Below are 68,242 nucleotides of genomic sequence, written 5' to 3'. Positions count from 1 at the left end.
GGCAGGGCCAATATCCATTTCTGCATCACGGTCCAGACATTCGGGGTTGGCTTTCCGGGCGCAGCATTCTCAATCATCTCGTCCCGGTCTAGGTGGCTGTGGTCTCCATTTTCCTTGGCGGTGCCGTTCTTCGATGTCGGGTGCGTCAGGCAAGGGACAGTGGCGTGCCACTGAGCCAATCTTCTGGCAACGGCGGTGTAGATGGATGGCTTCCTGAGGTCCTCGGGGGCGGTAACGCTGCCTTTGACGAAGCGATAGAGCATGCCATTCTTGAAGCGAGCAAGCAGCTCGGGTGCCAAGCCATACTTCATGAGAAGCTCATGGTTCTGGGCCTCGCGCTCGCGGTCAATGAGAACTGCGGTTCCATTGCCATAGGCTCGCAGCAGTATGGCCTCCCTGTCCACCTCCTCCGTGGACCACCCTTTCCGCTTATTGATGGCCTTGAGCAAGGTGTTGGTGATGCCGTCGGTGAAGCGAACAAACTCGATCTTGTCATCGGCGGTGTCCCAGTCTGGTCGAACGGTCAGGATCAAACGAGTGGCGGATTGCCGAGAGTCTTCGCTGTCGAAGGAGAGGGGGAGGAATGGAACGTGGGCAGACGTCAACCCGTTCGGGTGGCCGTTGCTCGCACCTTGGGTCATGGCTGGACCGTCAAGGTTGTTGGTAAAAGGAAGAAACGTCGAGAGCCCAGACAATAGCGGGAGGGTAGCGGGAGGGCAATGGCTACAGGGTGACCGGCCTTCGAGGGTGATGATCTACGACAGCTATGTAAATCGTCAAGGTCGAGCCAGGTTGCGCTCAGTTCAACGACAGATTGCGAATAGGGGTGTTGAGGCGGTCTGAGATAGGCAGGGGGTCGCAAGGGAGGTCGATGATTCGAGGGAGGAGCCGACAGTAGGCGGATGTGGTAGGGGCCAGATTGGCAGAAAACGAGCCAACAATTCGAATTGATGGGGGCGTGAAGAATCGAAGAAGAGAAGAGAGAGGGGGGGAGGATATTGAGACTGGGAAGAAAATCCAGACAGATTGACAGGGAAGGGGCAGGACTTTCAGTATTAAAGTCGAGAACCAGTTGTCGTCTTTGGCGCGAATCGAGTCAAGCGGAGCACACGACCTATTGCCTTCCTCGTTGCGGAGCCGAAGATCGAAAAAAAAAAACTCGTCGCTGAGCCAGGTATTTTATTGAAGATGAGTTCTCGTTGGGGGTGTGGTTTTTGGCGGTGGGCAGTGGCTATCCTCCTTTCGTCGTCGGTCAAGGAAAGGAAGTAGACAATGAAGTAGCCAGCCAGCCAGTCAGCCAGGGAATAGCTAGTACTGAGATAGCGGATTCCGTAGAGTTACAGAGATGCTGAGAGATGAAAAGGCAATAGGCAGGACATGTGAAAGCCACTGGGGCCGCCACATTTTCAATTCAGGGGACTCTACTGCCCGTAGGCGGGGGGGGTGGATTTCTTGACCCGTGGCAGTGATTGTAGGTACCGACTGCTTACCTAGGTAGTGCCCGTCTTTCATGTGTGTTGCAGCGACCCCAACGCCAGCGCCAGAGCCAGATTTGCTTAGGGGCGCAATTGATTCAACGATCCCGTATTTGTTGGCCTTTGCGCTGGACGCGTGGCACGAGCGTCAGAGAGACAAGCGGGTGGGCGTCGGGGGCGAGGAGGGGTCCAAGAGGTTCTCTCTCTCCTCTCCCCCCTGGCTTTCTCTTGTTTGCTCGTGTGCGAGAGTGTGCTCTTTTCTTTACCTTATTGGAACGGTTTCCCCGCCGCCACCAAAGCTGCCCGGAAGTGTTAGGTCTGGCTATTTTTCAGGGCCTTGCAGCAGCTGCTACCTGTTCTTGCATGCAGTGCGACAACCACAAGAGCCTGGATCGCCCGGGACTGGACGAATTAGACAGCCACTTGGCCATGTCCTCCCTCGGCATTGGCCGCTTTCTCCCCCGACCTGGAGGATGGATCGTAAACGACCCCCAAAAGTTGGGGCTCCCATGCCGTTGTTTCGTCATTGTTGTAGCCGAGCAAGTCTCGTCATGTCACCTGTCACCACTGCCCGCCTCAGCACGCTCACCGACTACACGTGTCTCTCCTCGATGCAGTCCATATGTCGCTGCGCTCGTCTATGTGCCCAGGCCAGCACATGACAGGAAGGAGATAAGGAAATTGGGCGATACAGGCTAGTTAGATGGTATGCATCGAAACTTGGAGATGGGGGCTTTTTTGGAGGGGGAACTCCAAGACATGTGACGGCTCTGGGTTCAGACCCGCATTAGAGGACCCTTTGACAGTGTTTCCGCCTGGGCACACGAATAAACTTCCTCGAAAGTACCTGCTGGAGCATGCTACCAGTGCTGCCCACCGCCGAAACCTTGGGAGCCTCAACCCCACTCTAACATCGAAACGGCGTTGAGCCACATGCGTTAGCCCATCCTGCGCTTCCGCCCTCGCCGCCAAGCAGCAGCCTCTCGTCTATTGGCCGCGCGCGTTTCCGCTCTTGCTTACCCGTCCATTCACGGCGGCGCATCCTAACAAGACACTATCGCATGTATAGTTGTCCATCAACATCCTCCCGTCGTTACGTACAAACATCGGATCGCGCCCAGCCAACGACCCTGTGCACCATTTCCCGTTGCAACCCTGCCGAAGAACTGCATTTTGGGAGGATGAGATGTAGATCGCCTGCTTGCCGCCTTAACTAGCGTCGAGTTCCTTGGTGTCCGTCCGTTCCAACCACGCGGCTGGAGTATGACGATACCTGCTGGAGCACTTCCCCCTCATCATTGACATCTTAGAGCCGTTTGAATATCCCTCCAAACGAGCCATCGTCCCTGTGACACCGACTTTTGCCGACATGGCGCAGCCCGTGCTTCCGAACCCGTCCAACTTTCTAGCCGTGGCGCTCGTCATCAACAGATCTCGTGATGGCCCCAATTTCGTCTTTCACTACCCGCCTCAGGTTCTGCCCCCAAACCAATCAAAGATCCACGAGCCGGCAGATACCGCCGCAGATAGCGATGACATTCTGCTTGAGCGTCTAAATCAACCCGCCTCGCTTGACGCGGATGCAAACGCGGACGATCTGCAGCAATGGACCGCGGGGGATGATCACCTAATCACCGATGAAGGCACTCAGATCGTGCCCTGGGAGCATGTGGCCGGCTTCCCTACGAAAGATCTCGCCAGCATCTTAACGCCCGGAAGAGCCTATCACAAGAAACTCTTTCAGCTGTCTCTCGACCCACTGTACTGCGTCTCTTATCCCATCCACGTGCCCGAAAGTGGTAGCTGGAAGAAAAAGAGAAAGAAGAAAGGGAAGCCGGAGAGGGCCAAATCTGTGCGGACGGAGGAGTCGGCCGTCTTGGTCGACTATGAACCAAACGAGGACAACGACGAAACGACCACTGGCGCCGACGCGTCTCAGACAGAACCAAGAGACGATGAAAAGCTCCAGCCGGAGGAGGCGGATGACAAACGCGCTTCCATGACCATGTTCAACCTGGTCTTTATTCTCAACCCGAGGAAGCAGGAAGCCAAGGAGCTCATCGACACCCTGTATCTGAACATTATTAAGAAAGTGAACAAGGCCTACAAATACTGCCAACAACACAGTGAGTTCGTGTGGAAAGAGTCAAAACGCATCTCTGCATTGAAAGATAAGGGCCGCGAAGACAGTAAGTTAAATGGCCGTCGTTTATGTGGCATCAATGCTGACACCGTGCTGTAGAACGCAAGATGAGCTCCTTGTGGAGCGAGATATTAGCAACGTCGTCTCTCGCCGCCTCCGTCCAGGACATTTATGAAGCCGTGTCTCAAAACAAGATTGCGGCTCTGCAACTCGACACGGCGGCTGGGCCTATCACACCCTCCGTTCAGATTCCCGTGCCATTTTACGTTACCGACCTCCACCAAATCGGTCAGAAGGAGTCCAGAGGTCTCTGGCTGACAACAGCGAACTCCTTCATAGGGGAAGACACCCTGGACGAGCCCGGCTTTCTGGATCGCAACTTTGCACTGCTTCTCATGGGGGATGAGAAGAAAATTATTGCTGAGCTGCAGGCAGACCCAGACCCCAGCACAGTCGCCATGGTCGAGTTTGCTCGTTTGTCAAAGCCAACACAGTCGTGAGTCGACTCCCGCCCAATGCCTCGTAGCATTCTTTTGGCAAGTCTCTGATCGGAACATAGCTTCTATCAAGTCGGCCAAAGTAACGTCCTGACGCTGAGCCAAGTGCGTAAGTACGCACAGCACTTCATCTTTTGGCGCCGCGCCATTGCAATCCCGCCTCTGCATGCTCGTGATATCTACATCATGTCCCCGAATTGTGACACTCGCAACCTCCCCAGGGCTAGTTCAGAGTGGCAAAAGACATTCCCCCTGGCGCCGCCACTGACCAACTTCCTCGCCGAACTGTCCTACGCGCCGCGGCCTTACAAGCATTTCTGCCCTAGCAAGGCGCATCGCCCAACGTACTTGGCCATGCTGGCATGGCTGATGCGTGGTGCTTGGGTCACCCAGCTCTGCACCTTCGCATACGTCATCGTCTGGCCCGAGATAATTTACGAGGTCGAACACAAGCTCGAGAGTGATGAGCTGCGTAAGGCCGACGAAACCAGCTCTCTCAGCACCAGCAGCGGGGCGCGCAGCAGCAGTTCTGGCATCTTGAACCCCGTCGACGAGCAGTCCGAGACCGACGGGGCGGCAGGGGCGCACGTGCCGACGATGAGCGAGCAGGTGGCCGAAAAGGCCCGGCTGGAGCGCATCGCGGAGAAGACGCAGCGCGAAGCTGCCGAGAAGGCCACGGCGCATGCCCGTAAGGTGCTGCCGGCGGTGACGGATCACCCGTCAACCAATGACGCGCCGCACCTGGCGCGCATGGTGCCGTACATCATTGTCGACGCCAAGAAGGCCACGGGCAAAGACTCGCTCTACCTTTCGGCCATCGGCAAGCGCTTCAAGGATCCAAAAGTCGCCAAGGCGTGGCAAGACTTTTGGAAATACTTTAATGGGCAGACGGCGCTCGAGAGAATCGCATTGCAGGAGGACATGAAACGTAAGGAGGCTTGGACCCTGTTGACAGCGATGAGCGAGCATCTTCTTTGTGTGCGGCATTGGTAGAGACAATCCTGGCTGTGATGTTCGACCCTGAATTCGTCTCGTCTGCGAGGGAAGTCTTGGGCGGCCGTTGGCAAATCTCGATACAGAAGTCACACAACTACGAAGCCCGTGATGGGTGGAGCCAAGTGCAAAAAGTCACGAGCTTTACTATGGAAATAAAAAAAAGGGGGTATCATTGTGTGGATGGATGCAGGAGGAAAATGTGAAGTAACACACACACGCCACTTACGTGGGGAGGTCGGGACGTCACGCCGAGCATGGTAGATACAAAACAGACCGGATTGACAAACGTAGGCATGTAAAGAATACCTTAGCATTAAGAGGAGAGAGAAATGATCCTTGCGAAAAAAAAAAGAGAAACGAGCTGCCTGGAATAAGATGCAAGACCGCCCGCAAGATGAAGAGAATATAAATCTTGCAAATGCCCAACCGAAGCCCCCAGAGGTATCACGACTGCCAGTAGATAAATGCTCGGTAAACCCAGGAAAGAAAAGGCAAGGAAGCAGAGAGTAAAAGAACCAACGCATACCTTTGGCAAATCCGCGTCATGTTGTTGCCCCTTCGCGCGCTTTCCGCCGTTGCCTACGTAACCGCAGATCCTGCCAACGCCGCTGCCTATGATCCAAACCCCTATGACCGACCGAAAGACGCGAAGCCCACACAAGAATAAAAGTATGAGAACGAATCACACAACGGCATCCAGCTTAGCCCAGCTATAGGCTTCGCCAGTAGCAAAAAAGAAAAAAAGCTGATGATCGTTCAAACACCGTCGTTCCAAAATGTCACGACACTATTGTGTCAAATCCATACCGAACTCGTCCTCTTCCTTGAAGTTCAGCGACACAGGTCCACCTTCGTCGTCGTCTGGGTCGTTCCAGAACTCACTCCCGGCTCCCAGGTCGTTGGTTAGGGCAGCAGCGGCATCGTCCCGGGGGCTGACAGGAAGGCCATCGGGATTGGTAGAGCCGTTGAGAGGTTCGCCGCGGTAGTCGGTATGATGGGGAACCCTCAGCCCAGAGCCGCTCGCGCGTGAGTACCCCAAGTCATCGTTCTTCGAGATTGCCTCCATCAATTCCGTTTGCATGCGCTTCTCGTCTTCTGTAAGCTCGAACGGGAAGTGGCCGCCGAGTTCCGCAATTGCGTTCATGAGCTCCTCCTGCTGTTGAAGCTTCAAATGCAACATCCACATCAGATCTCTGGTCCAACTGACAGCGCCGTTGAGGATGTCGCCCTTATTAGGGCCCTTGTCCTTGTCCTCAATGGGCAGGCCGGTCGTAATGTTGCCAGTCGTGCCACCAGCTGCGCGACGTGCACCGGGACCAGCAAGACCCGAGGTAGCTTGAGAGGGATTTGAAATGCCTGTGAGGGTGGGCGAGAGCGGCGTACCGTTCTGAATCATCTTGCGAATCTTCTCATCTTCCAGACGGTGCGCAGGTACCAGTCTGCTGAGGTCTTGAATTCTTTCATTGATATTGTCTCGTCTCCTTCGCTCAACTAGGTTGTGGGACTCACGGCGCCGCTTGCGCTTCATTTCCTGTGAAGACACAGCAGCGGGCTGAACACCAAGCTTTGCGGGCATGGAAGTGCCCCCTTTCATCATTACCTCGTTCAGTTGGGCCAAGCCGGGCTGAATGGGCGACGAAAAGCCCGAGCCGTAAGATGCCGCCATGCTTCCAGTTGGTGTCTGCATCCACTGACCGGCAGATGGTGACTTCTCATGCAAGCCTTGAGTTCTGATTGACTGTGAGCCAAAGCCAGTAGTTTCAGGCACGGAGTGCATGGTCGACTTGGGCGTCATTGGGCTTCGGGTGTTGGAAGAGCTCTTTCGCTGCATTGCTTGGGCCATTCTGGCTCTGTTCTTGGCGTTAAGATAATTGGCATCGGCGCTCTCGGCGTTCATGTCTGATCCGGTCAAAGGCGAGCCCGAGTAAGAGATTGGTGAGTGAAGCGATGTACCGAGAGACTGGGGATGGTGTAGCTGTCGAAACTGCGAGTTGTTGTAACTGTGAACGAATGGGCTCTGAATAGGGTCGCCATCGGGCGTGTTGGAGTAACCGTTGATATGATTCTGATCCATGCCATGGTGAGAGCCGTAAATCGTCTGGTTGAAGCCCATACCCATATCTGACATGCCGCCGAAATCTTGGCCGTGGCCGTGAATGCCAGGCTGGGTGTCGGTCGGGCTGCCAAGACCATCGAGAAGCTCGTCGTCGCCGAAAAGGGCAGAGCCACTCGAGAAGCCGTTGGAGTTGTTTGCAGAGTTTGAGTTGAAGTTATTGGAGTAGGATGATCCAAAGTTGCCGCCCATGGCAAGATCATTGGGATCGATGCTTCCGCCGCCAGCTCCGCCGTGGCCACCATTGAACTGGCCGAAGCCGTGTTGTGCCATTTCGTGTCTTGTTCTCTCGAAGCGCAGTGTTGACTTATCGTGATTCAAGCGTGTCGGTTCCGTGATTGTCGGAGGCCTCGTGGTGCCTGGAGCTGCTCACACCGCCTGTCGTGGAGCAGAAAGGCTGAGCCGGCCGTGGAGGCTACGCAGACCGTCGAAATGGCAAGAATCAAGGGGAACTTCGACAGCTGCAGGGGGTCGGAAGGTTAGCGGTGCAATCCAGAGGCGTAAGTGCAGACACAGATATGCGTGAACCCAGGCTGCGCAGTTGCGCAGTTACGCGGGTCGTCGTCTTCGTTTCCGACAGACACGAACCTAGCGGTTGGACATGCGGATGTTCTCCACACAGACAGTGGACAGCGCCGAACGCCACCGAGGCAAGCGGAGTAAAGTAGGCAAGGAGGGCGGGCGCGCCAAAAGCAGGACTGACTCACCGACTGGGTGGAAGTAAAACGGTTGAAAACGTATGGTGTTTGCAGTCGACAGCCGCTTCTTGTCACACGGTGATTCAACGCAGCGTTGCAAAAGATGCGGGGACGGCGGCCTAAATAGAGCAGACCTGGTAGGGTGCGCGAGCGATTTCCAGCTAGGTGACAGTCGAGAAGGCGGGTGAGAGAAGACAGTGTGAGTGTGGGCGCTAGGGAGAGAGACGGAAAGTCAGAGAGAGACGAGGGAGATGTTGGTCACTGTCTGTCGGTCAGTCGCAACGGGCGTCAAGATGCTTAAAAAAGGTGATCGCCGCTTGTTTCGCTGGTGAGACAGAGCAAATAAGAAGAGACAACGTTTGGTTGTTGCACCTGAGTGAGAGTGAGAGTGAGAGAGAGAGAGAGAGAGAGAAAGAGACAGATGAAGGGAGAAGGAGGGAAAGTTGGCTGGAAATGGTTGCGATGGAAATGCGGTGTTGGGGACCCGAGGGTTTGTACGTAGGTTGGTAGGTCAGGTAGGTAGTGGGTGTAGTAGGTAAGGTGTGTTGGTGTAGCTGCCTCGGGGCTGGGTTGGTCTGGTCTGGCGAATAGTTAGTTGGCACTTTTTGGGTTGGGATCGTGTGTAAGGTAGGTAGTAGTGTCAAGCAATGGATGAGGTGGTTTGCGGGACACCGACACCGAGGCAGACTGAGGGGCGGGCAGGCGGGCGAGTGAGCGAGCGAGCGAGGGGTGCTGAGGTCGGGTACCTTGACCTCGCCCGTACTCTGTACAGTAAGGCAAGGCCACGGCAAGGCACCTCAGGGTAAGGTACCTAGGGTACCTAAGTGGGTAGGGTCGCAGTACTTGGGGGTGGGGTGAGGGGAAATGGGGCACCGCGCTCACTCTCTGTCTCTCTCACTTGCTGGCTTTCCCCGTCACACAAAATCCTCAAGCCAGTGGGTCCAGGCGGTCTACTGCGTCAAGGGAGGACACGACTGCTCTGGAATGTGAGATGGAACTGGCCGTGAATGATCCAGGCTCAGAGACAAGGGTTTGCAGAGGGGAAGGGACCAGCGAGGGTTTGCTGGGATGCGATGCGACAACACACCTGGGATCCAGGACTTGGAGAGGGAATGGTGGGCAAAGAGGTATGACAACGCCGGGGATGGGGGGCAAGGAATAGACAGGAATGAGTCGCAGAAAACAGGCGAGAGCAGAGCGAAAGCAACACGGATGCTGACTTGACTTACCTTGCTGTCTACGGGGTAATAGTGCGGTGGTGGGTAAAGGTGTATGTGCGCCGCGGCTGTTGTCCTTTCGAGGTAGCAAACGCTTTGGCTCGGCTGCTGCGCAGTGTCGCACAAGTACGAGCGAAAAGGCCGCAGGTAGTCTTGGGTTTGCAGGGGCACCTTAACTTGACGGACGCCGATACTTAAACTGAGGCGATGAGAGTGAGAAGAAGGGGTGCCGAATTGTGAGTAGCGGACGGGAGACTGCGCAAGGCAAGTCGAGTATGGCGTGGTAAAGTAGGCATGTAAAGGTGCGTGAGCACCGAGATTGGTTCGTGACCGCCGGTTCGGACGGGTCGGGGTTAAGGCGAGGCAGTCCAAGTGAGCCGTCTCGATGTGAAATCGGTGTCTCTCCTCTGCCCTAGCTCGACGTCAGCTCATGTACTTGGCCTCGGCAGGATGTTGGACGTTGGGCGACGTACTTGGGACGAGATGGTGTTAATGCGCGGGCAACAACGTGGAGCGTGCGACCACGGATCCAGCAGCAGTCTTGCGACCAGTTAGATGTCGCGTCTTCTGAAAGGGTATGGGAGAAACGGGAAGAAGCAGAGAAAGACCCCTCGATCCGAACAGAAGCCAGAGTACATGGCCAAGTATAATAGATGGTTGGCGGAACAAGCGGCTCTGAGGCTGAGTCGCAACGGTAGGGGGAGCGAAGGATGGATGGTGAGCATGGACTGACTGGGGTTGCAGTTCCAGCGTACGACCAGCGATCCGTATGCAGCAGGGCAGGGAGCGGAAGGACTGGGCAGAGCAGAGCTATCTGCTTCGACGGCAGGGAGATACTTGGCTAGCCTTGCGTCAAGTCTCCGAGTACAACGACTGCATGGAAGACTGGAAGAAACGCGGGAAATACGTACTTGGCCGGACGTTGGGGGCTGTTTGTGATAGGTGCTCCCCAAGTCGGTGACGGGACGTAATAAATGGGGTTTGAGATCGGGGTCGGAATCCGGGTCAGAGGTGCAGTGCGCGTGTGGTGATCCCTGCCGGATGTTATTTTTGTTGATATTGTTTGCGCTCCGCCAGCTGTGTCTTCCGGGGCGGCAGCAGTATTGGCGTTGACGTTGATGTTGTTCGGGCTTACTGAGTAGACGGGACTGCCGCTGAAATTGAGTTTGCTCGTCTTTGGTGTTTCTGGAGCAAAATGCCCGACGGACATACAGGTTGGCCTGCAGTGGAGAACCTAAGGCCAGGCAGGTAGATGTGGAGGTGAAGGCGACGCCGATGGTGACGGGACGCCGGAGCGATGTCTCCAAGAAGAGGCGGGAGGAGGTTGGGACCCGGCGGCTGTGTCGGACAGGACAGGTCGCTCAATCAACGCTGGTCCAAAGTCAAGTCCAAGTGTCTTCAGTTTCTTTCCTTTTTTGACGTGGTGATCTTGTTCCAGCCCAGCTTGCCAGCGCTTCAGTTGATTCCGTCACTCTCCGGCTCCCAGCGTCGCGCAGCGTGTAAGTTGCTCGGTCTGTCTCTCGCTGCCTACCTAGGCACGTACCTTACGTAGCTAGGTAAGGTAGGTACGAACAGCACTCGATGCAATGCGGTGGTCTGTGCGTCAAGTCCAGAACCCCGGAGGCATTGGATCAATACCTATCTGGTGAGTGGCTGGAGTTGGTGTGTCTTCCTGATGCTTTGAATCGTGTCAACGACGACTCTGCGTCCCTCGCCCTTCTCTGAATCATTTCTTGAACGTACCTCCTCTTTTCCTGCTGTTCGGTCGGGCCGTCGTTGCTCTCTGTCGAAGAAGTGACTGTTTTTTCGGGAGATTGTCTCTTCTTTCCTCATCCTCTCCCTGGGTCGCTGAAGGGAAACGCGCTAGCATTTATATCAATGCTGGTTTCTACTAATGGCCACTACATCATCTGGTCGAGGCCTGTCACTTCACCAACATCTCCTGACTCGTCCCATAATCCGGGGGTGGCACACCTCACCGTTTCTCGTCGGAGCCTTTTCGCTGCTTCTTGGGCGCAATCGGGACTTGATGGAGGGCACCCGGGGGAGGGAAGGAGGGGGGCGAAGGAGGCCACCGGCCGGACCCCGTGATCCCCCCCAGTCAGCCAGCTAAGACATCAAGACACCAACTGGTCCCGCGCCGGCCGCGGCGACTCGCGACGCCCATCGGGACCTGCTTAATGATCGGCCAAGACTAAGTGGTCATGTTGTCCAAAGTGTCTAGCTTGGCCACAATCAGACACATCACGGATTCGCCAGGACGGGCCTACCCATAGCTCTCAGACGTGTCGGCCAGGAACCCGGGAAGCAAGAAACGCCTCAAAATGCCTTGGGCTCGATTATGGGAATCTGTCTCATTCGCATTGCCCCTCCAGAAACCAGTTTCCTCCGCCAGAATACACCTTACCCATGCCATGCAGCCTCGGACACCGCTGCTGATAGGACATCCTGTACAATCGACCTTGGTTGGCTTGGAGAGCTTGTGTGCTCGTGTACAGCAAAACTCATCCTGCCAGGGAAGGCGCTGTCAGAATGCATGCCGTCCATCTCTTCATGCCCGAAATGTCTTGTCCCGAGCCTTCATCGATGGCATCATGTAAAAAGCGAAAGACTCGTGGGCAGTCCAAAGCGGGCGCGGCACGTTCAAGCTTCGCCGCCTTGAATTATCATCTCTAACAATGCCAACCTTGGGAGAAAAGTCGGTGGTACGGATACGTGATGTATTCATAGGTATGCTTGGAGAGAAGGGGGTTGCACTCGCCCACACTCCAAGGCCTATTGCTATGTATCAATCCATGCCGGGCACTGCACTCAAATCTATGTCTCGTCTGCTTTCTTCCACATTAGTACGGTACGCAAGGTATGCACGGCTACCAGCAAATGTCGGCGCTGCGGCGGGGGATCACTGTGACCAATCCGTCTCCCCAGCCCGCTTGAGTCTGTAAAGGATGCAACCGCCAGTGGACCTTGGAGGGTGGTGAGAGTGAAACAGGCTGCCAATCATGTGCGATGGATTAGAGCATTTGGAGACCAGAGAGAAAATGGACCCGATAACGTCTCTCAGTGGCGTCCAGTCTCATTGGGGAAGGCGAGGTACGTACCACGAGGCCGAGCTGCGGAAGGCTGCTGCCGTTGATTGGCCTCCTGAACTCGCAACATCGGGAACCTCCAACTACAGGTGTCCGCCTGCACAGTATTCTGAGACACTTCCAAGCTTACCCTCATCTTCTCCCTGGTGCCGACGTCTACCTTCCAACCTTTACTTGCCTTTCCTCCCCGTGGGTGCCAGCTGCTGCATCAACTCCTTTCCGACCCCCCTCCCCCTCCATTTCGATTCTAACGTTGCCGCTCTCCCCTTCGACTTACGTTGCGACGACGACGCGGTGCGGTACGCGCGGACACTAGGCTTCCAGAATCCAGCCTACGTCGCATCATAACTCGAACAGGTGGTCATCCTGCAGTCCGTCGTACGCGCCCTCCGACCCTCCCTTCTGCTACTGCCCTGTATATCAATCAAGCTGGCCATTCTGACTGTGGAGAAAGCTTCCCGACCGTCCAGCTGTCGCGTTATTCCACTCATCTACTCCCCCCCTCCAGCAGCAGCAACGGAGACGACCCCGACGCCGCCCTTCGCCCAATCATAACCGACATTCGAACCGACTACCGAACACGTTCTGGTGTTCGAACACCCGTCACTTGACCGTACTGTGCTCGAAGTTGAAGAAATACCCCGCCGTTTTGCGCCCACCTGTCTGTCTATCCGAGACTGATTGAGCGGACGCTACCTGCCCCATTTGCGTCATCACTTGTCTTTTGCGACTCTGAGCAACCTTCCAACCATGGCTTCCTCATCATTTAGGGATTCGATCAACTCCCTTGGCTGGTCACGACGTGACCAGGACGTGCCTGTGAATACGGCGCAACAGAGCGGCCTCATATCGTCCATCAAGTCGCTGAACCCGTTCGGAAACAGCAGCTACATACAACTTCCAACAACTGAGGGAGCCGGCGCACCTCTGCCTGCTGCTAGCAGGCGAGAAGAGGAAGAAGGATTCGCAACGCGTGAGTCACCATCTTCGTCCCTCCTCCTTGCACAGCTTGGGCCAAGCTCGAACTCCCTTGCAGCTAGTGTACACCATAGCTCTGTATTCGTGTCTTGAAATGCCATGTGAACAGGCTGGGTTGCTAGGATATAGTCCCATGCGTCCTACTGTTCCTTCTTAACAGATAAACTGACGTAGCTGTGTTTCCTAGTGAGTCGATGGGACCGTTTGCTCATATTTGGAGCCTGCAACTTGGGCGCACTTGCCTGCTTCGTCATCTGCTTCGCCCTGTTCCCGGTGCTGTCGTTGCGGCCGCGCAAGTTTGTAATTTTGTAAGTTTCCAGCCTTGATCTTCCCCATATCTGCCATCCGGGCCCCTCAAACCCCACGTGTGTCTGCATTGCCTGGCTAGCTGCCGGCGCGGCAAATCGACGTGATGTGGTTGGATCGGGACACAATATCGCCTGGTGGGGGTTTTTCACCTCTCTGCATCTTCCCGCCTGTTATGCCAGATGATCTCGCATAGCGAACTAGGTCTTCGAACACCTCATCCGGTGACAGGACGGCGTGACTAGTGCTTTATCAAGACTTGGATCTGTTTCTGATGGTATTTAAAATATGTCCATGAGTTGCTGACATGATTCAACTTTTTAGATGGACTCTTGGCTCTCTTTTGTTCCTGGCGTCCTTTGCGGCCATGATGGGCCCAACGGCTTACGCGAAGCATCTCATCTCCGGTCCTCGTCTGCCCTTCACCGCGGCCTACTTTGGATCCTTGGGCCTTTCTCTCTACTTCTCACTGGGTGTAAGTTCCTACCGCGCCTTACTACACTGCTGGCTTCACTAACGATCCACAATAGCTGCACAGCACTTTCCTGACCTTGATCTCGGCGCTGATTCAGCTGGCCTGCTTGTTGTGGTATTTAGTCAGTTACTTTCCAATGGGCTCCAGTGGCTTGCGCCTTGCCACCACTTTTGGGGCGAGGAGGGCAGCGGCATGGATGTCGGGCTGAAAAAGGTCCTGACAACGAAATGATTTGCAATACCACGTAGTTTTATGGCACGCTCGGGCTGTCAGCGGCAACCGAAATACTCTGATCAATGAACAAATAATTCAACTTGAGCCATGAATAACAGATTAGTGTATGGCGCATTTCTGCGAATGTCACGGCACGCATTATAGTCAACTCGTTTGTCGTATTTGATGTTTTTGGACACCGCGGGTCGAGCTCCCAGGTTCCACCGTTCGGACTTGCGTCTGAGGACAGCAAGCTTGCCCATCCCATCTCTCAATGTCATAACATAAAAATTACGGACGGATGCAGTAAGCCTATGAGTTATAGAAACCCGTAGCGCGGTAGTCGTTTTATGTGCTTTCTTTCCTGGGAAGGTTCCTCGCAACCCCAGTGCGGCACGACAATGATCGACAGATGGCTGCAGTTTGGTAAATGCCGAGAAGTCGCGAGGGATCCCCCCAACCAGGCAGAAGAAAATTGGTGTTGATGTATGTATCTCAACATCTTCCCGTAAATGCTGCAGATACAATCAAGTAGGCGGTGATCTCAGTAGCCGGGCGAATTCGGCGAATTCGGCACGTCCAGGAACGTTTGGGGGCCGAGTCAGTCCATCCCATTCCCAGATCCACAGGGATCCGGCTGTGGAGAACGGACATGTGAGACGAAGAGAAACGTTGGAGCTGTGCTGATAAGATATACGAATAGCCTTGGGCGATGGGCTAGCTTCGCTGTCGGGACGCGTCTTGAGGCGCATGTGCCATGCTGTGTCTTCTAATGGCACCGGCAGAGAAACACAGAGCCAAAACGACGGCCTCGCGGCTACATTCAGACTTTACTGCATAAATCAAGGTGTGATTGCGGCTTTTGCTCTTCTTCTGCTTCGTCCATCTTCTTGACCTTGCCCTCTTCATGATGCCGCTCAGTTGGCCGAGGTGTGGTGGGACCGGCCGGCTCTCCGGACGTGCGGACTACCGCGCATTCTGTCCCGTGTCCCGCAGGGAAGGATCGTTTGACGTCCAACACCCGCCCCTCCTTCTCTGCGCGCTTTCTCAAGAGGTGGCTGGAAGGCCGAAGCGGGACTCCTTGCACCAGTGAGCGGAAGCAACGGGCTAGCGTCAAGGGTGGCTGAAATACTGAGCTCTGGGTGTCGAGGCAGAGAAAGTTGTCTCTCGGATTAGATGGCTATCGGTAACTTGTACGTTGCCAAGTACGTTGTCCAATTACTACAAGTAGACTGTGCAAGGAACTAAAAGGGGGCGAGCGAGCTAGGTTGTTACTGGGAAACTTGGAGACTGGATTGGCTAGTCAGGAAGACGTTCTACTTTAGCTGGCACAGGATTTTGGCTGCCTGTCTCGACCATGTCCGAGATACTCGATGTTGCAGGTCTCGTTTGCAAATTACCTTAGATAATGCGGGCGCCTCAAGACACCCATGTCTTTTCGCACGTTTAATGAAGCACTCCTCTTCCTGCATGGACGGCCGGCAAGCCGGTCCTTCAAAGCCAAGGGTCCAACAAGTAAAGCACTGGAGAAGCACGGCACGGGGCCCAGACAGGGCTTGTGCTGTGGCTATGGTGGCGGTTTGCAGCCATTCATGAGTTGTGGCCGTCATGAACTTCTGGGTTCGCTTGCTGCGGCTGTGTTGCAAACATGCTGAGTATTATGTGCTTGACTATGTCTGCGGTCTTAATGTGCTTCTGAGAACAGAACCGAAGGAGCAAATTCGTGATTCATGACAAGGGCATCAGTTGATCGCATCAGGGACGACACCGTTTTAGGTAATTCAAGTGCGGTGAACGTAATCGCGCGGATTCTGGAGTCGGGTAAGAATGGAAAATGTAAGAAGGACAAAAAAAATAATGATAATTGATGCAGTGTGCCAGGCCAGGGTCCCATAGCCGCGGTTACCCTTCTTCTCCTCTTCACTTCCCACCAAGTTTTTCGGCCATGTCGAGTGTCGAGTGGAGGATGGACGAATAAATGGCGCGGTAAAGGGATTTATGGATGACGGGATCCGAGGCTGGTCAGGGTATGCCGCTTTAGGGTGGACACAAATCCAGCCCTCAGCCCTGAGATGTTGTTGGCGTGTGGCGGCCGAGGGGACTTAGATTTGTTCAACGGGCTTCTGGATCTGCATTTCCTCCGAAGAAGGTACGTATTTTCGAACCAGGTTCCGACCCGTCACTTGGCTGGGGTATCATCTACACAACCAGTCGGGGGCTGCAGCAATGCATATGAGGTATGAAGCAGAAATGATGGCGAACGCTTCTCGGGCAGGACGATCGCGAAACGAAGAGATGTGCTTTGCGTCCTCCGTTGGCGTCCGGCGGTCGGGACTAGGCCGACAACAAGATCATGATGAGTAGATAGATGCCCCATGACGCCAGTAGGAACCGAGGGGAAGGACAGCCAGCAAGGTATCCGTAAGGTAAGGCAAGACAGGGCCCGTTTTTATTTTTGTCGAAACCCCATCTGCCCGCTCGGTTGGCGCATTGCGTTGCGGTGCGGTGCGGTGCTTTGCATCTGTAAGTCTGGTAGCACTTGCATCGCATCTCCATACGGCACACGAGCGAATAGGCCGCGAGCTGAGGGCCACACAAACGAGACAGATGAGGAGAGGGAAAAGTCTTGGGGGACAAGCCATCGCGACTTATATTCGCGCATCCCCACCACGGCCGCTGCGAAGCCAGAGCGAACTCTGTGGACTCATGCAGAAGAAGGTCACAGCCGTCCGTCAGAGGATGGGGAGGATGAAGAGAGAAGTGCGAGATTGAGCAAATAACGACGGGCATTAGTAAGGCAAGGTAGGTAAGGAATTGCAGACATATTTCACCAATTTCCCTCCATCGCAGCGAGGGGTAGGAGAGAGTATGAGTGAGGAAGGAGGGGTCGATAGCAGGGCAGCCTAAGACGTACCTTAAGTACCTACAGGGCATGACTATTCAACCCGACCAGGTACCTAGGCGCGCCAAATGCGCCCCCAAGAGCGGCGCACCCTACCCAGAGTACCTGTACCTACGTACCTACCTTACCTAAGGTTAGGTAGGTAGTATGCAGGTAAGCCTCAGCGCCTGACACTGCCCTGGACCTCCGTGTGCTCAGAGGCTTCCGCCCGCCGGAGTGACTGCGGGTACCTTAGGTGGTAGGCAGGTTAGGCACCTTACCTGCCTACCTAGGTACCTAAGGTACCTAGGTAGGTAGGCTCCATTTCCTCCGGCCTTCTAGGTTCCCTGATGACCTGACCTGAGTCTGTCTGTTTGTCCAGGAATTCAATACGGTGAATTAATTACCTTGCCTGACCTGACCATGCTCTTCACTCCCGAGTTCCCCGTGGGCGTGTAGAACCAGGGAAAAATCCATTTCTCCGCTCCCAGGTCGAGGTCCCTTCACGTCCCAAGCCAGGCCACTACTACAGGCCAGTCACTCTATCAGTCAGTCATTTCTGTCCGTCTGTCACGGTCAAAAAGTCCAAGTCGCTGTCACTGTCACCGTTCACTACCTACCCTCAGTGCTCCCCTCCCGCCTCCCCGCTAAAATAAAATAAAATAAAAAAAAGTCAGGTCGACAAGCTGCCTCCACCTTTACCTCAAGTGCCAACCTGGTAGGTAGTGGCTTTCCCGAGAAGAAAAAAAAAATTCATTCACAAAAAAAAAAACTCGGGCCTCAGATTTTATTCCTGTAACCTTTTCCTCCCCCTTCCACAGACAGGCGCACAAAATCTCCCCTCCCTCCACAAACTTACCACTCTCGGTATTTTTCGTGGTCTCCTGTTTCCTTGGACCTGCTGCGCTATTCTTCTGTCCGCTGCATATCCTATCTTCCTACCTATCTGCGTACACAACCGCCAGCGAGAGAACCCCTCAGTCCGACAAGCCCTCCTCCAATCGAAGCTTTGTGTTTACCTGTTCTTCGCAGCCAATTTTTCTTAGATCGCGGCAACCCGAGGACGACTTGCTTTTCCCCCCTTGAGCCCACCAAATTCCGTTGACTTCTACCCAACAGTCTCTCTTACTCGGTACGGTTACCACCGCTTGTTCACGACCCCTCCATACCTTTATTCAGCCCCCGCGCCTTCGTACTGAGTACAGTTCCGTCTGCCTGGCTCTGTCGGAGGCTCGTTTCCTGCTCTCCCCGCACCCACTCTCTCCTGTCGGCAGCATCTTTCGCCTTGCCTGGATCAGAAAATCCATCTTGTCCTAACATATTCTCTCGCCAACAGTAAATCGCGACCTGTTCACGACGTCAATCGACACCAATATCTACGCTAACGACACGGTCTGTCGTTCGACGCCCTTTCTTCAGACTACACGGGGAGGTTGGTTCGCCTTCTCTGGTCTGTCTCCGCTCGAGGAGTTGCTGGTAGACCTCGGTTCACCAACGCAGAAGCCATTCCGAGGCTATATTTCTGGGGCCTGGCAGGATCCGATCTACAGATTATCTGTCCTGGTCCGATATACCCCCAACAGTCTTCCAAGGCATGCCCATTTCTGAACCAGCCTTAACACGAGACACAATGGCTGCTCAATTTTCTTACGCTCAAGCCGCCAAGGGTCAGCCTTCGGCCACCCAGAGCACCGAGAACGTCAAGGACTCAGCAAACGGCGAACAACCCAACGCTGAGCCCAACGCCGTCAAGACCGCCAACGCTGAAGAAGAGACGTCGAGAAATACGACCCTCAAGGCCCAGCTGGCCGCTAAGCAGGACTCTACCTCCGCACCAGCCGAGGTTAACAATACCACATCTACCGCGGCCTCTGTCGCCGACTCGCGACGTGACGATGAGGATGCCGCCACCGAGAGCTCGACCCGTCGAAGTGACAAGAGCGTCAGGTCAGCAAGTGCATCCACTCGCGTGACCGACGAAGCCGAGCCGAAGAAGGGCTCTAGGAAGCCAAGAAAGGGCAAGGCTGGTAAAGAGTCGAGCGAAGAGTCCAAGAAGGACAAGGCTGCAGAGCAAGAGAAGGAACTGCCCAAGATCGAGTTGGTTGAGGCGCCGCTTCCTTCGGTCAACATCTGGACACAAAGGAAAGAGACTCAAGCTGCGAAGACCACCATCACCCTGCCCGTCCAACCCGCTCCCTCTCGATCAGACTCTGGTGCTGCGCCTACTGCCGACACTTGGCCCAACAGCCAGGAGTCCAAGAAGAAGAGCAAGATCACTGAGAGCTCTGACGCTACAAACGGGGCCGTCAACGGTGCCAAGTCTCAGCGCAAGGTTGACGACGCGACTACTAGGAGAACCGGCGCTCGTGGCTCCAGGCTGATTGAGAGGGACAACCGAGTCACCGAACTTCCTCCGCCTGTCAACGATGTTACCTCGTGGCCCACACCGGAGACGGCGGTCAAGGAGGCCGTCAAGGAAGAGAAGCGCAAGCCCGCCGAGAAAGCGGAGCGCCCAGAAGCTGAAGATGAGTCCGGTTCCAAGGGACGGTCCAAGGACAAGTGGGAGCGCATCGATTTCGTGCCTAGTGTGCAGTTTTCCACTCCTATTCCCTCGACAAGAGGTGCTCGCGGAGGAAGAGGTGGTGCTCGTGGTGGCCGCGATACCACCTCTAGAGGAGGCCACGGTTCTGCTGGTGCCGCCGCCGACAAGTCCGCGACAGCCCCCTCCAAAACCGGAGGTGAAGCCCGAGAGCGTGCCAGGGATGGTAACGCCCCGGCCAGAACCAACTCACAGCCTCCTGCTGCCGCGAAGCGAGCTTCCATGGACATTACCAAGGAGCAGCGCAAGGCTTCCACGCCTGCTTCCGGCGAGCGTACTAAGGACTCACAGTCGAATGCAACAAACGTAAGTCCAGATTCCATGGTGTTCGACTGATGAAACTTTTGGCATGTACTAATTACGGACCAGGAACAGGCAGGACCTGTCCGAGGCGAGGGTCGCGGCGACAGAGGCCGCGGTAACTTCCGTGGCCGTGGCGGGCATCCTGGCAACGTTCCCATGCACGCTCAACAGTCCTCATACATGAGCAACGGCAACTCTTTCAGCTCTCAGGGGCCTCCCCGCCAGTATGCCAGCCCCCCTCTCCACCAGGGTAACAACTTTGCTCCGTCCTACGGCGGTTCTCAGTCTCGAGGAGGTCGTGGCGGCCGCGGCCAATCTAACGGCTCAGGACCTTTCCGTGGAGTTGGCGGCTCCAACGCCAACCGCGCTCGCCAAGTTCAGGCCAACATGGCTCAGCCTTCCTGGGACTATCAAACGATGCCTGCCCCGCAGTCGGCTTTTGGATGGTATGAACACCTCAGACACATTGCCATCCCTCAACTTGAGTATTATTTCTCCCTGGAGAACCTTCTCAAGGATGATTTCCTGCGCAAGCACATGGACGGCCAGGGTTTTGTCCCGTTTGATCTCGTGCTTGGCTTCGGGAGAGTACGCGAGATGGGGGCGCATCCGGACGCGCTCCGCATGATTGCCTGTGAGTGCGCACAACTGGACTACGGTATCGGAGACGACCACGTTGAGCGCATTCGTTCTCGCACACACTGGCAGAAATTCGTCTACCCAGCCCTGGACCAGCGTGTGGAAGCTGCGCGCAACGCGGGACCTCAATACTTTTACTCCCGCTCGTTTCACTCTGTCCAATATACCCCAGGCATGATGGGTGACTACCCCGTCACCTCCCCCACCGGATACACGAACAGTATTGAAAACGGATACATGCCCTATCCCACTGATGCTGCAGCGGCCGGCCAGCCCAATGGTCAGCTCTCAGCTCATGTTCCTGAATTTCAACCCAGCGGCTCCGCTGAGGGCTCGGCCTCTGCCGATGCAGAGACAAAGGGTCAGCCCAGTGTGAATGGCACCGCCGAGTCTCAAGACAGCGCCACATTGACCAACGGAAACCACGCCCAGCCTGCCGAAGTCCTTCAGTCCTAGTTGGAAGAAGATTTCGATGAGGCTCGTGGTAGTGATGTGAGGGACGGCAGCAGCACAAGCAGCAGCAGCAGTCTTCCGAGCCCATCACAGCGCGCGCATTTGGTGATGCGCTCAATGGAATCTATCAACGACATCCCGTATCCTGAGTTTCGCACACGCACACTGTGCAAGAGGCGGGACGCCTTGCCCGGCGTCGGTCCAGGCGTTCTTGCTGAAGATATCCCTAGCAATACCTCCGACACCGCTTGCGGCGTTCCCGGTGGTAGCGATATGATATCCCTTTACCGGTTCTGGTCTCATTTCTTGGCTCGGCATTTTGATTTGGAGATGTTTGAGGAGTTTCGGGCATGTGCAATGGCGGACGCAACGGGAGACACGGTCAGCACAACTGGCCTCGAAAATTTGATTGCTTACTACGAAACAATTCTCCTTGGAAATGAGAAAAGCAACTGGCCCCTGGACGATGTCGAATCTCGTTATGAAGAAGCAAGAAAGCTCGTTGCCAGGATTGGCATGTCTTGAGAGGCGAGTTGGGTCAGAGACACGAGGCAGAGATTGATGAATTACGCATTGGTTGGGGAATTTTCTCTCTCAATACCTGCTACACACGACGGATTTGAGATCATCCGCCACGAGATAGTGGTATACTCTCCATCCCCGAGTGTCGTTGAGTTCATCACGTTTCTTGGTAGTAGGTTTGAGCCTGCCCGATCTTGGTGTCTCTTGTGACACACGGTTGGAAAAGTTGATTGTGTTCTTGCGAATGGGAAATTTGCGGAAAGGCTCCTCCTGCAGGATGCTTGGCGACAAGCTCGCGGGGGCTTGGTTCAGAAATAATGAGAGGGCGGAATAATTCAGGTGGGCAAGAAGCAATCCCTTACGTTAGGATATGGCCATCCTGGCCATACATTCCTGACGGAAACACACTATGATGAGACTCTCTTCTCCGGCGTACTGGGCATGGGCTCGACACAAAGGACGTCAGCGGCCTGCTTGCATTTCTCGGTTTCTTTTGCCTCAAGGAGGACACTTGTCTCCCCTTGCCTATTGCTGGTAGACGAAGAAAAAAGTTTCTTTTTATTGCACATAGTTTCTGCATGATTTTGGGAAATCAGGAGACATGAATTGCATTCGAGCGGTCAAACAGGGATTGGAGGTAGTGGTTCAGGTTCTAGATTTCTCTCTCTCCCTCTCTCTCCATCGCATCTCTCTCTTCTCGCTCATCAGCATCGCACGGAAACGAAGGTAGCAACTCCATAAACTGTAGAGAGGTGGCCTTGTGTACGAATAGCGAGGAACGGGGAAAGAAAAAGAAAAAACAGAATAAACACGGAGTGTTTGGCGTTAACGTAAGTTGATTAGTTGCTCAAAGCTCCTCGATATAGGTAGTACCATCGGCGTATGTTCAAAATTTCTCATCGACTAATGTCTGGGACCGCCATCTACTCTTGGTCGTGTTCTAGGACAGACCACTGCACATTCATTTCCGTGATTGCCGACTAGGCCACACAGAGCCCCCCAAGTCGAGGCAGATGATGAAAGCGCAGTGGAAAAGATTACTGGGAAGGTTCAGGTGGTTTGCATCAAGAGCGTTTTATTTCCGTCGTCAGATCATATTACTCATTACTGATTGTCATACAAGACTGCCTAGACTGCCATCGGCCCTCATCTTTCGAAGATGCCAAAGAAATCAAGTGAGACGAAGAATTATGTACCGAAACTCTAAGCCGTTTTGTTTCCTACATGCCGTCTCCCATTCACTGTTCATACGTTCTCATGCTCGGCGGTTTAGCGTTATTGGCTTAGAGAGCCATAACAAGACCGACGACGGCAACCACACCGGCGAGACCGTTGGCCATGGCGGTCGGGGCAGCATTGGATGGCGCATCAGTGCCGGAGGCAGTTCCGGAGGCAGTGCCGGACGCCGCAGTCTCGGTGCCGGTGCCGCTGGCCGACTCGGTCTCAGATGCGGAAGCGGAGCCAGTGGCAGTCGTCTCTGTGACGGTCTCGGTCCTTTGAGGTAGTGTTAGTGGGAGGCAATGACTGTGACAGGCGTGGAAAGACAAGGACTTACGCGGTAGTAGCGGCGGACCCAGTGGCGGTGCCGTTGGAGCCGATGATGGTGGAAGTATAGGAGTTGCCCGCAGAGTCGGTGCCGGTGACGACACTGACGCTGGGAGTAGGCACGACGTCGGTGGTGATGGTGGTTTGGCTGGGGGTGACGGTGGTGGTCGCGACGATGGTGCTTCCATTCTCGTCGGTCGTGGTAATTGCGATCACAGTCGGGCGAGGAACTGTGACAGTGACCGTTGGCCTCAGCGAGTCGATGGCGGTCTCGAGAGCCTTTTAAGGAGTCAGTCAGTCAGTGTTCACATGATCTAGGGAGGGTTGGATGCTTGAAAGGGGAAGAGTTGCGCCGTTTGAGGAGCAGCACTACTCGACATACCTGGTACTGGCTGCTGTAAGCCGTTGGGACAACGCTGGCGAACCAGGAGGGTGCCTCGGTGGCTTTGAGAGCCGAGTAGATGACATCCTTGACGTCGGCGGTGACGCCGGCAGCGCTCGCAGCTGAGCCGACGGCCGAAGTCAGAGCCTCCCACTCGGGTTGGGGGATGTACTGGGAGATGAGGGCGTCGGCTGCGGAATTGAAGGCGACAAGGTCGGACCTAGACACGCCGTGTTAGATGCCGTAGGTACATACGTGCGGGCTTCCGTTTGGGGAGGATCCCGAGCGAAGTGGGGACGGGACGGGACGGGAAGGGAAGGGGGCACGGTGACTTACTCGGGGTCCCGAGGACGGAGGCCGGCGGCGGCAACGAGGTTGGCAGCAAGGCCCAGGGACAGAATGGCGGCCTTCATTTTCCTGATAGTAGGGTTGTTCTTTTTCGGGGTATCACGGGGTTTTCTTTGATGGTGGAAAAGACGACACGACACGAGCGGTGGAAAAAGGGTATCACTGGCTGTAGCATATACGACTGAATGAAGGGAGAATCAAAGAGAAAGAGATCACAGGATCAGCCGGCCAGGCCCGTTGTTTAAATACCAAATAGCAGAAAACTTGGTGATGCGGTCAAGCACAGAAATGACGCCGTACGCGGTGAAGCTGGGCCGGGTACGACCAGGCCAGAACGAATTGGGACGCATTGGCATGGCGACAGCGGTTTGTGGAAGCGAGTTCGCGTCGGTTTCTGTGAGGGGACAAGGTGGGAAAATCTTGGTGAGGGCCCCGGTCTGCCTTGGAAAGCGGAGGTTGGGTCGAGATGCTGCCCTTGCAGTTGCAGGCCTTGCAGCTAGCCAGCCAGCTCAGCCCGGGGCCCATTGAGCAGCACCAGCATCATCATGAGCATCAGCTCCAACATGGCCTATCACCAGCAGCGGTATCGCCAGAGCAGCATGCGGGCAGAAGCTGCGGGAGCACAATGAGATCGGAGAATAAAAAGCAAGGCAACAGATCAGCTTGCTGGAGTGACGTTGATGTATCGATTTCGCCTTTTGCTTGCGTGTGCCATTGTGTCCGGTCGAATCATGTCGCCATCGGCTGCATCGCACAGCGGCCATGATTGCATCCAACGGAAACACGGGTGATGGCATTGTAGTGTTGGATCGCTTGAGAGCGGGAGAGGGCAGGGGGGGTGATTGGCGCCAGGTTGCGTGTTTGCCGGCCAAGATCGTGAAATGGGTTGACGGGGTTTGGGAGGCTGGGAGACATGAACAAGGGCGGCGGAGGGATGCGGTTGACGGGCGAAGTCCAATGCCTCTTCTCTTGCCTTGCTGCGTAAGATACCTGCTTGGTGGCCGACCAACCTAAGCCAGGCGGTCCCACCATGGGTCGCATCACAGGTGCACCACACTCATTGGCTGGCGCCGTTTGTAGCGACGGGATCAATCAGACAAAGGAAGGACCTTGTTTTCTTGAGAGGTACCTCGACACCTCAACACCTCGACAACCGACTCCGCGACTTCTCGCCCGCGACCGTTTCCTCCCTCCGGCCTCCATGCACCCGTCCCATCAGCAATGCATCTAGGCTCAGCCACACCACTCATACTAGTAGTGATTGCAATGTGCAATGTGAGCCATACTGAGGTTGTCGGTCAGTCAGATGGCCATACCAACCGCCACGAGGGAGGTGTGCGCCACGGCGCGGTTCCAACGAGCCTCGAAAAGGACCGTGAACGAACGGAGGACATTACGTCACTGAATGGACGGCAGGCTTCCCCGCCACCCCTCCTCGGTGTCCAGTTCTTCGCACATGATACGTACCTTGAGGCAAATGGGAGTACCTTACTGTGCTTCCATTCCTGCTCGGCCATCAAGTGATGCTGCTTGCAATCTGTTTGGGGCTGTACAGAGTATTTACAGGTCATTCATTACCGCGCAATCACCAGCAGACATGTTGTGTCAAAGGGAAACAAATGTCCCAGCCGGCATGTCAATAGACAAGTGAGTGCGAGCAACGGGCATGCCGAATTGCCCATGTCAAGCCCACCGAGGGGGGGGGGGCTGTCAAAGACAGTGTCACCGATGTTGTCCAGCGTCCCGTCAGATTGGATTGGCTGATGGCCTTCTGTTGAGGCCTCATGTACCTAACTTGCTAGCCTCTCTGCCAGCGCTCGGCCCATTTGTCAGGCTCATTCGCGGGACGGCGGCGACACCTGAGTGGCTGGCGAGCCTCCCATTATGATATCATCTTCCACCGCTGCCTCGTCCCACGCTCCCTCCCTTCCGGGGTTTCCTCCTGATGGGGACGGGACTCACTGAGGTGGTCACAAGCCACCGTTCTGCGCACCTCAGGTCGTGAGGGCGCTGCGTGTCCCAGCTGCACCGCCAGGAATACTGGGGAGGGGGCTCTCCCACAACCTAAGGCAAGGCCAGCGGCATACCTTAAGCAACCTTACCCATGTGCGCGCAGAGACGTTTGCTGCAGGTTGGACTCCAGAGTCTGTCTGTTTTCTTGGACCGTCCATCACCTCCACTTGCTCGTGACCAAGACTCGGTAAACCACGCATCGCCCTCGCCTTCCACCGACGTTCTTCGGCCTGTCGCATGGAACACCCGTCTTCGCGGCCACTTAGATAGGCACTAAGCCAGCATCGTTGCACACTACCGCAATAGGCGGCAGCCTACCTAGCGTCCCGCTTGGTACCCAAGCAGTCAATCAATCAGGGCATACGGCCAGTACCAGCATGAAGGAAAATAGCCAGAAAAAATAAAACAAAATGCCATAGAAAAGGACACTATTTTCGGTCTCGGGGCCATCCACTTTGCCTGGCTGGGCCCAACAAGTGTTGAAATCCCAAATGACTCTGCAAATAGACTGCCTAGCTGCTTCGTTTAGATGGGCGGCCGTATTCCCTCCCTCAGCAACGAGCCGGTATCCAATGATGCTCCAGCTAGCTGTGCTGCACTGATCTGGATCCTGCACACTCCGTCCAGTTGCAAGTTGCAATGCTGAGTCGTCAAGCACTTGCATCCATGTTCATAGGCGGTCACCCACAGTGTCCCAACCCTGCCCGTCCTGCCCTGTCATGCCCTGCCCTGCCCGGTCTGCGTGTTTTCTGGCTGGCTGCTCTGCCTGAACTGTTCAGCATTCCACGCCTGATTTGCCTTTCCTTCCCGTCCTGCGGGACCCTTGCCTCCCCACCCACTTCCACCACTTCCAGCCCTGGTTCCCCCCGGTCTGCGGTCATCATTTCTTAGGCTCCCCTCCTCCCTACCTAACCTCTCCCCTGCGTGACTCGCCTGTTCATTTTCCTGTCCTCGACACTTCATAACCACAAAAGGACTGTCAAAGCGGCAGCCTGACACACAAGACCAACATACCGACATATCTTCCATCAGCACTGACGTCCACCTGTTTTGTGATCGATCCTGCAACTCAACTTCGTACAACTCCCACCAGACCCATCCCCATCTTATACCCCGCGCCAACACAACCAACCTTTTTGACGGGCCTTCTTGGCTCCTTCACCCTACCCTATCTGACGGCATGAGTTATGATTACGAACCTCACCGCACTCGCCGCTATGTCCGCGAGGAGCGACGTGAGGAGAGAGTCGACCCCCGCTACGCCGACGACCCCTACCTGAGGGTTTACGAGTCTCGCGAACTGGTTCCCAGAGCCCGGGAAAATAGTGATCTCTCGGTTGAGGAGGTTCGCCGGGACTTCCCTCCTCCCGGATACAGAGACGCAAGGAGAACCCGTTCAGCCGAGCCTGGGTATTACGACGATTACCGGGGTCACGACGATCGGGACCGTGGCTACTACGACCGCGATTATGACCGCCGCAGCAGGAAGGCTGGCAGCCTTTATTACGAGGAGGAAAAGAGATCACGCGAGCGTGTTCTCAATCAGCAAGAAAAGATTCTAGCCGCTGTGGCCGGTGCTGCTTTGGCTTTCGGTGGCAAGGAGCTCTACGATCGAAAGGAGGCCAAAGACCATGGCGGCGACGTTGAGCGCAACTACCTGACATCCGCTGCTCTTGGTGCTGCCGGCGCACTTGCTGGCTACCAGGGTGCTGAGTTCTATAACAAGCACAAGGAAAAGGAGGAGCGAAACGCCACGTACGTCTTGCATCGTGGCCGCGATGGTAAAGTCACCGAGTACTACTCCGACGATGAAGGCGGTGAGAAGGAGAAGAAAGGATCAAAGTCCTTCCTCGAGAACGCCCTAGCAGCTTCTGGTCTGGGAGTCGCTGTCAAGGCTCTCACGGGCGCTGCTGGTGGTGGTGGTCACCACGATGACCGCCGCAGCGACACGAGAAGCCGCCGTGGCAGCCCAGACTCTAGAGGTTCTCGATCCAAGTCGCGCGGTCCCGGTGGAGAGGCTGCGAACAAGATGCAAAAGGCCGCCATGGCATCTCTGATTGCTGGAGCCACCGAGGCTTTCCGTGTCGCCAAGGAGCCCGGTGGCTGGAAGGGCGAGAAGACCAAGCGTATCCTCACTGCCGCTGCTGGTGCGGCTACCATTGATGCCGCGCAGAGCGGAGAGAAGCAGAGCAAGCTGGGCTTGGCCGAGTCTGTCATTGGCGGTCTCGTAGGCAACCGCGTTATCAACGGATCCAAGCGTAATATCGAAGAAGATCGCAGGACCGGCCGAAGCAGGTCTCGATCTCGCGCCCGTTCCGATGGCGGGGGCGGCGGACCAGGGCTGGCAGCTCTGGCCACGGCCGGACTAGGTGCTTTCGGCGCAAAGAAGGCCATTGAGAACGTTCGCTCCCGTAGCCGCGGCCGCAGCGCCGATTCTTACGACAGCCGAGCGTCCAGCCGCGACGGCAGACGTCACAGAAGCAGAAGCCGCAGTGTTGTGGACTCAGCTCGGAAGAAGCTCGCCAAGATCGGCCTTGGCAGCGATCCCGACGACAGAGAGAGAGACAAACATGCTCGGGACGACAGTTACTACGACGATCGAAGCTCCCGCCGCGGCCTGAGCCGCAAGTATTCCGATGAGTATGATGACGGTTACGACAGGGGTTACGCCCGAACCACGCGCGATGGATACGATGACGATAGATCGTCTTACACGAGCGGTCGGCGTCGGGACCGCTCCCGTCGCAGGGGAGCACGATCGGACGCAAGCTCAGACTCCGATCTCGGGGATTCTGATGATGATGAGAAGCGGGCAAGAAAGATGAGAGGTAAGCAAGTGATTACAACAGGCCTTGCGGCCGTTGCCACCATACACGCAGCACATGGGGTCTATCAGAGTATGGAAAAACGCAATGCACGGCAGAAGGCTGTGAGGGAGGGCCGGCTGAGTCCAGAAGAAGCCAAGAAGCTCAAGACGAAGGCAATGCTGCAAGATGCCGCCTCTGTCGGAATCGCAGCTCTTGGTATCAAGGGTGCCTGGTCTGAGCTCAAGGAAGCCAAGGAGATGACGCACGAGTGCAAGCAATTTCAACATGAGAAAGCCGTTCGACACCAAAAACGAATTGAGAGGCAGAGACGGCTCAACGGCAGTGATGGCGGAAGACGTGGCAGGGCCGACGACTGGTATACTTCGTCTTCTCCGCGGACAGATCGTTATGACTACGGATCTGTCTACATGGACGGGAACCCTTATTCTGCGGGTCCTTTGCCAGCGCCTCCTGTTGGTTACGACAGGAGGTGAGGCAAATCCATGAGAAAACCACCCAGTACGGGCACAGGGTTGCAATGTTGATCAACCGATCGGGCATCCGCTTCGCCATCCCATGAGCAGCTTCCACGCCTTCGCACACCACTTGCCAACGACACACAACATTCTAACGGCTCTCAAAATGGTATCAAAATTATATGACGACTTAACGACATGAGCACAAGACATGATGACACACCAGTTGCGCGTCAAGGAAGACAGGAGAATTTCTGGATGGGAGCAACAGATGTAGAACTGGCTTTCCACGAAAATCTTCACATCAGCTGCCTTGCATTGCGTTCACTCAGATAGATGGATTCCCCTTCTCCCCTTTGTTGCAGAATCTACACATGGAATTTCTGTTGTACTACGAACTATAACTGATTATCATTTCACCGTGACAGACCGTCGCCGTCATTAATCGGCCAACAACTGCCAGGCGTTGCGCTGGCCGCGCTTCTCTCGTCAGTCCCCACGGGTGGCTGTCGTACCAGTCGGGAGAATCTTCCGACAGGGTTCAGACAAAACGAAGACATGATAGGCCCCTTCGAAACCACGATCGAGACCGATCGCCAGGGTCCGATTGGGGCCAGCTGTGCTGGTTAAGAGGACGGTGGCGAGGTTTCACACTGACTTGCGGAGCGAACAGAGCCTAGAACGCTGCGGACCCCTGTTCCTGAGACAAACCGGACATTTTCACTAGCGCAGAGCGGCGGTGAAGGATGACGACGTTCGAAAGATTGGGGAAATGCCGGATGATGATATGACGGAAAAGACGGCTTTTAGCTTACAGTTACTCAAGCCAACACGCGCATTCATGGGACGGGGCGGTAGGGGTGGAGTTTGCGGCCATTCCCATGTTCTCTCTATCTGTTTCTTTATTTCTCTCTTTTTGTTTTACTTTCGGCTGTCTCTCTCTCTCTCTCTCTCTCTCTCTCTCTCTCTCTCTCTCTCTGTGTCTTTCCTGATAGGGCTGGCTTCTTTGCTTTATGCTGTATACAGGGATGGTTATGTAGTTTATGAGACATGACTTGCATCCGCCGAATCATTTGTCAGTTTCGTCTACTACTAAGTACCGTGTGAAAGCAAGAGATTTGGTGGCCGTTTGATAAACGGTCGACTTCGAGACATCCCATCCTGCGTCTCCTGGAGGCGAATTTGGCGCGCCAACTGCCCCGCGATGAATTGCCTGATCGGCGTGAGGCATGGCCTGCTCCTGCAGCGTGCCCAGATATCATGGTGTGTGCTTTCCGCTTCCTCTGCCCGGCATGTCGGTCGGGAGCTCTCACCAATGAGGGGCGGGCGGACTCGAGATGAAAATGGCTAAACCGAATTCGTGGCACGCTACGTTGATACGTGCGCCGTTGGTGCTGGTCTTCCTCTGTGACACATCAGCAGAAAGAAGTCCAAGACAGCCCAGGGATGTTCTTTGAAAGTCTTCGTCGCCAATTCGAATACCAGCAGATCTGACATAGATTACGGTACGAAATCTAGGGGTATCTGGCACTCGGAGGGCTCGCTGCAGCCAAGTTTGAAGTGTTTAGTGCGGCGGCATCATGGTGTTGCACAGCGTGCAGCGGAGGAGCTATTACTGGCAATGACATCATGCATGGTGAAGCTCCACGGATTGTGGCCCCATCTGTTTGAGTGCCTGCCGTTGTGATCGTTCATACATGCCCCATTCCATCACTGAGGTTTTGATTGGCCGCACATTGTCATATGACTGGGTAATGCATCTGCAGCATCTCGATGAATCCAACGGGTTTCGTAGCCAATGAGTGATAGCGGCTCTAGATAGATGGTTCACTTGCAGCAGTCCGACCTCGAGCACGCCGCTTCTTCTTCCTAGCTTCTTACACGGGCTTCATAAAATAAGGCTGGCAGATGGGTATTCCCGTGGTCTGAACTTTGAATTGATTAGGCAAATACATCAGACGAGACATACTTTGTCCGAACCCGTCTTTGGTAGAGCCAACGATTTGAAGTTTATCTTGACTTCGAATGATATCGTTGGCATAAGTATGATACATGGTCGAAATCCCCCCCTGGCCAGCTTTTACGTCGTGGCGTCTGCCCCTTGTTGCTTCCAGGCCTGCGCCATGGCCAGCAAGTTTGACAAGTTTTGTGATTGTTTGTCGTCTGCCGGGAAGACATAGTCGATGTACTCCTCGAAACTGTCATCCTCCAGACGTCTTCTGCGCTTCGTCTTGCGCGGCATCAGCTTTTGCACTTTTTCCACATTGTCCTCGGCGCCGTGCATTCGCTCAAACGACAACCAGGCATTGAGAAGTGTCACGCTCTCCTCCTTGAGGTCCTTCTCTCGCATGCTCTTGTGCGCACGCTCAAACACCTTGCGCGCTCTCGTCTTCGCTATATCGCTAATCGGCGCTTCCTCCTCCTCCGCTTCCTCATCTTCCGGAATGTTCAGCTCGAAGTGGGCATAACTGATCCAGACCTTGACATGATCCGTCTTCTCGAGGAGACGCTCATAGAGCTCTCTCGTACGATCGTACTCGCCTTCCTCTTCCTCAAAGTCAATGTACGCCTTCCACAGGAGCTCGGGCATGTCTAGGACCATCTGGTTGACGGCCAGCTCAAAAATAGCCCTCGTTCGGTCTAAGTCATCGAGGCCTCGCTCGAGCTCGGCAAACTTAATCCAGGTCTGGCAATTGGCCGGGTTCCACTCAATGTGCTTTTCATACAGCGTCCGGCACCGCAAAAATTCAAAGAGCTTGAGTTCCAGCTCAATGTACCCCCTGAACAGCTTGTCTTTTGGACACATGCCGATTGCTTGGCCAAGCGTTTTTCGAGCGCTTGTGAGCTCGCCCTGTCGGATTTCGAACTGGGCTTTGAGGAGCCAGATTTTAGCAAAGGTGAACTTCTTATGAGGTATGAGCTCCAAGCACACTTTGTAAATCTGCCGAGCTCGCTCAACATCCTTCGCCTGTAGCTCCTCAAAGATGGCGTAGTTGATCCAGAGGTAGATATAACGCCTCCAAAATCGCTTCTCCTGCGCAGGCGGCACCTGGGCGACGGCTCTCTCATACACATCTCGCACCCTGTCCGCATCGCCCGCTGTCTCCTCAAGCCTGGTGTAGTCAAACCAAGTATCGTAGTTCTTTGGGTTTTCCTTGACTTGGTTCTCATAAAAGACGCGACGTTTCGAGAGCACGACGTCTTCAACGCCATCTCTGTCCCCGAACTGCTTCTCAAACGTGGTGTACGCTTTGTGCAGGGCCATGGACTTTGAGCGGGGGAGTCGGTCCATGGCGTACTTGTAAATCGCCCTGGCCCTTTCATACTCTTTCATCTTCGCTTCGAAGCGAGCATAGCTGACGAATAATTTCTCGTCGACAAACTCATCTCCCAAAGCCTCGACGGCTATCCCGTATACTTCTCGCACCATGTCGCTGGTCCCGAACTCTTCCTCGAACCGTGCCCACTTGATCCAGTTTCTAGGTTCCGGATGAACCTGTGTGAACTTCTCGAATATGTCGCGGGCTCGGTCGTATTCTCCATATCGCTTTTCCAGCTTGATATACGCGCTCCAAGCGGCTTCGTCGGGTTGCCACTGCATCCAACGGTCGAATACGCTACGAGTCTTTGGGATCTCGCCCAGCATCTCCTCCATGTAAACGTATTTGTACCACAGCTTGTCAACGCGTGGGAGCCGAGCGACGGCTCTGTCGAACAGATTCCGAGCATGGGAAATATCGCCATTTTTCACTGCCAAACTGTTAGCGATAGTGTTCCATGTGAGCAAGGTCTGGCGGGCTCGTACGTACTTTCTGATTCGCAGTATCTTATCCACAATGGAACGGAATTAGGATGCACATCGAGTGCTCTTTCGAAAATGGACCGCGCACGACGAAACTCCTTCTGTTCCAGCTCCCACTGCGCATATCGCATCCAGTTATTGAGGTTGACTCGGTTGCGCCTGACATAATCCTCAAACTCCCTCCGCTTTCGTCCCTGGAATTCGTGGAGCTCCTCCAAGTCGGCAAAACGTTGGGTAGGAGCTTGCAACGCGACTTCCTGACGGTCAACCGCCTCGCGCAGGAGTTGCTCCGCGGATATTTGCACCGGCGCGGGAGCCTTGTTCTTGACCTTCGGAGGTCCTCTAGATGCCTCCATGATTGCGGCGGGTGCCCAGGAGGCTTCGCTTGCGAGTATTCTGGTGATTAGAGGCGAAGTTGTCGAATCAATGATTTGGTTGGTACGCGTAGCCGTGAATTCTGATTAATGTGAGAAGTGTGTGCTCCTGAAAATCCCGAGAACTGGCTGTCGTTGAGCTTGTTGATCCACACGTCGTTGTTGTAGATTGGCCAAGATTGCAATGAAAAAGCACACCCACTCTTATCGGATAATCAGCCACCCCGATAACGAAGTGGCTGGTGGGTTCTGAAGACCGCGTCTGCGAGTAGGTACCTAATACCTGACACAACTGATTGAAGTGGAGATCTCAAATTTAGAAGAGGCCGTCGACTATGTTATGTCGTCTCAGCGGAACTACTGCTAACATATTCATCGACCAGATATCTACTGCTGCAATGTTGGAAAAGATAATTGCATCTCCCGAGTCTTTTAAGGCACCACCTGGGCACCTGAGTTAGGGGTGAGGTTGTTGCTGGTTGTGAGCACCTTCCCTGCGTGTCAAACTCCTGCACCTACCTAAACTAAAGTGGATCCGATCGCCCAAGGTAGCACAGGCACGGGTTCGCCTCCAACGTAGCCTTGCAAGGCTCACAGGAGATAACTTTTCGTCACAACAAATTCATCATTTCAACTGCGCCAGACCCTCAGTAGCGTGCTAACTTACGAACGAAGACGTGCGGAGAACGCGACGTCATTTTTTGCAATGGCTACCCTTGCAGAGGAGCTTTTCAACGACTTCGCTGACTCTGGCTCGGAGGCCGACGAGACTCAGCAAGATGGCAATGACGCACTGGGTCTCGACCTTGCGCCCCAGACGGTCAATCACAGCTCGTCAAACGACATGGACTTAGACGCAGATGATAGCGAAGCTGCTGCAGATGACGATGCGATGGCTGGCGTCAGTAAAGGCACCGTCGACACTGTCGAGGACGCTGAGGATGCCAAGTCCAAGGTTGAGAAGATGCAACTAGGCGGCGTGAGCGATGTTCGCAGTATTGCCAGTCTCATGCAGACCCTGGAACCCGTTCTAGAGGTTAGTACACACCCACAGAACACGTCTGGCTCTATTGAAGCAGTGTTTACATCTCGTTTTCGGAGAACTAGCCCTGACTTCGTACCTCGAATGCTGCAGAGAATCGCACACTACCAGTCGCAACCTACTCCGACTCAGCTGATTGGCAATATCGAAGATCACCCCGAATACCATCTCCTGACACAATCGAATAGTTTGTCGACGCTTATCGATAGCGAAATCGTTCTTGTCCACAAATTCATTAGAGATCACTACTCGATTCGGTTCCCCGAACTCGAAACGCTCATCACCAACCCGCTAGAGTACGCCAAGGTCGTGGCCATCTTAGGAAATGGTCCCCTCGATTCGGAGAACATCAAGACTTTGCAGCATTCTACAGACAATCCTCTTGAGGCATCACTTCGTTCGGTACTCGATGGTCCATCCCTGATGATCGTGACGGTGGAGGCCACGACGACCAAAGGTCGTGAGATGTCTCTTGATGATCTCACGCGAGTGCAGAGAGCATGCGAGATGGTGTTGTCCTTGGACAGGGCGAAGAAGACTCTTACAGAATACGTTCAGTCGCGCATGAATCTTTTCGCGCCGAATTTGACTGCGATGATCGGGTCTTTGACTGCTGCGCAGCTATTGAATGCTGCTGGAGGGCTAACGGGTCTGTCCAAGACGCCCGCATGCAATATTGCTGCCTGGGGGTCGAAGAAAGGAGCCGGCGCAGCCGGTCTGGCTACCAACATTGGCATTCGTCAACAGGGATTTCTCTATCACTCTCCTATTATTCAAGGCATTCCCAACGACCTCAAGAAACAGGCCATGCGTATTGTCGCAGCGAAGCTTCTACTCGCTGCTCGTGTAGACCGAGTTCACTCTAGTCCCGACGGCTCGACAGGCGAAGAGCTCAAGGGCCATTGTCTCGAGCGACTAGAGAAGCTCACGGAACCACCTCCCAACAAGGGCCCCCGAGCGCTTCCGGTCCCTGACGATAAACCATCGCGCAAGCGTGGAGGAAGAAGAGCTAGGAAGGCCAAGGAGGCTACGGCCATGACGGAGCTACGCAAGGCGCAGAACAGGATGGCATTTGGTAAAGAGGAGAGAGAAGTCGGTTATGGCACGGGAGAGGGCACTGCAGGACTCGGTATGATCGGCCAGGCCAATGACGGCAGAATTCGCAACCTGCAAATCGACCAGCGGACGAGAGCAAAGCTCAGTGCGAAGAACAAGGGTTGGGGCGGCGCAACTTCGCTGAACGGGGCAGCATCGTCCCTTCGAGGGTTCGGGCAAGCAAACTCCAACATCGACCTTCGTGGGAAGGGTCTCAGGACGTCAGGTGTCGGCACAACGCTGGGTGCGCCTACGGGCACAGCGTCGTCACTGGCCTTCACTCCTGTGCAGGGTCTAGAGCTCGTCGATCCCAAAGTCCAGGCTGAACTCAGTCGAAAGCGGAAGGCCGAGGAGGACCGATGGTTCAAGGGAGGAACCTTCACGCAAGTTGCTGGCTCATCCAATGGAGGCTTCAAGAAGCCCGACCTGCCTCCCAGCAAAAAGGTTGACACTGGTGCAGGTAAAATGGGACCTCCACCTCCGCGGAGCGGCTGAGAAGTCAAGCCATAGCAACGTGGAAGGTAAAACACCAAGCATGTCCATGAAGTCTATCTCTTACCCGAAAGACTGATCCCGGCATCTGGAGGGGTGTGTTGGCAATGGGGTCCGCGGCAGGTATGGCTGGGCCGGCATGGTCGGCGTGCGGCGTTCTTGGAGGTTTGCTATTCGGAAGGGGGCCGTTCGACATAGAGAAATGGAACGGGAGCGTTACTTGCACGGAGGTTCGGAGAACATGAGATCCCTGTCAAAGACGTATTTGTTGTTTCCTCTCGGCACCTATTTTCAAAGTTGAGATGTAAGATTCTTTGTAACGGTAATCGGCAAAGGCTAGTCAAACGTTTTCTAGGCTGCCTGTGCTGCATCAGTAAGCTGTCATGTACGTAGCTACTTGTTGTCTTCTTGTGATGTATATGCTTCCGTGCGGTCATGCCATTCTGGCCCACGAGTGAATCGTTTTTGTCCCATCTTCTTGGAGGTCATCACCTTATCACCCCAAAAAGCGTTGACGCTCGCCCCTCTGTAGCAGGGAAATAAGAGAGACTTGGGAACCGTCGGCAGGTTGAAAGTTTAACTAGACCGAGGGCCATGGTGGCGTTGATTAGCCCTTGGTCTATTCCTCTTATGGTTGGGGCCAATGTGAGGGGAAGTTTGCAATTGCTTGCTTATTTTGTTGGTCCAGTTCTCTACGTATACAGCCAATTTTCTGTGATGGGGATGAGGATACCATCCTGGCTACTGTTCACCGAGGGTTTAGCTATTTCGGTATGCGGAGAAGCTTGTTGCCCTCCATCTGGAAGAGGGGGGACATTGCGTTCCCAGCAAGCGTCCGAAGGCAATTGCGCACGAGACGATGTTTAAATTTTGCAAAGGGGTCTGTGAAGGCAGCATGGCCGAAGTGAAAAGGGCAAACCCATGGAACATGCAAAAGTCAGGCGCGAAGGGGAAAGAAGAAGAAACAGGACAGCTAGCCCCGTCACCAGCGCACTGGTCGCCAGCTCAAGCCCACGCGTTGCGACGGCGCCGAACCGTCGTCCTTGCGAGCATCACAGATCCGGGGTAGCCATGAAACAGGACTCTCAAGCCCTTCACTTATAGCTTTGTCCGGCTGCGACTCTTTTTTTTTTTGTCCTGTCGTATTCGATTGGCCTTGGGTGCACCGGACTGGATTCCGAGCGGCCGCAATCCGTTAGATCGAGGTTGTAACACCCAGAGTTTGTCTAGACAAGTCATGTACGCGAGACACCTGCATAGGATCTACATGTTTATTTGCTTGATACTGGGTACTCCCGCGGTTGCTTCTAGACTGCGCTTTGGCTCACATTCGACCAACGAGTCTCTGCCTCTGTCTCTCTACGGCAGTGGCCTTGTGCCCGGGGAAGCGGCGATCCTTCAGATGAGATTCGTCCTCCCGTCGACGGGCCAGCTTCAGTAGGGGTTTCGGCGATTTCCCTCCGCGGTCGAACGAGCAGCGGGGCCGGACCGCATCCTTATGGCACGATGACGTTTGGGGTGCGAAGTACGGGATTGTATTCCCTGGGCACGAGGGGGCACATGCAGGACGGACAGGGGGGGGCCGACGAGGGTGAAAGGATGAGTGGGAATACCTTGGGTCATCAAGTGGATTATCCCCGCCTCGCCGAGAAGAAATGGAAGCAGGCAGCGGCCGAAAAAAAAAACCCCCCCCAAAAAAAAAGAAAAGGAGAAAAGGGGAGGGGTTTCTGCCGAGACCCTGAAGCATGCAATCGGGGCGCCCAAAGCCCTGAACGAAAGAAGCACCATGATCAACAAGCGCTGCTCCTTCATGCTGTGGCTCAGGGCCTTCCTTAGACAACATGGACGTCTTCTTTTGCAGCGGCAGACACCAAAATGCCATGCTTTCGCAGCTCGCTTTATGGCAGCTCCGAGATTTGACTTTGTGGCTGCAACTTGCACCCATGTCGACAGAAGGTCCAGAACTTCAGGGACCAAAAGATCGTCCTGATACTCGCAGGGAATGTCCCTGTTATTAGTGGAGCCTGGAAAGGAAGACTCGGAGGACTGACCTCAGATACTTCAGGGGACACAAGGGTAACCACAGCGGTGGGCAGGGGACCTCGTCCAAAAAGCAGGGCACGTAGCGGAGGCGAGGACAAGCGGCCTTCCTTGCCTCCGGGGGGTTGGGTAAAGCAATAGGCTCTCGTTGGTTGAATGCTATCGGACTCGATACCGATGCAGGTATCCGTACTTTGCCCGTTGAGCAGGCACGGGAGGGGTCATTTAGGAACAGAGAGACCTAGCGCAAGAATCGCATACACGCGCCGAGCACTTGGTTTTATGCGCCACGGGACGGGACAAGGGTGGAAGGCGTATGATAAAGAATATGTTCAGAGGTGTACTGTCTTTGACACAATAATTGATCAGTTGAGTTGAGGTTGAGCAGTGCGCTTCACGTCGCAAGGTGCCGGCTATCATGATTGATTCCGAGCGGGGAGAGAGCGCGGACTTTGGGGCACAGTCAGCAGACACACCACTTTGGTGGAGTATGTCCGTGCCCTACCTGTCCTCAGATACGGGGGAAGACGTCGGGATGATAAAGCCAATGACGTGAGGATGATGTTGGATATTGTACATGCCTAGTCATACTGCGATATCCGCATTCGTAGGCTGCCCCTGCTGAGGCAACTGGGGTGTAGCCTTCTGCTGTGCTACACAGCAAAAGACGCGCAGTACTTCGATGTACACTGCTTTGTGCCGGCTCAGGCAATCCTGTCGCTGAGCAAGATGAACAGACTATAGGGCGGCCGGGAGCAACTGATTTTGGCCGTTTTGCAACGGCGTTGCAGGTCTGTCGACAATTGGCTTCTGTGCAAAAGAGGGGGAAAGAGCCAACACGTGGCAGGGAGATGAGGAAAAAAGCAAGCCGAGCAAATAGGATAGAAGAACAAGACTACCTGCTGAGATGACGGGCGGAATTGAGCTGGGAGATACGAACGGCAGGTCGAAACCCTCAACAATGGGCCTTAGACGACTGTATTTTAACCTGCCGGTTTCAAATTTTGAGTGACGGCCGGCTCTTGGCTCTTGCTGAGTCTATTGAGTCGCATGATTTCAGCGATGTTCTTTCAACGAGGAGATGAAGCCGCTTCGCAGCTTGCATGTGGGGAAGACTCGGTTGCGGACTCGTCCAGGCCTTGCCAAGCCGCGATATCCGTTCACCTCTTGGAGACTTATGTATTGTGCCGCTCAACTTGTCTGCGTAAATACCTCAGTTGCGGCCCGGAGGTCGTTGCTTCGGTACGTGTGAAGATGCCTGTCAGAATTACTGAGCGAGAGCCCCTCTTTGCCGCCCTCTTTTTTTCTTCCCCCCCCCCNCCCCCCTTTTTTTGCTTTCTTTCTTTCTTCCTTCCTTCACATTGTTCTTTTCGGGGACCAGATGCACTCAGAATTGCGCAACTACGTCAGCGAGCGCGAGCAAGCCGGGCCACACAGCCAGGCCTCGGGCCAAGGGCCCGCTCCAAGCGAGGGACGTGGAGCGGCCAACGGAAAACGGGGATGAGAGCGGAGGAAACGGGACGACAGTAATCGCATAGTAGATTTAAGGTGTTTACCTCGGCGGCGGCAACGAGAAACACCTGAGCACAGCGTGAAGCATATCCATCGCAAACAGTTGATTGTGTTGTGGTCGGCGAGCGAGAAGCTTCGACGTGTAATCAAAGTGCGAAATCAAAGATAAGATGGTCGAATTTCCTTGATTTATGCTGTCAACCGATCGGCAAAGTCGACTGGTTGCAACAACAAGAGAAAGACAAGAAGAACGAAGGCTACCGCAGTGACCAGTGTCTAGCTGAACTGCGGAGTGAGGGCAGCAGCCGGACTAATCACTCCGGGAAGACGAGTGCTTGCTGCGTGCTGTGTACCTGTCAATCGTGATCGGTGATCAGCGATCAGTGATCAGGCGGAATATTCTGCGGCTAGTGTGACGTTGTTTTCAGGGTCTGAGTAGGTATTGTGCAGATGTGGGCTGGCTGAGCCTGACAACAACGTCGAAGCTTGGATACCCTGCCTACCGTAAGGGTCGTGATCGTCGATCTGATGGAGTGGGGAAAGAGAAAGAGAGGGAGTGTGAGGGGTTTGGTACGGATGTGCCAAAAGGTGAAGAATGGGAAAGTTGAAATGGGGGTGGGGAGTGTGCTGGACGCCAAGGGGAATCAGTTCAGCACAGGTCTCGTACTGCAAAATGCGACGCAGATGCCCTCAGTATGAGCGGCTGGGAAGAAACAGAAGGCCGGGCGGACGGGCGGGAATAAAACTCGAGGTTCCTTGAGCGGCGCCGGTGGTGGTGTCAGTGGTGAGCTGATGAAGAATGCCAGAGGAGACAGAAGCACGCCTGCATCAGGACATGAGGGGCACTTACTCCTCGGTGAGGCTGCTGCGTACTTACCAAGTATTCAGTCGTACGTAGTTCTGGACGTAAGGATGGATGTCCCTGGATCGCTTTTGTGTAGTAGAGGGGTCATTGGGAGGAAACTGAAAATGGCATGAGAACAAGGATGCCGACGGCCAGTGACGACTGGGATAACGGTGGCAGTAAGGGCGGGGGGAGGGGGGGCGGCAGGCAACAACCAAAGGAAAGGTGAGGTGAGGAAGGGATCGGTAATTGGACACAAAACGGAAGCAAAAAGCAAAGCAATGGGATTCCCAGGCGAGGGATGGAGATTCTGGTCTGAGAAACAAAAGCGCTGGACGCCGGCGCATGATTGACGGGAAACGGAATCGGGGTGTGTTCCGTGTCTGATTTGATTGAACGGTACTGGCTATACTAAGGTAGGTAGAGCTAGGACCCTGGAAATCGAGGAAATCAACGATGCACCATAGGAATCGGCGATGAGGAACGAGTACCTGCTGCTCCCACATGGTGGTGGGCCTCTCCGCCTTCGCAGGAGCCGGTGGAGAACCGTCAGTACCCTTGGGGTAAGTACATTTCTGGAGCACAAGCTGGGAGGGGATCAAGGGGACGGCAGGCGGGCGGGCAGAAAAAGAAAATGGAGGAGAAGGGTCGGCTACCATGGTAGTACACAGCTCCAAGCGGAAGAGAGGGGGGGGGTTCGACAGGGGCGTGTGCACAATAACCAAGGCAGATGTGATAGACGTTCTTCATACGGGCTCACCATGGCTGTCCCATTTGGGGGTATTCGGGACGGGACTGGGGGAACAGCCCAGCCCAACTCCAGCACGGTACACGCGCCAAACTAACGCCAACACCAGCGAAATCACGGGGTGGAGTATGACTTAGCCACTCCATCTTGGGGGAGTGGGTGCAGCAAACGACGTCGATTCACTGCCAATTGTGAGATCTCAACGTAGGCTGGTGAGGACACCGGCCACAGGACCCTTCGACTCTGCGACGCGCTTTGCTTATGTCGCCGCAGCCAGACAAGGGGAGAGAAAAGCGAAAAGCGAAGTGAGAAAAAATATCGAAGGACTAGCGAATAGACTATTACCCTAGGATGCCCGCGCCTGCCCTCTCCCCGAGGCATGAGGTGGTGAGATGCCGTTGGGGTTTATTAGAGTCATCGAGTATTCGTGCGCCCGACCAACAAAAGTCCGAATAAGCTAGAGCTCTGGAGCTGCCCCTCCACACTCTCAAGCCTCAAGCCTCAAGCCTCAAGGTCCCTGTCAGACTCAGACAGACAGTCGGGTACGCTGTCTTAGGTAAGGCAACTTAAATTAGGTACCTGATGGAGTATGTGATAGGCACCCGGACAAGGAGCTAGAGAATCACCACAGTCGCCATCGGCCTCATTTCGCCATTCCGTCGCAATGCGAGCTATGCCGGCCATGTACCAAGCACTTGAATACGCATCAAGGAGTGAAGCTGGGGACAGCACTTGATACGCACAAGCTGCGCGAAGGGTTCTGGTGCAGCCTCGCTCGCCTGGAAATGGGTGCCAACTCAGCCGCCTGACGTTGATTGTGCCGAAGGGGGTTTCGGTCCACGTCCCATCAGTTCGTTCACTGGTGCCACTGGTTCGTGGCGTCGAGGATGCCTCACTTTACTGCATAGTACACCCGACCGATAGGCTGGCCGAGAATGCGAAGTGGAAAGCTAGCACAGGTAGGCAGGTAGCTGCATACGGTATCCGTACGGTTACCTTAGGTATAAGGTAAGGCAGGTAAGATACGGTGAGGTACCTACCTAAGGTACCTACCTACCTTAGTGTACAAGCAATTATGGACCCCGAAAACGCGACTGCCCGCACTCAGGGACCTGCTTCCAGGGTCCCCGTCACTCAAGGACTTTCCAACTTTGCTCGTGCTTCCAGTGAGCTCGTTACCTACTTGGTAATTGCCTGACGGATAAAGCAGCCGTTCCCAGGTCGTGGAACGTGCATCGCACCACACCAAACCGCGTGCGAGGGTGCCGCCACACTGATATCGTACAGTATGTATCCGTACGCCGTAAAGATACAGCCATTTCGCCCGGAGAAAGCTCCGTAAACGAGGCCATGCATCCCTCACTCCCGTTCCTTGTCTAAATGATGGAATTCTGACGAACAGCAACAACGCGGCTCGACTCGATGCTGCACCGCGCTTGCTCGTCCTCCTCACTCTGACCACGACGACTTACTCGCGCGTGGTCCATAATCGGAGGGACTCGGATAAGGAGGCATCATTGGGTTCTCGGAAACACTGGTCACCAACCGTCATGTCCTTCTGGGACCCCAACTCATCGTGCTGAATCACCCCAACAACGTGGCACACGGCGGCCAAACACGCGCATCATTGGCAATGAGGGCGACAGTCGTCGTCCATGACGCTCACGCTCGCCTTGCAGCATCGCCACTATGCCATGTATAAGCAGACCGACATGATGCGTCTTTGTCATGTATGTGCCGACTTATGTACCAAAGTCCGGACAAGACGAAAATTGGTGGTGGGGGAAAGGACTAGTGAGGCCAAGGTTTGTGACAGAGTTTTGAGATGGACGAATGGTTGGATATGCATTTGTGAAGAATACCATGCGACCATACGCGGATTTGTGACGGCGAAAGAGAAGGTTGCTTGCCTGGAGCAATGCGGACGGTCACCAGAGCGGACATAATTGGGCGATGAGATTGACTTTAGAGGTCGACTGATATTCCTTGTCGACTTCATGCCAATCAATGGTCTACTGCCCATTGTCCCTCTTACTCGCCCTGGATTGCCTTGGGAGATGGCATTCCATCTCTTAGGGCCGGTCGCTCTTGCACGGGAAATTGAACCCGATGCAAAATTGCTACCGTCTTCATAACGGCCAGGCATGCCAGGCCCATTAGCAGACCTTCCGCCATACTGAACGAACCCTCTCAGCTTTTCGGTGGTTTTTTTTTTTTTTTTGTTCGGGCCTGACGAGACGGACGGGAGGGGAGTTAGCATCACCCAAACGGACCCCGTCATGGACTAACCGCGCCAGGTAAGCAAAACACGTGCCATCCATCTCGATGGTTTCACAGTGTCGGCCAATCACAGATGACACTTGCGACGGCAGGGTCCCATGTACTGCCCAAAAGAGACTGACATGCCTTAGACCCCCGTAGTGCCTTTGTCGACCCATAATCAGAGGAGCACAGCGAGCACAAGCCACAGAGAGAGATCTCGATCGCGGACGATTATTCCTCTTCTCGGAATGGCGAGTGAGCATGCAAAGCCTGCTGGATGACCCTTTGACGCCACAGAATGACCCATTCTCCACCACGTCGGGAGTCTTTCCGTTCGGTTCCCTGCCTTGGTGTCGTCGACTCGCATCATTCTTTTTTCGCCCTGTTACCCCATAGCTCTGGCCCGTTTTTGGCGGTCGTTGTTAAACACTGGCGCGCTTCCCAGGGTCTTCTTCATCGCCCCTTCGTCCTTCTGCTTGTCCCTCAGTGACAGTAAGCAAACATCTCCGACCAGCTTGCCTATGCTTGCTCGCCATGTGTACAAGGAAGCATCCATGCGAGTCCGATATCAAGACCTGGGCCTTGTTTCTCACCGCCGCCCAGTGGTCCGGATACAGGAGCCAACGCCGAAGTGCTGGATAGCCCAGCCCATTTGACAGCTAGCCAGTCTATCCGTAAACAATCCCTCAGTTACAGAAGCGAGCTATGAGGTAGTATAATAGCATGCTCGTGCCAATTCCTGGTTAATTGAAGCAAAGGGGGGTGGAGGAAATCTCCGATCCGATGACAACAGCATAATCCAAAGAGACGGTATACCAACACTACGGACTCCCCCGCCTTGCATTCCACGCCGCCGCCGCTCACATCTCGCTGCGGTTTGCGCCGGGGCACATATGGTGCCGGGCGTACAACTGGGTAGGAGCGGCCGCAATAGTTGCGAAAGACACTTTCAGTCTTCGTCTTCTCTTGAGTCCAGCGGGCGGATGGTACTGTAGCACAATTCTTGGGTGTATGCTCTCTCAGTTGTTGTTAAGCTTTACGGTGACGTTAAAGTTCTCAAGGCATGGAGTTGCGGAGGGCTCGGTATGGCTCGGTACGGCTGCAAATTCAAAGCGCAGACACAATCACGGCCATGCGATCCGTTCGTTGAAACGACTCTCGCAACCCAAGGAAGATGCGACAGCAAAACAAACTCGCTAGGCGTCGGAGTTGACGCCGGTTGCTGAGCTGGTTTGAGTTGAGCTGAGGTGAGCTGAATTTGTTAACGTTGCTAGCCGTGCCGGGCGGAGACTGATACTCAGACAGCCCCGTAGCGCGTGAACTAGGCGCCCCGCCTATGACGACATTCGCAGGAGGAAAATTTCCCTCTCAGAACCTACTGCGTAAGGACGATGGCGCTGTGGCGCCCTGCAGGGCGTGAGTAGGGATGGGGGTGAGGGGCTGGACCAGCAAGGGGTGTGTGTCAAAGCAAGGCACCTTTGACCCTCCTTCTCCACTGTACTTTTCATCTCACCGGGTACGGATAGGGAACCTGAATTGGCTGCGGGCAGGTCAGGTACCCTGCGACTGCCTCGCTCAACCCGGGTTGCGGGTTGAGTCTTACCTTACCTAGGTACCGTAGGTACCATCAGTCTTTTCCTACCTTACACATATCTACACTACACCTACCTACCTTAAATATTTTCCCAAGGCCCTTTTGCGCGATCTTTGAGTTTGCGCAAGGCACAATCTACAATAGCAACGGAAACACACCCTCTACACATTGTTGGCATTATACCCGAGGATCACCCGTAGCGGTTTGGGCACAAACGCAGGCGACCCGTAGTGGGCGACGTGTCTCATTTGAGAGAGCCGTCCCATGTCCCGCATCACCACAATCGGCGCTGCCCTGCCTGGCATGCTTGCTTCAAGACAGCTTAGTCGGAACTTCTGCCATTGTCACAGCCCTGACCGGCCACTGACGTCACCCAGGGGCCCTTGGGCTCGTGCAGGGTCTTTCTTGTTCAGACAGTAATAGTACACACTACGGCCGAGTCAGATGGGCGCGCGCCGGATGTGCCTTTTTTTTTTGGGGGGGGGGGGGGGGGGGGGGGCCCCCCCCTTCNGGGCCCCACCCTCTCCTTGTATGATCGCGATCTATGTCTGTTCCCTCGATACAGACAGCCGGACGCGCAACACCTGCCTCTCCCAAGGCCGACAATGTGCGGGTCGATCGATAGGAAACAACGCCCAAAGCTTGAGGGATACACACCGGTTAGATTTCGGCTTGCCTCTGCCGCTGATGCGACAAGTGCGGCATGCGCTATGGAAGATCTCTTTGGGGGCTGTCAAGATTGTCCCAAGCACTCGGGAAGCGTTCGCAGAGACCCTAGAAATAGCGTCGAAGAGGGCTGGATTCAGGGCCCAGTGATATGCTCGGTAGCTGCAAAGCCAAGCTGAAGCATGACAATGCAACTTTGAACGGGCATGGCTGTTTATCTGTGCCTACGAAAGCCGATATTGAAGTCTAGGCAGACAGATGAGGTTGAGGGCTGTGAGGCTGGGAGTTGGCATCTGGCAGAAATGCTAACACCGGGGGGCCGTCAGAACGAAAGGGAGCCAGCCAGCGAGGTGACAATGTTTGATGACAATGTTTGAGTCGCGATGTGGTCGCGTGGCACGGGTGGCTTGATTTCGGAGCTTCAGCTCCTACGCAGTATGACGCTCGCAGGAAGAAGACATAGGGTTTCCGACCGCTTCAGAGTGGTGGAGATATGGCCAAAAGAAGGAAGTGACGGCCATCAACCATGCAAGTAAAGCTGACAAGAAAGCAAGAAAGTAGGCAGATGGACGCGCAAATCCAACATCGAAATCGACGAAGGACCGGGCCAGAACTGAATAGAACGACCAGGGGAGCCAGGCACGCAGCAACAGGACTGGGCGGAACCCGGGAGCGGTGTTAGTGTTGCCAGGCTGCGTGCAATACCCAACGGGAGGTAGGTAGCTAGCTAGCTCGGGTGAGGTTGTAAAGACGGAGATGGATACGTACCGAAGGGCAATCGGACCTTGCTTGGCCTTGGAACACACAGATCGCGATGAGCTGGCTACTGTGGTACCCAAGGAAACCCAGAAGACGGGGGACGAGTTGAGACACAAAACGGATTACGGATACCAGGAGCGAGAGAACTTGGGAGCCTCTCAAACGCCCCCCCAAGTATCATATTCTAGGTTTTAGTCCACGCTCTCATTCCGCGGCTCTCTTCCCCCACCCGCTTTTTTCTCTGTGTGTCCTGTGCCACATGAATTGATTGTATCAAGAAATCTAGAATAGTGCTGATGTGCGGCGAGGTTTCGCTCGTGCGTACATGCCTCTGTTCTCTTTCTCCATGCTGTGAACGAAGCAAGGCCTCAAACGAAGGGGGGATAAGGGGATTAAAAAAAAATGGTTTATCTTCTACCAAAATAATAATAATAATAATAATAATAATAAGATAATATCTGAAGTACTAGTGCTCCAAGTCCAGGCCCCAAGCCAACTCTCCCCCACCCCGGGGTACGTAGCCGCCCGTCGCGAGAAGTCGGGGAGCTACCCTGCAGGGGATGGGTGTTGGAACCAGGGGTGCGATTAAGAAGCAGGATGTCGCCCACAGTGTCGTGAGAGTGAAGTGAGAGTGAGGTCGTGGTGTGGAAATGTGGGTAGGGGAGGGGTCAGCGGGGCCCAGGGGGCGCTTTGCAGAAGAGACGCCTTGGCCGGACCCTCCTTCCAGTGGTCCCAGTGTTCCCCAATCCCTGTCATCCTTGCCTTTGCACCTTTTTTTCACCGTATCAAGGTTCAAAGTACCTTAATGGCGTCGAACCTTGGACAGCTACGAGTGCATCTCAGGTCGGGTACCTTAGCCCACGTACCTTTGGCGGCTTCCCGGAGCGACCAAAGGTGCGCAATTCTCCTTTCCCATGCCCATGCCCCAAATCCCCCCCCTCCAAAACAACTCCCAATCCATTACCCACCACCCTTTTCCATCCACCACGCCTACCTTCTATTCTACCCATACCTTTACCTTGCATCCCATCCATGCCGAGCGGCCCTTGAACGCTGTGCCAGACACCTCGCTTCGGCCCACCCCCCAACCCGCTGACCTTCCGAGCTTCCTCTCTAAAGGAACTGCTGCTTGGTATAATACTCAGCCTGCGCCTCATTTCCCATATCGCCCTGCGTCCGCTAGTCCACGTCCTCAACATCGCTCAAAATATCTACCAGATCCACCCAGCCTATACTCAGCTGTCAACTGCCATCCAGGACAAATATCCCATCGTCAACTCATTGATCCGACTATTGTTGGCGAATACCACCGTCTTGAACATCACCGTCGCCTCTCCCGCAAACAGCGGATATTGTTCCAGCACGACGCCAAACCAACAACAACAACAACAACAACAACAACATCCCTTTCCCACCGGTGTATGATCACAAACTGATCAAAAATGCATGTTCGAGACGCAACCGGCCGCCAGGTCTCCCTTCTCAACGACGAGCCGTCAAGTGCCCCTCAGCGCCTAAGCTATCGCACTGCGAACCACATCATCTCACAGCCTTTCCACCCTGCACCGCGCAGCAACTCTTCGTCGCCCCATACCCCAGAGCTTCTCCGGTCAGACTCGTACGACTCGAACGCCAGCAGCGACCCCATGTCCCCTCTGACGCCGACCTCTTACGACCTCGCGCGAGCCAGTGCCTTCGCTTCTGGCCAAGCAATGTACGACGAGTTCGAAAAGCGTCCTGCTTACGCCAACAACAGCCGCGCAAACTCATATGAGGACGAAAGCTCAGCGACGTCGCCGATGCCTGAACGTCCGGGCAAGAGGTACCCGTGTCGCTATCGCGATTCCCACGGCTGTGAGAAGACGTTTACCACTTCCGGGCACGCCTCCAGGCATTCCAAGATCCACACGGCTGAGAAGGCGGTTCAATGCACTTTTCACGGCTGTTCAAAGAAATTCACTAGGGCGGACAACATGAAGCAACATCTGGAAACTCACTACAAGGACAAATCGCGCTCTTCGGCTTCGGCGGCGAAGGCTGCCGCGCGCTCATCACTCGGTGCCCTTTCGGCTTCCGGTCGTCGCTCTTCGTCCTCGTCCTCCAGAAATGTCGTCGGCAGTCGTTCCTCCCGCGACCAACCCATGTGGGACGCTGAGTCATATGGATATCCTCCTGGCCAAGCTCCTTTGCCTTCCCCTGGTGCTAATGGCGCCTGGGACATGTGCGGCCTGAACCTGCCTCTTCTCAGCCGCCCTACTGCAACTAGAACCCCCAGTAGTGGGCTGGATGCCCTCGCCATGGCGGTAGCTTGCCAGGAGGGCGTTTAAGTGGTTGCTGCCTTGGATTTTTGGGAGTGGTCATATCTGGCGTTGGCCAGTTTCGACCCTTCGGCTATTCGCTCTAATAAGCCACGAACCTTCGACTCAGTCCCTGTCACTGCTTGTTCAACATGATTCACGAAGTAAAGGATGCGCCTAGGGAAGGCATACAAGACGGACCTTCTTTCAACTCAGGAACTACACCTCGCTTTCCGTACATTTCTCTTATTTCATTATATCGTCTCTTCATGGGATATCGGCTAGAGGTCGCGAAGCATACGAACGGCGCACCTGCACATACACGCGGTGGGAACGGTAACAAAAACGATGGCGTTTGGTGGGAATTGTTTCATGATATGGTAAGGTCCTGGGCGGACTTTGTTCTTGTTTGGCGTTCTTGTGGCTTCGCACACATACCCAGATCCTCGATTTATAAGCAGCTGAAGGCAGACGCATTTGCGATTTTTCGCTTTGGCGGAGAGATGGACCCCCGAGGGAGTTGGGATACACGTGTACGAAGGAAATCTCCGGTGAGGCATTAGTTCTCACATGGCAGGAAGGGCTTAGGGTGGTAGAGGCAGGTGTACACTGGTTTAGCAGCAACGTGTTGAAGGCGAGCCTCCTTCATTGCGGAAAGAATTTTGCAGGATGGAATCTGGAGATCTGTTGCACATGTACCGACGACATGTCGAGGGCACCAGCCACTCTGTCCCTCCGCGGGTCAGAATTCGCCATCTAGGCCTGGTCGAACAGGGTTCACAAGCGGATACGAAAAAGTAAAAGTTTTCAACCAGGCATACCATTGTTTTTCGTGATGATATACGGCGATTTCTCGCCTACGTTCATGTGGGCAACTTGTGAAAAAAGATGCACTACAAAACGCCGGCTTCTTGCCTGCCTCTACAGATGTTGCCTCTCCAGACGTTGCCTCTCCAGACGTTGCACGTCGGCGAAAGCGACATTGCGTACAACCGTATAACCGATTTGTATTTGAGTCATCAGCATCGAGATGATGTTCATCATCGCAACGCATTCCGGCCCCCCTCCCTCCCTTCCCCGGGGAAGACATTCGCCCAGAGTGCTCACATGCACAAACATGAATTGACGGTCGCACCCACGGAACAAACTTGATGTAGTCTCACAGACAGCGGGCAGTCTGCGTCGGTACTTCTTCTACCTTTGAACGCATCGAGATGCACACTCGGGCCGAGGAACGGGGAGGAGCAACAAGAAGAAGAAAAGAGAAGGGGTGGGGGAGGGGGGAACCGTTGGTTGAGGATTGGAACGTATTTACCGGCGGAGTTGGATGTCTCACACTGGCACTAACTCTGTTTGCCATGCGCTGGAATGACTGACTGGCGTTGCTCAGGAACACATGGGAAACCCATGGGCATCGACTGGAATGTCATCGATCGCCTGTCGTTGGTAGGCCGTTCAGTCCATCTCCCATTCGTTCCTCATGTTGCAAGCGGTCATCACGGCCCAGACATCCGGATGAGGGTTGAAGATCGGTGATCTCGCGGGAAGAGTGAGCACGGCGTGAAAATTGTGGGAGTGGCCAAGGTTGCATGTTTCTTTTTCTTTTCTTCCTTCTCACGCTTTCGTCTATCTCGTGCGTCTACCCCTTTAAACAAACCCCACCCCATCCCCCGGCTGGGAGACAATTTGACTCAGATCAGCTGGTGCGAGCTAAGCCATCACCCGGTTTCTTCGCGTTTTCCATGACAGCAACTCCTCTGCGCCCTGCCCTCTTCTGCACTCGGGTTTGCTAGCTGGCTGTCGACTTGGGGCGGGAATAGAATCGACCTCTTTTGCGAACGCCAAAATTGTTCGTCAAGACCAAAGCTCACTCTTCTCGGTGCACAACCTCGCCATCTCCAATTGCTCGTCTGTCTTGCAAACCAAGGTACGTGACCTACCGTCCGGCTTTCCGACTTCTTGCACAGTGGATTCAATCATCTTGCCGTTCAACTCGTCGTCAATCGTGAAGCCCAAGCAGGCACACTGGTCAACGACTTGCCTCCTCAACTTATCGCTTTTCTCACCGATGCCGCCAGCAAAGACGAGAGCGTCGACCTGACCGCCGAGAGTGACGAAATATGAGCCGATGAAGCCACACACTCTATCAATAAAGATGTCGAAGGCGAGCTTGTGGGTAGGCTCGTCGGAGGTTGCTATGGTGCCGAAGTTGGTTGTTCCTGTGAGCGACTTCCACCCGGCTTGCTTGTTGAGGATCTCCTCGGCCTCTGTAAGATGTAGTTCCGATGTTGAGTTGGGAGATAACTTTCCAACATCGCTCGCATAGTGGAAGACCAAACTAAGTGCGCCTAAGTCAGACACTAGTTCACGGGCTGGGGCATTTGAGGAAGAGAGGCACTGACCTGGGGTCTACGTTACCGCTTCTTGTCGCCCCTGGTAAGCCGGCAACAGGGGTGAGGCCCATGCTGGTATCCCAGCTTTGGCCATTGCGAATGGCGCAGGCGCTTGCTCCGCTTCCCAGGTGCAAAGCAATGATGTTGATATCTTTGGGATCTTTGCCGAGAAAATCAGACACGGATCGCGTGATGAAGGAGTAGCTAATGCCGTGAAAGCCGTATTTTCTGAGACGATTCTTCTTGGCGATTTCTTGGTTGATGGGGTAGGTCCGAACGTGTTCTGGAATCGAAGAGTGGAATTGGGTATCGAAGCAGGCGACGTTGACAGCATCAGGCAGCTGCTCCACGCAGGAATTGACAATCTTGAGAGCTGGGCCGTTATGAAGGGGGGCAAGGTCGCTGAGCTCCTCCAAATGGTGGTACGTGTCCGAGGTTATTATCTGCGAGCAGGGATAATCGCCGCCATGTACGATGCGATGGCAAGTCAAAGTAATATCGTCTTTTCCCTTGATTTGAGACAGCTCCGGGTCGTCTATGAGCGTCTTCAGAAGGACTTTGAAGGCGTCGTCCTGGGTGGCAACCTCGTCCTGAAGCTTTTCGTCTTTCTTGACCTCGACATCGGCACGCGTATAGGAAATCTGAGCGGGTGGGGCCGTGAGGCCGCTGACTGATGTCTCTGCGAGCTGGCGGGGTGGCTGTCTAGGCTCAGCCGCGTAGACGGAGATCTTGACAGAGCTAGATCCCGCGTTGATGGCCAGGATAATCTTCATAACGAAAAACGCCGACTATGTATGACGACTTGGAGTTGGGGGCAAATTGTTGGAAGGAAGGATTTGTCTTGGTTCCCGGTAGTCAGTCTGCTTGCCAAATTGGTTTTATATCTGGGACTGCGGCGACGTCCTCGTCTCCGGGGTATGATTTCGACGTTCGGACCGACGCTGTTGACGAGCGAACGGTTGAGGCAAGGAAGCAGTCGTTGACTGAGGTAACCTTGCGACGAGGTCGATCAGCCGATGTTTGGCAGTGGGATGGTTTGGAAGTTGGACGAGGGGTGGTGCAGAGAGCAGAGAGTGCGGCTGGACAGGTAGCTAGGTACTTTGGGCCGGCACCATCCGTTGAGTCGACCAGACCAGTGCTACCTGATTTCCCATGGCCATACATGAGGTGGGTTGAGAAGTAAGGTGCAGTCACCAGTCAGGCAAGGCACCAGACAGACCTTGGTACTGGGTATGGTGACGTTGATACGGGCCGCTGACAGCACCCCCACTCTCGGCTGAAATTACCTAGCGTCCAATGGAAGTGAGTAGGACACTGGATGGAGCTGCCGGAACCCCGCGCCGTTCCTCGCCCTATTCCCTGTCCAGTACTCTGACGTGTGGGCTTCAAGGTTTCCTTGTGGGTCTGTCAAAGCTGTCAACCTGGAAGCCTGCCCATGCTCTGACCTTATGTGGCCACGAGGGACCCAGCAAGCAGGCCTCGCCAGCCATGCATTCCATGCACACACCACTCCACGCATACACACACGGTTATTCCGTGGCACCACTACCCACAGCCAGCTCTCCAAGCCCTTCTGGGTATCGTGATGTTGGCAATCTACCCAGTCAAGAACTCTTGGTTTTACAGAGACCGTCTCTTGCACCGTTCAAGGAGTCGAGTCCGACTCGTAGGAGTCTGGTGGCTCGACGACTGGCTGAAGCCCACTACCTATTTCAGGTGACGGCAGTTCCGACATTTCTCCTGGGAGAATTTGGGGCGACGGCAGCTCAACGTGGTGCGGTGGAAAGGGTATGCCATGGAATTCGCTGTCGGAGCTATGCGCCACGACCCATTTCTCGAGAAATCTGCGATAGTCTGTCGCCTGGCCGTCAGCGCTCCTGTCTACTTCAACAGCCCATTGTATCGTCGTTTTTCTGATTTTGTAGGCAGCACGGTGGAGTGAGACATACCTTCACGTTTACTGAACTGAATACCCAAGTAGCGCATGTCTAGGGTGCCGGGCGATGAGCTTGCTTCCGAGTTGGAGCCTCCGCCCTGCGAACCCGAACGGACACGGGGCCGCATGCGATGTGAGAAGGCGAACCGGGAACGTGACGAGCCACTATCCGGCGCACTGCTGCGCCGGCTACCGCGGACCGTCAGACGAACCTGGCGATGCCGATCGTCGCGATTGCGCAGTTCGCCTTCAAAATTGTGTATCTCGTATTCCTGATGCTGACGGCCTCCGGCGCGGTTGGCGAACACGGTCAGTGAGTGATAGGTAGAGTAGCGGTCTCTCCACAGCTTTAGTCTCTGCACCAACCCCATGCCCCTTATATTGCCAAAGCCGTCTGTTCGTCCATGCACGTCGGACCATATCACATCAATGTCGTAGTAGTCGACTAGGTCTTTTCGGCGGACATCTCCTTGGAATCGCAGAGAGCTCTCGACGGTGGTAAACTCGTACTTGACTTCCATTAAATGATCGTGCATGACCATGCCCTCGCCTGTCGTATACCTTATGCGGTGTGGCTCACGGAAGCTGACGTACAGCTCAAGTTCGCATGGGTCTGTGTACGGCCGATGGCGGGAGTGAAGGGTATGTGGAAAGACATCGGCGGGAACATCGGACGGGACTAGAAGACGGTCAGGCTCTGAGTGCAAGCACGAGAGGGAGGATAGGCGGAGATTAAGTACGGAAGTGTTCAAGAAGCTCGCTCTGGTAGCTGCACTGCCACAGAACGCGGCGCTGCTCGGAGCCGACCACCTCCCAAGGGCCTAAGTAGACAGTACGCTCGTTGGGAGTGTTTTCAAAGAGGGTTCTAGTAGTTTGTGCCATGTCAGAGAGGGGAGTGAAAGGGAACCGAGCCTATGGAGACTGCAGCGAGAAAGAGGGAGCAAAAGAGCACAGGGAGCGAGATCGTACATGGTCGCTTGATAGCCCGGGGGACCAAGATCTAGCGGGCGGAGGGAGGCGTGAGGGGCCGAGGCTTCGGAGGTGAGAGCTGAGATGCTTGAAGCGCCGGACGTCGGGGTCCAAGTTGAGTCAAGCGGGCTTGCGTATGGTTGGGCGTAGGAGGGCGGGCGGCCAAGAGAGGAAGAAGTAAAAGAAGAGCCGGAAGACGAGGCGGCCATGCTTGAGAAGGTTTGGCCTATAGACTCAGAAGTCCAGTGCTGGTCAACAAATCAAGACGGTCTGCAAAGGGCAGGGAGCGCAGTCATGACATGGTGTTGACGATCTCAACTCGATTTCCTTTTATTGCTGCAATGGTCGTCGTCGTCGCTTTGTCTATGTTGTCGCAGTCGTCAGGGCCCAGGTCGAGCTGGCGGTGTCTCGGGAGTGCGGAGGGTTGGGGAGAAAGACATTCAAACGGCGTCGCGTCGGATATGGGTGCGTCGGAAATCAGAAAGTCATTGAGCCTGGTGCGCTAGACAGATTGCTGGAACGTTCGAGTTGTAGATGCAGCGGGCTTCGCTACTCGTCAGCATTCCGGCGTAGCATGGCAAGAAGTTTGACATGCAGAGCGTCCGCGAGCTGAAGATGAGGGATGGTCGGCGACAAGTCGGCGGACGGGGTCTGGCAGGTGGGTGTGTCGTGGGTTCTTGGCCCCGGTACCGAGAAAGGGGACCAGGCCAACGGAGCGGGGTCGCAACGTCGGGAGAGCCCTCCCAGCGGGACCTAAGGTATGTAGGTAAGGTAGGTAAATAGGTAGGTAGGTAGGTAGGGTGTGCCCGCCCAGCGTGGTGTGTATCATGCAGTACTCTCTCTCACAGCTGTCGCCCGATACCTTGGCTTCAGCCTCCATGCTTTCTTCACCTTATTACCTAGGTAGGGCCAAGGCAAGTCGGTGCAGCGCAGCTGCGCTCCCACTCAAGTTCTTGGGTGGGGTGAGGGGGGAGAGAGGCCCGCGTGGGGAGCTCATCCCATCCAGCGTCGTCTAGTGTCCTATTTTGGCACGTCCACCTGGGAAAACAAGCCCAACCGCGTGGTCGGGACGGCCAATGACAAGGCTCATAGGGGCGGCATGCGCGAGCGACTGGTGCTGCGTTTCTCTCGCTGCTCCTTGCCAGTTTGCTGGACCCTGCCGCCATCCATGCACTCTTTTCCTCGACCATTGCTCACGCTGCAGAGTTGTGAATTACGACTGGTGCGCGAGCCAGGTCACCATCTGCAATTACATCTTAGCATGAGGTGCCCAAACAAAAACCCCTGGAGGCTGAGACTGCTCACGCCTCCGGATCCTCCGTAAGGTCGGATCGGGTAAGGTAAGGTAAGGTAGTGTAAGTACCCGCGTTACCTGGGTGTAGATGTGCGATGCGATTCACTCAGTCAAGGTAGGATAATCATTGTAAGCCTTTTTCTTTTGGTTTCTACTTTACTATCCGTCTGCAGGTTTCTCAAAACCCCCATTTTCATTGTTTTCGTCGCCCTCTCACTGCATCTCCAACCTCCCAGCCCTTCTGCCTACCTACCTTCCCTTAAGGCACCTCAGGTAGTGGAGGTGCGAATACAGTCTCCGTAGGTACCTACGAGCCTCCCGCCAACCTCGAGCGAAACGGGTCTGCCCCGGTAAGGTAGAGCGACCCATTTGCCCACCTCGCCTGACTTTCGCGACCTCTCTCCCCTTCTCTACGTCGTTCCCTGCTGCCACCAAACACCTGCCCTTATTACTTTGTTCCTCTCTGTATTGGTCGCCTTTCGCGCAGCGCATTCAATGCCCATAGGCCCCGCCGATGCTGCGTCTCTCCCCTGTTGCCGATCTGTACACATAGTCAACTTACCCATTTCCGCGAAACAACATTTCATCCCTCTCCAAGCATCGGAGTGACCCGACGTAGCCTGTTGCTGAGCCATGTCGGCTCTGCCCGATCCTCTGGTGAGGAGGAATCGCGGCTTTTTGGGCAGTGATAGCTCTGCCTTGCCCCCCCGCGATGATCAGGTACGCCGTCCATTCACCTTCGCTTCCGCTTCGGTACTCGAAACGGACCTGGACCGCTACTAACTCGTCCCCCAGGATCGACGCCAGCTGCGATATGAACTTGACCTCAACTCATGGAATCTCCGCATCTGGGGCGTGGCAGCTTCTGGCTTTCTGACAGACTCGTATGTCACTTCCTGATGTCGCAAACAACTCTCACTTTGTTCTCATTTTGACTTCCTTTACATTCAGATACAATCTCTTTTCTACCAATGTCATTCTCGCCTCCATTGCCTTCGTATACTGGCCATCACACGGCTCGAGATGGCAAGGCTTGCTCATCAACTTCTTCACTCTCCTGGGCTCTGTCATCGGGCAGCTTTTGTTCGGCTTCTTGGCTGACTTCTATGGCCGGACCCGTCTCTATGGTATCGAGCTCGTTCTTGTGATCGTGTCCACCATCGGAGTAGCAACGAGCAGCTATGGCTTCGACGACATGAGTTTCCTAGGACTTTTTATCTGGGTCCGTTTCTCAAATAGGTTCTTTCCCTCTGTTTCAATAGATTGAACTGACTCGATTGGTTCATAAAGTGGCGCTTCGTCATGGGTATAGGTCAGCCTGCCCTCCAGCATGCTTGCTTCGTTTCCAAGGCCCAGAACTAATGACCGATTCAGGTATCGGCGCGGAATACCCTCTCAGCGCAGTCATAACCTCAGAGTGGTCGAGTACGCAGTCGCGAGGGACCATGATCTCTTCCGTAGGTTCCGATGAGTTTGATAGTTGCTAAAGTTGTACTTACATAGCTCTCTGCAGACCTTCATGATGCAACCTATTGGACAAGCTTTGGCTCAGTTGGTGGGTCTATGGGTGCTTGTTGGTCGGGAGCAAAGCGCGGGTTTACAAGAAATGCAATGCGGCCTTGACATGAAGTTTGACAGAGAGTGTCGTCGTACGGTTGACGGGATTTGGCGCATCGTCATCGGCTCAGGTGCTGTCCCAGCACTCTTGGCTATCATATTCAGGTTCTTCCTGTTCGACTGTGGACTATACAGTCTAGAGGTCCGTAATAAGCCCGGTATTGCTCTGAGGAATACGCAAAGAGTGTACGGTGCGCCTCCTGGTGCACCGGCTGGGTATCCCATGGCTACCGCTGATGGAATGCATACCTCCAACTCGACACAGCCCATGCCCATTCAGTTCTCCAAGGAGGATCTTTACAAATACTTCATCAAGGAAGGAAATTGGTACTATCTCCTAGGTAGGCAAGCACACCTCCCCCGGGACGAGGAACTCTTGGTTGTCCGGGTCGATGAAGCCCCCATCACTGACACCGTGCAGGCACCGCTGCAACATGGTTTTTTCTAGGTAAGCAAGGAGATTGTCAAAAGCCGGACTTTGACGCCGTGAGCGAAATGGCTGAAGAAATGAACCCTTCTCACAGATGTTTCTTTTTACGGGCTATCACTCGATAACAGAGGGACCCTGTCAGACATGTGGGCAACGACGGGACCGACCCCTATTGACGAAAGGCTGTCGTGCTGGAATTCAAAATGGGAAGATGGTAATGCCACAGCCAGGATATGGAGCAAGACCGGCCTGCCGATTTGGCAAACGGATGCAACATTGCCGTGCAACACAATTTATGACGTGCTCCTAGAGCAGGCCAAGCAATATCTGCTGACCGTCTCTCTCGCCTCCATTGCCGGCAGTGCCTTCTTCGTCATATTCGCGAACCGTATCCCCAGACGTCTATGGCTGACGATATCCTTTTTCGTTCTCGCCATCCTATTCGTCATCACGGGCTGCGTGTACTATGGGGTCAACCGTACTGAAGGTGCGCCAGCTACCATCGTTTTCGTAGCATTGTGCCATTTCATGTTCAACTTTGGTAAGCCACTGGGTCTTGCCGCAGCACCATCCCGTCTCTTGTCGAGAACACGTCGGTTGACACACGTCCAGGGGCCAACACACTTACATTCATCATCCCGGCTGAAATATTTCCGACTTGCTACCGCTGTACGTGCCACGGCATCTCTGCCGCTGCCGGAAAACTCGGCAGCATCGTTGCACTGCTCGTCGTCTATGGGATCAACTCGTCCTACACTGCCGCGAACCGACAGGGCCTAATTTTTCTCCTTTTTGGCTCGTTCGTGGCCATCGGCGCCGTCTTCTCCTGGGCCTATCTACCCGACTCCCAGCGGTGGACGATAGACGAGGACGGGCGACGTGTGCTGGAGCAAAAGACTCTTGAAGAACTGGGTGAGGGGCGGGAGAGGGCGAGGCAACTCGGCGAGGTCATCACTGTCAAAGATAAATGGCATGATTTGAAGCGAAGGAGATCATCGCCTACACCTTCACAGGCTACTGATCCGTGAAGGGCTAGCTGTATCAGCCCAGGATTACATGTCAAGAGTACGATTTCAACGCTTGCAATTTCATCATTTATTGCACGCCAACACCTTATCAATCGGCAGCAACTCATTGTTTTATCGAGGCCTGTGGCATTTGACGTCTATTGACTTCTTTCAACTTTGTCGATTGAAAAACGGCATCCGAGACATGAAGCTTTATCGACGTCAGGTGCCTATATGACCATCCGGATCCAGAGCAATCTCCAATAACTCGACAGTGTCTGCGTAAATATCCTTTCCACTCGTAGTAGCTCTTACATGCGCGTTGTTCTCGAGAGAATCTAGCCACTTGGCCCACCGTAGTCCTGGCGCCGGAGCAGTCCAACCACGGAGCGGCTGCAGGATTCGAGAGAGGCGGAGGGCGAAGGGGGCAAAATGGATATCAACCAGGGAGAGGCTGCTCCCAAGGAAGAAGGGTCCCTGTGGAAAATTGCGTGTTGGTTAGCAATGCTTGTGGATCGGAACCCGGCTGACGCGAAACATGTACGTGACATGCAAAAGGGCACCCATTACCTCTTCATCAGCAGCAAGAACTAGGTCCTTGATAGACTCTTGGAGTTTCTCAATGTATTGTGAATGCTGTGCCACGTCGTGGTTGTGGAGTAAGCGGTAGAAAGCAGGAACGAGGCGAGAGTTGATCTTCAATCATCGTCAGCCTAGATAATCGGAATTAGCAACAGCTTCTACGTACGTGGTCGATCCATAAACGACAATTCGCACGGAGACGCGAATCAGTCGGAAGGAGCGGAATGGCCTTGTCCATTTCTTCAAGCTGAAAGGGTTAGTTCGACGAGGTGTTTGAATACGCCAATAAGATCTGGAGTGCAAGAGAGACTCACATATTCCAGTATCACCGCGCTCTCGGCACAGGCCCAATCACCTTGGCGAATTGCAGGCACAGCCCCCCTAGGATTGGCTTCGAGCAGTTCCTGCGATGCGGGTGCTTTGTACGGATCTTCTTCGCAGTACTGATATGCCAGTCCTTTGGCCTCGAGGGCGATCCAAACTCGCTGGGAGAAAGGGCTACGTGGTTCGGATGCATCAGCAAATGTACGAGTCAAACGGGGAGAGTTTCTTTTGTCAACATACCAGTAGCATGCTGAGTAAAGTTTCAGATCGCTATCCTTTTCGTGCTTCTTGATTGTCCAATGTGCCCTACCCGAGGCCTTCTTGAGACCGTCACTCTGTACATAAATTGCCAGGTAAGTTATTGTCGCATCGACCCATCACGATGGTTGCGAGGAGTTTCTTACTTTGGATGCCTCCTGATTTTGTTTAACAAGATGGCGTTGAATGCTGTTCTTCTTGACCTCATCGCTCTTTGCAAGACTATGCTTGTGCGGGCCGGGGATGCCGCTGATGCTGATATGACCGTTCACTCGCTGAATGGTCCAGAACTTTTGTCCAATAGCGGGCAGATTGTTCATCGTAGCCGGAAGAATACGCAGCTGTTTCTCTCCGGGGGGATCAAGAACCGTGCGCGCTCCGTTGAGCGCCTGGACACCATCCAGGGGCACATAACTGCCATCATCCAGATCGTGCAGCGTAGCCCCAGGAAAGTATTCAGTGATTTTGATTTTGACATCGCAGAGGTTCAACTTCCGGGAAACGCGATTTCTCCTCTTCTTGTTCGGATCATCTGACTTCTTGGTCCCCGGTGGTCGACCCTTGAGCCGACAGTCCCAATAGTGAGATATAAAAGGCTTTTTCTTGTACGTCTGTGTCGACCTGTGGGAGTAGACATTGTCTACGTGAGGGAAATACGCCTCAAATCTGCGGCCAGTATGAGCACTGGGACCCATCTATCATGGAAATCTTATATTTGTTTTCCCTCTTCAGGCGGGGGGAGAGACTTGCTGGTCGTTGCTGAGGATGATGAGCCCGTCAGCGTCAAATAGCTTCTGCCGCCACTCGTCAAGATTTGGAGGGTCGATGACCCATTTACTGCTGAGAAGACTACCATGAGGTCTCCAGCCTGGGGCTGTAGTGCCGTCAATAGGGATGTAACCACTTGGACCGACAAGTGATTCTCCTAGCCTCACTGCCGCCGCATTTGGAACAGCGGGACCAGGCGTTAAGATGCCGAACGAGCCGTGTTGATCCGGCAGTGGCAGAGGCTGATGAGCGTGACCACGAGAGTGTCCGTGAGGGGATAGCGGTGGTTGCGTTGGTGCATACGTGGTCTGCACGACGGGCCCAATAGGATGCTGCTGTTGCTCGCGGGCGTGTTGTGTATCACTCATATCACCATGACAGAGAGGGTCGGAGGTCTCGATGTCGGCCAAATCGATCGGGGGTCCGGACCGCAAGTGGGTTACGGGGGCGGCGAGTTGCGGAGCGGGTAGGAGTTGTTGCTGCACGATCACTTGCTGTTGCTGCTGCGCTTGCTGAGAGGGAATGGAATGGGGACCATGAGGAGAGGCCGCACTGCCTGTGCCTGGACGTAAGTCGAAAGGGCCCGCAGACTCAGGCATTGGTATTTGGATGTTGTGTTGCTGCTTTAAAGCGTCATGCATTCCATGTCGCTGATGGTAGTGTTAGCAGGTGCGAAAGTGGCCGGAGGGCTGTCGGACCTCAAGGTACCTGAGGTAGCCAACCACGCCAACCAACTCAACTTGTCAGCAGCGGGGTTTGCGGCAGGGCAGCGGCTTGTGCACGGACCAAGACGAGAACTGGGCCACCAACCCCGGAACGGACCATCCAGTACTGCGGCCTATTCGTAGCTGACATACGGATATACCTGAGTACCTTCACATAAACATGCAATTCTTCCTTCTAACTGTTGGTATTGCATTGCCATCATGAGAGTCGTGTGATTTATTCCTAAGCCTCGCAGGGTCCGAAGTTACCCACCAAGTCGAACATCATGTCACTACCAGCGTAGCTCTATTTACCCCTCAGTTATACACATATCCAAAGCTGCAAGGCCGCCGGTCGTACAGGATATTCTTCACCCGTTTCCGTTTCCTGTCTCAAAAAGCCTCCCTCGAGTCCAGTCCAAGCCCATCACAAGACACATCTTCCAAGCCCCCCCTCAGTTTGAAGCATCCCACGACGAAAGATCCATTGCATCCATCGGCCCCATATTCATCAATGACCGCAACACTCCTTCGGCGACTGGCGTCATACCCGTCTGCCCTTGTAAGTCTCCCCATCCGCTGGGCATTCCAAAATCTGCCCCAGGCGTCGCCGGCATGGAAAACCTCTGGCTTGGCGTCAAGCCTGTGCCCCTGATCCCAAAAGCGCCAGCATCGTTGAAAAAGTTTACATTTGCGTCTCCGTTGTTTTGTGAGTCGATATTCTGGTGCCCAGCGACGGGACTCGCGTCGAAAGAATTTCCGCCACCCGAGGCAATGTTCATTCTTTGCTCCGAGGCCGAGCTAGAGTTAGGTGTCGGTCTGTTCGACTGCTCTCCGTCGGGCGAGCCAGAGATGTTGTTGTCGCCGCTGCTTTCACTTTGCCCAAATCCAGTCATATGCCCGCTGCTCAACCCAGATTTGTCATATAGAGAACCCGAGCTGGGAGTCAGGACTGATCCATGTACCTGGACTCCAGGTCTGTTCCCCTCGTATGCTATGGGCTGTTCGGCCGACAGCCAGTTCTGACCTCCAAACCCGGCGGAGGCTGAATTCGGACCGCCATCTGTGTTTAGCTCGGGCTCAACAATACTTGGTGCCGCCGCCGCGTTGCCATTGTCGCCCCCAACCTTCATGAAGTGGCATTCGTTGCGGTAGGACATGATACCCTGCACCCCTTCAGGGTCGTCGCATACCGGCCCACGGGTCCCACCGTTTGCATTGGGCTGCAGCGTACTCATTAGCTAGCGAATTGGAGGAACGCACTTTCCATGTTGCAACTCACGCTATCACCACTGCGCGGGAAAGCTGACTTCAGCTTCGGTATCCGCATCGCCAATGCCTCCAGATCAACATCAAGCTGCACAAGGAAAGACTCCGTGAGAGGATTTCTTCTCTTGAGCGCGTTCATAGCAGATAGGAGAAACCTCAGTGAGTCGGCTGTTTGGCTGTCATCCGGCCGACTCTTGAGATATTGAACAAAGACTCTCGCAGCCACGTAGAGGCAGAATGAAATAAACGGATTCATCTGGGTATATCAGCATTAGTTAGCCAAGATAGCGGGCTTCTCCATCCACGTACCGCGGATAGGTCCATGTGCGAGATGGTCCTCATGATGCTCGCGATTTCGTTCGCTGCGGTGATGCATCGAACTTTGCTCTCGGCACTCACGGACGCCGGGAGGCGGTTCTTGTCGGCTTTGAAAATTGCTGCTTGGTGAAGACAGATAGTAGACGTGTGGATGCTCATGTTAGTAAAGACAATATTGGGGTTTCCGAGACCAGCGGGAAGTTTGAGATGTGTTGGCAGGCAAAGCGAAGTATTGAGCAAGATGTTGTCCATAGTACGATGGCGCTTCCAGAATTCGCCGTTTAGATCGTGATCTCTGTCGTCCACGTCAGGCCGATGAAGGTGGATGAGGTTCCGACCGAAGAGGCATGCCATGAGCACAATACCACCAAAAGACGACAGCTTCCCGGCTCCAGACGGACTCATACATTCTTGTAGAGACTGTGTTTGCTCAGGCCGGCTCATATCGAAGGCCTCTTCTGATGATGGTAGATTGGTCATGATGTCCTTTTCGTCAACAGTCATGGGCCATCCAGTTCCAATGCTGGCGTAGCGATCCTCACAGAATGCCATCCAAAACGTACGGCGTCTCTCCTCACGTTCCGTCCAGTCTCGCGGCGGTGGGAGGCATTGCTTAACATCCAGGCCGGCGCCATCGAGCCTGTGCAGACCAATCCTAACCGATATTTAGCCTCCGGGTGATACTATAGCAAGAATCTACTCACATTTGGCATAGACGAACGGCTGAGCCGGTGCTCATCCAGGCCCTTGGGAAGTACATCATCTTGAACTCATAAGAAGCCAAAAGCACATGTGTTTGTGCGTGGGCCACAGAAATCATGTGTTCGCCGTAGCCTTTGATGTAGTCTGCTTCGACATACTTGCGGGCTCTCTGGTAAAAAAGATCCTTGAGATCAATATACTTTTCAGTGATTGAGCACGCCAAAGTCCATATGGCGTACCGCAGCGCAACTGGAGGTCGTTGGTTGGGCGCCCTAGAGAAGTCAGCGTCTTGGAAGGACATATGAAGGATATTGGGGTTTTTCTACAGGTTCATGGCAGCTAGGTATCTATATTTATGGATCATGGGAACCGAAGGATGACACTTTTCAAAGTATATCTGATGGCTGAAATTGTAGTGTTAGTCGGGGTGCAGCAAAACTCGAGCTTCTCGATAGGTGTGGCACTAACAGCTCGTCAATCGTTTCCTGCGGGGGGAGGGGCTCTTCTAAACCCAACCCAATCATTTCCCAGGTAAAATTGCTCCCGACGTTGTTCATTCCCATCGACATGTTGGAGTTGAAATTGAAGTCGTCCACGGGAGGAGCGGGCGCATTCTGGGTTTGGGGCGACTCGCCATTGAATCTCCAGCGTTCGGAATCGCGATCGGTGGGAACATTCAGGTTTGAGGACGCTACGTTGAAGTTCGAATTCGGGGCAGCTTGCTGAGTGCGGCTAGATGTGGTGTCAAGGCCAGGGGGTATCGTTCTGGAGGGGTCGGCGGGCGCGGAGGGTGCGGCGGGTGCGGCGGGGGGGTCTTGGGTCTTGAGAAGGGTTTCAACTTGCTCTTGAATAGGCGCAAAGAAACTTGGTCAGTCAAAGAACGAGGGAGCAACGGAAACAGGCCGGAAAGCTTCGACCTATGGCGATGGCATCGCACAGACGGACTCACTCAGTCGCTCCTCCAGAGCCTTGACGTATCCCCGCTTCGGACCGCTTTTCCTGCGAACTTCATCATAGGCGCAAGAATGACCCAACCTAGCACACGTGCTGCAACTCGGTCTGACACCGTCGCACTTCAACTTGCGTTTCCGACAAATCATACATGCTAGGCGCTTCGGTTTGGGAACATTGGTGTTGTCGGTCGCTGGTTCCTTGCCGTTGGAATCGGCGCCTGGGCTACCGCCCCTTGAACGTTTGTGGGAGTTGGCACCGTTCGTGTCCGGAGGCGTGGGTGTACTCGAGGACATTGCAAATGCGGAAATAACAACGAGTAGGAGAAGGCAAAGTCGACTTCGGGTATGAAATGCGGCGACGAGGATCCGGGGCAGGCGAAGATAGGTTATCTGGTGGTGGTCGGAGGGGGGACCGAAGGTCTCGGGGGCAGCGGACAGGTAAGATAGTGAGACGGTCGCGGGCGCGAAGCACAACGGTTGCGCTGAGCAGCGCGGCTCAGCTTACGGGCAAGTGGTCGTCGCACGTGTTAGGCCACTTCATTCGGCGCGCAATGTCGGATGGGATGGAGGGAGACAGGGGAAGGAGAGAGACAGAGACAGAGAGAGAGAGAGAGAGAGAGAGAGAGAAAGTCGAGTCTGATTAAGGAGGGAAGCGGGAGAAACATGTGGCGGATGCATCAATCTCACGTCTGAGCTGACGGCAATGCCAAGTTAACGGAAGAAATGATCACTGGTAGCTGTAAACTGGCACCAAAAGACTAAAAGTACAGAGAACTAGGGGTAGAGATGGGACTTGGTCAGGTAGTGGAGGGTGATGAGAAGCGCAAGACAGGCGTAGCCTAGGTACCTAGCCGCCATTCCAATTCGAGCTGGTCATGATTAATAACGACAGGGTACTTTGAGAGGCATCAGCATGGATGCCCCAGCGTCGGGCTTACTGCATACCTTACCTAAGGTGGGTAGTGTGTATATACTGGTAGTCGCAGCGCACTGTACCTAAACAGATGCTAAAATCTCCAAACCACCTACCTAAAGGGACCTGCGACTACGTTCCTCACCTCCACTACCTACCTTAGTGTATGTACGAGATACGCTCCTTACCTAGCTACATATAACCGTACGTCCCGTCATCTCATCATTCCATTACTTTCAACGCATCCGTTTCGCCATCCTTGCTCACAGAAACCTCGGGGGAAAAAGCACATGCTACATACGTAGCGGAAGAGTGCCTTCTCCTCCATCCCCAACATTAACACCATCAGAGGTCTCTGACCACAACTTTAGCGACGTCATATCACGCTGAAGTAGGCAGGCAGCAGGGACTCACTAAGTATTCAACTAATAGATACTGTGTATGTTGTAGCGTGATTGGAAACCGCTTGATTTATAATTTCTATATCAACTTGGCACTTTCACATCATTCCAGTTACCGCCGAACAACCGAATCCTCGGGTGTCAGGCAACGTTCAAATGCGCCTTCGGACAACTACCCATGCGCCAGGCGGGGATGGTGCCTTTGCCGCAGTGGACTCTCATAGTACGTTCAAGCTCATACTTGCCTGCGCATCCACACAGCCTCACCCGCAAATGACTGCAGAAACGGCAAGTATACTGCCCCCTCGGCTTCAATTTCGTCCGCGCTGACTCTCGCTAAGCAAATACCCCATCTTGTCAGCCGAGTCGAAACTCTCAACATCGCCGTCTCGCGTCCGTGGACGGCCGCTCAGTGCTGACTTACCCGATCGCGACAATATATTCACATCTGATTTGGTTTTCGCCCTTACTCCCAGCTATCAACCCCTCGAGCCCTTGTCACCCGGACTCACCACCACGCTTATTTTACTTCTTCTCGGCGTCTACACCGACGATGCGGAGAATTCCCAAATCGCTGTAAGCCAAGCAGTATCGAGTCGGAGCCCAGGACACGACTGGGCATGGCCCGGCTGTTTTGAGGGTATGCACTTGATCACCAGATTCGACATGCCTGATGTCTAGCCCGGATCCTTTGGAAATGATTAGCCTCCCCAATATCTTATTTAAGCCGGTGCCTAGGCCTACTCACCCTCGTCACTGCCCCCCACCAAGAAGTTGCCGTCAAATGTGAAGCCTTTGTGGCAATTAGAACCGCGGACAAGATTCCACTGTCCACAATCGTGAACTTACTGATAGACCGCACAGGGCCGACCATGCTTGTGATGGTTCGTTGGCAGATCCAGTCTGCTGTATCCCAGAGAGATATGATGGAGTCGGAACCACCTGTGGCAAGATACCGCCCTGTGGCCTGCATCTCAGCTGAAAGACACGAAGATGTATGACCACTCAGTGTAAACTCTTGAGGCTCGGTCCCGTAGTCGAGCTGGAACGCGGGCTGGAAGTCCGGATATGTAAGGATGCGGGTTTTTCCCTCTCCGGTTGTGAGAAAGATCTTCTTGCCGCTCCAGCAGAAGGCAACTTGGTTGGTCTGGCCAGGCTGCTGATGAGATGCCACGGGCGTGGGCTGGGTTGGTGATAGAACAAAGATGTTGTCCGTCTGCCTGGGGTGAGTATGGCTCCCTTGAAAAGAAGAAGAAGAAGAAGAAGAAGAAGAAGAAGAAGAAGAAGAAGAAGAAGAAGAAGAAGAAGAAGAAGAAGAAGAAGAAGAAGAAGAAGAAGAAGAAGAGAACCACGGGTCACCGAACCTTATTACCAACAACTAGAGATTCGCCATCAGGTGCCCACGCGAGGGTGAACGCATCCCCCAGGCCCTTGATCTCGTTGATGCAGGTTTTTGATCGAACATCCCAGAACTTTACAACACCATCATTGCTAACACTGCATAATTCGGCGTCCTTCACCGGATTGAAAGCGACTTTCTCAATTGGGGCCGAGTGGCCCTTCAAGTCGGTAGAGAAGCGTACGTTTGGCTTCTCAGGATTCCCTAGTCAAGTTGGACACGTCAGCTTTCGTACTTCAGCAATGGTGCCAAAAGTACTTACAGACGCGCAAGGTTTTGTCTGATGATCCAGTTGCGATCAACGTACCCAGAGGACTCCACGCAATGGATCGCAAGCTAGAGCAACGAGTGCTTTAGCAGGCATGTCCGAAGCCCAGAGGATTGCACCGTAGCTCTCAGACTTACCTGTGCCCTCTCGAGCTTGAGCCTGGGTCATGGTAGGGCTGACTCTTCAGTCCTGCTAAATAGGTAGGCATCCTCTCCTTTGAGAGACTTGGTCGTGTGCGGGGAGGTGCCATTGTACGCTACGCAAATCAAGGTTGACGAAATGAGCGATGTACGAAACTTGAATATGTCTGGTTAGTGAGCACTCGGCGTAAAATGGTTGTAATGGGCCTCTCTCATCACTCACACGCTAGTCTTGTCGTAGATGCGACCCAAGGCGAAATTTCGCATTCGCCCAACTATCTTACGGGGTGCTTCTGCCTCGGTTTGCGCAACCTCACGCGTTGCACCTGGGGACAAAGTGTAGCTGAGGCAGCTGTCGACAGCAAGGTGTGGTTGCGAAGTCAGTGGACCCTGCCGCTCCTTTCATGATTACCTAATGTGATAACCTTCACACAGTGACTGATAGGTACACCTATCCCACGGTCTTAAAGGTTAGTGCGGTACTTTGTGGGTCTGGGGAAGGGGCACTATAGGGGGTCTTCTAAGGCTAGAGTTACTTTCTAATCTATTTAACTTTGAGGTTACTTTTTAGGATTATATACCTAAAAATAGTAGTAAGTATTTACTTATTTAATATAGTAAAAGTCTTCTTTTTTTTACCCTCTATTACTCTCTCTCTCTATCTATCTTATTATACTTTAATATAAGCTTTATAGATCTCTCTAACTTTATTAATAGTATACTATTAGTTCTTAAAGGTACTACTACTACTATTATTAATATTACTACTCTTAGTAGTAGTAGCTATTAACATATAATATTCTTTTATAATAATAATAATAATATAAGAATAATAATAACGTTTAACTTACTTTAATATTCTATATAAAATAAACGAATAAAGTTTAAGGTATTAAACCTTA

The 68,242-nt window shown here is 54.2% G+C and overlaps 14 protein-coding genes across 14 annotated transcripts in view; 7 read left to right on the top strand and 7 right to left on the bottom strand.

The window, feature by feature from the left end:
- The window catches only part of GCG54_00009660 (putative ethanolamine kinase), a gene marked incomplete at both ends in the record, with an annotated part of 1,329 nt that extends 688 nt beyond the window's left edge, over positions 1–641 (bottom strand). The window contains one exon of the mRNA XM_045409600.1: positions 1–641. This exon is cut by the window's left edge and continues 688 nt beyond it. Within this exon, the coding sequence (XP_045262124.1) occupies positions 1–641 (641 nt within the window).
- A 2,203-nt stretch (positions 642–2,844) lies between these two features.
- Positions 2,845–5,108, top strand: GCG54_00009659 (Nitrogen permease regulator 3; the record flags this gene model as incomplete). Its single annotated transcript, XM_045409599.1, has 3 exons — positions 2,845–3,664; positions 3,718–4,114; positions 4,178–5,108. 3 exons carry the CDS (start codon positions 2,845–2,847, stop codon positions 5,106–5,108), a joined length of 2,148 nt encoding a protein of 715 aa, XP_045262123.1.
- A 790-nt stretch (positions 5,109–5,898) lies between these two features.
- Positions 5,899–7,497, bottom strand: GCG54_00009658 (uncharacterized protein; the record flags this gene model as incomplete). The annotated part of the gene is made up of 1 exon (XM_045409598.1): positions 5,899–7,497. One exon carries the CDS (start codon positions 7,495–7,497, stop codon positions 5,899–5,901), a length of 1,599 nt encoding a protein of 532 aa, XP_045262122.1.
- A 5,481-nt stretch (positions 7,498–12,978) lies between these two features.
- GCG54_00009657 (Protein transport protein SFT2) lies at positions 12,979–14,218 on the top strand (the record flags this gene model as incomplete). The annotated part of the gene is made up of 4 exons (XM_045409597.1): positions 12,979–13,201; positions 13,394–13,514; positions 13,837–13,987; positions 14,051–14,218. 4 exons carry the CDS (start codon positions 12,979–12,981, stop codon positions 14,216–14,218), a joined length of 663 nt encoding a protein of 220 aa, XP_045262121.1.
- A 4,493-nt stretch (positions 14,219–18,711) lies between these two features.
- Positions 18,712–21,600, top strand: GCG54_00009656 (putative HTH La-type RNA-binding protein; the record flags this gene model as incomplete). Its single annotated transcript, XM_045409596.1, has 3 exons — positions 18,712–19,986; positions 20,050–21,077; positions 21,129–21,600. 3 exons carry the CDS (start codon positions 18,712–18,714, stop codon positions 21,598–21,600), a joined length of 2,775 nt encoding a protein of 924 aa, XP_045262120.1.
- A 1,280-nt stretch (positions 21,601–22,880) lies between these two features.
- GCG54_00009655 (uncharacterized protein) lies at positions 22,881–23,937 on the bottom strand (the record flags this gene model as incomplete). Its single annotated transcript, XM_045409595.1, has 4 exons — positions 22,881–23,091; positions 23,153–23,421; positions 23,525–23,744; positions 23,861–23,937. 4 exons carry the CDS (start codon positions 23,935–23,937, stop codon positions 22,881–22,883), a joined length of 777 nt encoding a protein of 258 aa, XP_045262119.1.
- Positions 23,938–27,065: 3,128 nt separating this feature from the next.
- On the top strand, positions 27,066–29,186 carry GCG54_00009654 (uncharacterized protein; the record flags this gene model as incomplete). Its single annotated transcript, XM_045409594.1, has 1 exon — positions 27,066–29,186. The coding sequence occupies one exon, from the start codon at positions 27,066–27,068 to the stop codon at positions 29,184–29,186; it is 2,121 nt and encodes a 706-aa protein (XP_045262118.1).
- A 2,062-nt stretch (positions 29,187–31,248) lies between these two features.
- GCG54_00009653 (Pre-mRNA-splicing factor CLF1) lies at positions 31,249–33,326 on the bottom strand (the record flags this gene model as incomplete). The annotated part of the gene is made up of 2 exons (XM_045409593.1): positions 31,249–32,918; positions 32,978–33,326. 2 exons carry the CDS (start codon positions 33,324–33,326, stop codon positions 31,249–31,251), a joined length of 2,019 nt encoding a protein of 672 aa, XP_045262117.1.
- A 724-nt stretch (positions 33,327–34,050) lies between these two features.
- GCG54_00009652 (Pre-mRNA-processing factor 31) lies at positions 34,051–35,976 on the top strand (the record flags this gene model as incomplete). The annotated part of the gene is made up of 1 exon (XM_045409592.1): positions 34,051–35,976. The coding sequence occupies one exon, from the start codon at positions 34,051–34,053 to the stop codon at positions 35,974–35,976; it is 1,926 nt and encodes a 641-aa protein (XP_045262116.1).
- An 11,864-nt stretch (positions 35,977–47,840) lies between these two features.
- On the top strand, positions 47,841–48,725 carry GCG54_00009651 (uncharacterized protein; the record flags this gene model as incomplete). Its single annotated transcript, XM_045409591.1, has 1 exon — positions 47,841–48,725. One exon carries the CDS (start codon positions 47,841–47,843, stop codon positions 48,723–48,725), a length of 885 nt encoding a protein of 294 aa, XP_045262115.1.
- Positions 48,726–50,549: 1,824 nt separating this feature from the next.
- On the bottom strand, positions 50,550–54,217 carry GCG54_00009650 (putative acetate kinase; the record flags this gene model as incomplete). The annotated part of the gene is made up of 5 exons (XM_045409590.1): positions 50,550–51,033; positions 51,098–51,876; positions 53,237–53,703; positions 53,765–53,889; positions 53,994–54,217. Coding segments are annotated over 5 exons (2,079 nt in total), but the record flags the coding sequence as incomplete, so codon positions are not given.
- A 1,703-nt stretch (positions 54,218–55,920) lies between these two features.
- Positions 55,921–58,362, top strand: GCG54_00009649 (Repressible high-affinity phosphate permease; the record flags this gene model as incomplete). Its single annotated transcript, XM_045409589.1, has 9 exons — positions 55,921–56,007; positions 56,083–56,171; positions 56,239–56,509; positions 56,578–56,599; positions 56,662–56,744; positions 56,801–57,245; positions 57,326–57,352; positions 57,429–57,875; positions 57,947–58,362. The coding sequence occupies 9 exons, from the start codon at positions 55,921–55,923 to the stop codon at positions 58,360–58,362; spliced, it is 1,887 nt and encodes a 628-aa protein (XP_045262113.1).
- A 201-nt stretch (positions 58,363–58,563) lies between these two features.
- On the bottom strand, positions 58,564–64,513 carry GCG54_00009648 (Glutathione S-transferase zeta class; the record flags this gene model as incomplete). Its single annotated transcript, XM_045409588.1, has 13 exons — positions 58,564–58,818; positions 58,912–59,037; positions 59,090–59,170; positions 59,238–59,421; positions 59,488–59,582; positions 59,652–60,126; positions 62,013–62,200; positions 62,260–62,502; positions 62,556–63,219; positions 63,269–63,538; positions 63,735–64,110; positions 64,216–64,272; positions 64,369–64,513. 13 exons carry the CDS (start codon positions 64,511–64,513, stop codon positions 58,564–58,566), a joined length of 3,159 nt encoding a protein of 1,052 aa, XP_045262112.1.
- Positions 64,514–66,058: 1,545 nt separating this feature from the next.
- GCG54_00009647 (putative WD repeat-containing protein C18B5.10c) lies at positions 66,059–67,450 on the bottom strand (the record flags this gene model as incomplete). The annotated part of the gene is made up of 6 exons (XM_045409587.1): positions 66,059–66,222; positions 66,282–66,326; positions 66,383–66,911; positions 66,997–67,136; positions 67,195–67,268; positions 67,338–67,450. 6 exons carry the CDS (start codon positions 67,448–67,450, stop codon positions 66,059–66,061), a joined length of 1,065 nt encoding a protein of 354 aa, XP_045262111.1.
- Positions 67,451–68,242: the final 792 nt, after the last annotated feature.

This window comes from Colletotrichum gloeosporioides, assembly GCF_011800055.1.
Source record: "Colletotrichum gloeosporioides strain Lc1 chromosome Unknown consensus_57, whole genome shotgun sequence".
In the NCBI taxonomy this organism is placed as follows: Eukaryota; Fungi; Ascomycota; class Sordariomycetes; order Glomerellales; family Glomerellaceae; genus Colletotrichum; species Colletotrichum gloeosporioides.
This window is presented reverse-complemented; position numbering and strand designations above follow the sequence as displayed.